Source organism: Gossypium hirsutum, chromosome D12, assembly GCF_007990345.1.
Source record: "Gossypium hirsutum isolate 1008001.06 chromosome D12, Gossypium_hirsutum_v2.1, whole genome shotgun sequence".
Taxonomy (NCBI): Eukaryota; Viridiplantae; Streptophyta; class Magnoliopsida; order Malvales; family Malvaceae; genus Gossypium; species Gossypium hirsutum.
The window spans coordinates 17457597-17529685 of NC_053448.1; the positions used below are offsets into that span (position 1 = coordinate 17457597).

A 72089-nucleotide genomic window follows, 5' to 3' on the forward strand; every position below is an offset into this window, starting at 1 on the left:
AACATGTGCAAGAGATTTGAAGAAGGGCTTAATGATGATATTCGACTAGCAGTAGGTGTTTTAGAAATCAGAGAGTTTGTCCTTTTGGTGGAAAGAGCCTGTAAAGTAGAAGATTTGTTAAACGAAAAAGAGAAGGGCAAAGCTGAAGTTGAAGTACAAGATACAAAGAAGAGGCAAATAAGTAAATCATTTTAGTCTACTTCTAAGAGGCCTAGAGAGCTCTCTAGTGGATCAAATTTTCCAGCCAAATATTCTAGCTGAAGTAGAGGCAGAAGATTTAAGGGTTCTAGAGCTCAAACCACTACAGTTACAAATACGGGCAGTACTCGACCTCCTAGGCCAAAATGTCCTCAATGTGGTAGATGTCATCCCAAAGAGTGCAGAGCAAGTGAAAATGTTTGTTTTAGATGTGGTGCACCAGATCACTTTATTCGGGATTGTCCCGAAACAGCTAAGAGAGAAGTTATACCCAGTGCAAGATCAGAAAATGCTTGTACCAGAGCTAGACCACAGAGAAACCCAGGAGTTGGGGCGGGTAATTGGGGTATGTCCAGAGACTCAGTAGTTAGATTAGATGTTAGAGCACCTACAAGAACATATGCTATTCGTGCTCGGGAAGAGGCATCCTCCCCTGATGTAATTACTGGTACATTTTCTATCAATGATACTAATGTTATTGCATTAATTGATCTTGGCTCTACACATTCATACATATGCACAAAATTAGTATTTGTTAAAAATTTGTCTGTTGAACCTACTGAATTTATGGTTAAAGTCTGGAACCCCCTGGGCCAGTTTGTGATGGTGGATAAAGTTTATAAAAATTGTCCGCTGATGGTAAAAGGTATTTGTTTTCCGGTTGACTTTATGTTATTGCCTTTTGATGATTTTGATGTAATATTGGGCATGGATTGGTTAACTCAGCATGATGTAGTAGTAAACTGTAAATAGAAATATATTGTGCTGAAGTGCCAGAATAGAGAATTACTTCGGGTTAAATCTGATCAGAGAGATGAATTATCTGATGTGATTTCAGTTATGACAGCGCAAAGGTGTGTCAGAAAAGGGTATGATGCTTATTTGGCATATGTGTTGGATACTAAGGTATCTAAGTCAAAGATACAGGCAGTGCCAGTTGTATGTGAATTTTCTGATGTGTTTCCAGAGAATTTATCGGGGTTTCCACCAGAAAGAGAAGTAGAATTTTCTATAGATCTGATTCTGAGAACTACCCCAATTTCCATAGCTCTGTATCGTATGGCTCCTACAGAATTAAAAGAGTTAAAGACACAGTTATAGGAACTTGTTAATAGAGGTTTTGTTCGTCTGAGTCATTCACCCTGGGGTGCTCCAGTTCTGTTTGTGAAAAAGAAAGACTGGTCTTTGAGATTGTGTATCGACTATCGACAACTCAATAAGGTAACGATAAAGAAGAAGTACCTGTTGCCCCGAATTGATGACTTATTTGATTAGCTGAAAGGTGCCACAGTATTCTCGAAGATTGATCTCCGATTGGGTTATTACTAGTTACGGGTAAAAGAACCAGATGTGCCAAAGACAACTTTCAGAACCAGGTATGGGAATTATGAGTTTCTGGTTATGCCGTTTGGGCTGACTAATGCACCTACAGTATTCATGGATTTGATGAACCGGATATTCAAACCGTATTTAGACAGGTTTGCAGTAGTTTTCATTGATGATATTCTAGTCTATTCTTTAGATGAAAATGAGCATGTGGAACAGTTAAGAATAGTGTTGTAAATTTTGCGTGAAAAGAAGCTTTATGGTAAATTCAGTAAATGTGAATTTTGGCTTCGAGGGGTGGGTTTTCTCGGACATATTGTGTCTGCAGAAGGGATCAGGGTAGATCCAAGTAAAATCGTAACTATTGTCAATTGGAGTCCACCAAAGAATGTATCTGAAGTTAGAAGTTTCTTGGGTTTAGCTGGCTATTATCAGAGATTTGTACAAGGGTTTTCTATGATAGCTTCCCCGATGACTCGTTTATTACAGAAAGATGTTAAGTTTGAATGGACAGATAAATGACAACAAAGTTTTGATCGATTGAAGGATTTGTTGACAAAAGCACCTGTGTTGGTACAGCCTGAATCGGGTAAAGAATTTATTATTTATAGTGATGCATCATTAAATGGTTTAGGTTGTGTTTTGATGCCAGAAGATAAAGTAATAGCTTATACTTCAAGAAAACTTAAGCCACATGAAAGAATTACCCGGTACATGATCTCGAATTAGCTAGTATTGTGTTTGCATTAAAAATATGGCGACATTATTTGTATGGTGAAAAGTGTCATATTTATACTGATCATAAAAGCTTGAAGTATTTGATGACACAGAAAGATTTGAATTTGAGACAACGCAGATGGCTTGAATTGATAGAAGATTATGATTTGATTATTGATTACCATCTGGGTAATGTAACACCCCGAACCCGAGACCGTCACCGGAGTCGAACACGAGGTGTTAACAGACTTTTAAAAAAAATTTCCCAGACACTGCCAATCTGCGTACTAGTCGCTTTAAAAATCATATATTGAGTTCAGAAACTCGGAATCCAGTTCCGTAAATTTTCCCTGAAAGTAGACTCATTTTCCCATTTACATATTTTTTTATAGAATTTTTGGTTGGGCCAATTAGTACAGTTTATTAGTCAAAGTCTCCCATGTTACAGGGATCGACTACACTGACCTTTGCGCATTACGACTTGGATATCTCCCTGTACAGGGATTCAATACTGATGATGTTTGTTTCTATAGAAACTAGACTCAGAGAGGAATCTATAAATATATGTCTTGACTCCTAATTGTCTCTGGTTAATTTATAATGAATTTCCAAAGTCAGAACAGGAAATCCAGAAACCGTTCTGGCCCTGTCTCACGAGAACCTGAATATCTCTTAACATACTGTCCGTATGATTGTTTCGTTACTTTCCTATGAAAATAGATTAATCAAGGTTCGTTTACATAATTTATTCACTATTTAATACCATTCATACTATTTTTAGTGATTTTCCAAATCTACATCACTGCTGCTGTCAGCATCTGCCTTTAAGGTAGACTTTACCTATTTCATAGTTTCCATGATTCAACTAGCCCTTTTTGCATAAATAGCACAATTTATGATAGTGATTAACCATTCCCATGGCCAATCCTTGTCAAGCATATCCACACCAAATGATTATAACATTATACTCAAACATATATAAGCCATTTTCGCATGGCTATCCAAAATTATACAAGTCCAAAGGGTCCATGACCCACAACAAACGGGTAGTCCTATACATGCCATTTCGAAGGTCAACCAAAATTGTACCAAAAAGGGGGGGGCTTTGATAGTGTGGGCGACTTCGACTTCAAAATCCCGAGTCCGATAGCTGAAGAACCAAAATCTATAAAACAGAGAATCAAAGAAACGGAGTAAGCATTAAATGCTTAGTAAGTTTTGAGCAAAGAATTTAGACACAACCAAAGTATAGCATTCATGTAGCTAAACGGATAATTTCATATGCACAAATTTTCAATATCATACTTACTTCACATTACCAACCCTTATATTCATACACAAAGATCAACTTAGCCAAAGGCCGGTAGCTCATTTATCAACTGAGCGAATACTTATTTGTAAGGGCTCAACTAATTCAAAGCACATACGAAACATACCTCAATGTTGGGATGTTACAAGCGTATTAACTGAAATTTTTACAGCAAGATCATTCATTCCCAAATCACGTACCTTCGGAATTTAACCGGATATAGCTACTCGTTCAAATGCCTTCGGGACATAGCCCGGTTATAGTAACTCGCACAAATGCCTTCGGGACTTAACCCGGATTTAGTAACTCGCACAAATGCCTTCGGGACTTAACCCGGATTTAGTAACTCACACCAATGCCTTCGGGCTTAGCCCGGAATTAGTATCTCGCACAAATGCCTTCGGATCTTAGTCCGGATATGGTCACTTAGCACAAAGCCTTCGGGACTTAGCCCGGACATCATTCGAATAACCATGCACATTTAACAATAAATCATGACACATTCGTATTTCATTTTCATTAGCAAAACTCTAACACAAGACACTTATCACTCTTGCCATTTCGGCTCAATAGCCACACACAAAGAGCACGATTTTGATTTGCTTAAAACATGATCTAATCAAATAATAATTTAAGCTCTATTACTCAAGAACTTACCTCGGATGTTGTCGAACGGTTTCGACGGCTATTCGACCACTTTTTCTTTCCCTTTATCGGATTTAGTTCCCCTTTGCTCTTGAGCTTAATTCAAACAAATTTAACTCATTAAAGTCTCATTTTGCTAGCTTATGGCCGAATATGACAAGGAGTTTGATAGGTCATATGGCCACCTTTTAGCTCAAATACACAATGGTCATACGCATTTTTAATCACATCAAGCAATTTAATACAATTCATTCGAACATCAAAAGAGAAGCTCAAGGTACTTAGCCCATATATACATTAGACACTAGAGTCACATATGTACGAAATCACGAATCGAATTCAACATACTAGCTAATATTTCCCCTTAGCCGAATTTTCTAAGTCAAGCTAAAGCCATCAATAGGCTACCTATGGCCGAACATACACATAACTTATGTACTTATTCATGTGGCCGAACATACATGTCTATGTTGGGGCCGATTGCTTCACAACACCATACCATTTCAATTTTTGGTCATGGTTAAACAAAGAACTTAATGTCTCACTCAAAAATGCTAAAAAGAAGATTCAAGAATCATCAATCCACCATCACATGCACCATTACAAAGCTTCACTTTTAGCATGCAAATGATATCAACACCAATCCACCTTGGCCGAATATCATCTCCATGACATAGTAAAGATTTGAACCATGGGCTATTTAGAACTCAAGCTAACTACTAAAACATGCATGCATCTCATGGAACATCATCAAACATACCTTAGTCTATCAAACCACCATAGCCGATTTCCTCAAAGCTCTTTTTCCTTCTTTTTCTTTCTCCTATTCGGCCAAGAACAACATGAGAGCTTTTCTCTTCTTTTTTTTTTGGTCATGCATGAGAATGATGAACACATTTTTTTCTCTTTGTTTTCTTCCTTCAATTTCTTATTAGTTTATTGCCCATGCTTCTTATTTTATTCTTCCATTAACACAACATGTTTCATGACATGTTTTGCCCATGCTTCTTATTTTATTCTTCCATTAACACAACATGTTTCATGACATGTTTTGCCCATGCTTCTTATTTTATTTTTCTGTTAACACAACATGTTTCATGACATGTTTTGCCCATCATCCCTTGTCATGGCCGACCACTAGTACTTAAATGGGGGGAAATTGACATGCAAGTCCACCCCTTTGATTACATGCACTATTAGGCCACTTGCATTTGCCTAGCACATTTCTAAATTTTCTCACATAAGTCCTATCAACTAAATTCACATGCAATTAACTAAATCGAAGCTTAAAACTTTCACACATTTATATTCACATATTTTAGGCAATAATTATCACATTCAAATAATTTGGTGACTCAGTCTAGCGGTCCCGAGACTGCTTTCCGACTAGGGTCACTTTAGGGCTGTCACAGGTAAGGCTAATGTTGTAGTTGATGCTTTGAGCCAGAAATCTCTATTTGCTTTACGAGCAATGAATGTCCAATTATTACTAACTGATGATGGTTCAATCATAGTTTAAATGAGGGCTAAATCGATGTTTTGTCAACAAATGTGTGAAGCTCAGAAAAATGATGAGAAGTTACAGGCTAAACGGGTACATTGTGAATTCGGTAATGACTCAGAATTTCAGATTGGGACTGATGGTTGTTTATTATTCAGAGGTAGAGTATGTGTGCCAAAGGATACAGAGCTCATACAGAATATTTTACACGAGGTCCATATCGGTACTATATCTGTACATCCGGGGAGTAATAAAATGTATAATGATATGAAAAAGGTTTATTGGTGGCAAGATATGAAACGGGATATCTCTGAGTTTGTATCAAAGTGTTTGGTATGTCAACAGGTTAAAGCTGAACATCAGATGCTTTCGGGGTTACTTCAGCCAATCACTATACCGGAATGGGAATGGGAAAAATTCACTATGGATTTTGTATCTGGGTTACCGATGTCTCCGAAGAAGAAAGATGCCCTTTGGGTAATTGTCGACCGATTGACAAAGTCCGCGCACTTTATTCCGGCATGTATGGATTATTCTTTAGATAAATTGGCTTAATTGTACATATCTAAGATTGTCAGACTACATGGAGTGTCTGTCTCTATTATATCAGATAGAGATCCCCAATTTACGTCTCGTTTCTAGGACAAATTGCAAGAAGCTTTGGTTACTCAGTTACATTTTAGCACTGCATTTCATCCTCAAACAGATGGCCAATCTGAGCGTGTAATTCAGGTTTTGGAAGATATGCTCCGATGTTGTATATTGGAGTTTGAAGGTAATTGGGAAAGGTATCTACCTTTGATTGAATTTGCTTACAATAACAGTTATCAGTCCAGTATTAAAATGGCTCAGTATGAAGCTTTGTATGGTAGGAAATGTAGAACACCATTGTATTGGACAGAGCTCAGTGAAAAGAAAATACATGGGGTTGATTTGATCCGGGAAACAGAAGAAAAGTAAAACTGATTCGAGATAGTCTAAAAGTAGCCTCCGATCGTCAGAAGTCATATGCCGATCTTAAACGAAAAGAGATTGAATTTTAGGTGGGTGATAAAGTATTCCTAAAAGTGTCTCCTTGGAAGAAAGTACTTCGGTTCAGTCGAAAAGGTAAATTGAGTCCAAGATTTATCGAACCATATGAAATCATAGAAAGAATTGGACCGGTCGCTTATCGATTAGCATTACCACTGAAACTCAACAATAATCATAATGTTTTTCATGTATCTATGCTAAGAATGTATCGATTAGATCCTTCGCATATTATTTCTCCGACAAAAGTAGACATTCAGCCGGATATGACTTATAGTGAAGAACCGGTCAAGATATTAGCATGGGAAACAAATGAGCTTAGAAATAAGAAGATAAATTTGGTAGAAGTATTATGGAAAAAACATGGGATTCAGGAAACGACATGGGAACCTGAAGAGGCAATGAGGAAACAGTACCCGAATCTCTTTACTGGTAAGATTTTCGAGGACAAAAATCCTTAAAGGGGGGAGAGTTGTAATGGCCCAAATTTAAGGTTATCGGAATAATGGTTTCGTAACCACAAATTTGATTTAAAGAGAAAATTATTATTAATTTTTATGATTTAACGAGTGATTAGATATAAGTACTAGAGTATTGATAATAAATTTTATTGATTGCATGCCTAAATTGCCTATTAGGACTTAGTTGCAAAAGTGGGTAAATATGAGTTTTAGATGATAAATGATTTATTTGAAGTGCATAATCAAATTAGAGGTCCTTAAATAGTAATTACACCATAAAATTTCCATGGACAAAAATAAGCATGCATAGATAAAAATAACTAAAGTTTTAACGAAGGGTATTTTAGTCATTGAATAATAAAAAGAATAAAAAGGGAAAAAGATGGCAAAAATATCATCTTCTCCAAAAAGCTTGCTGCCAAAATTTGAAGGACACTATAGCTAGTGTTTTCACACTTTCTCAAGCTCATAGTAAGCGATTCCAAGCCCCGTTTTTAATGTTTTTTCTGTTATTGAGATCCCGATAGCTTAATTTAGCTTATTCTAGCAATAATTTAACCTAGAGTTTATATTTGGAAAATACCCATAGGTGAAAAGTGTTTATTTTGAGGTTTTAAGGTATAAAATGAAGCTAGAAATTATGTTAAACAACTTTTGCTAGACGATTTTAAGCGAAAACGAGTAAAACTCCATAATCAGTAAAATACCTAATGTTCATAAGTAGATGTTAAAGTGAGAATTTGATGTTGTCATAGAAGAGAAAAATCTTCTGCATGTTGTAAAACATAAGAACAAGAGATGAAGTTTAATTTCTGAGCTTTGGGGTAAAAGTGTAATTATGTAAAAGTTTAAGGGCAAAATTGTAATTTTGCCAAAGTTAGTGCCGAGGGCTGTTTTAATGAATGTGAGTATTAAATAAGTTAAATTTTCTATTATAGATCAGGAAGAACGGAATTCGAGGTTAGATCGAGGAAAGAATAAGATTGTAGACTAAGTGGTAGATTTGGCTATATTTGGTACCGAGGTAAGTTTATAGTAAATAAATATAATATTTTAATAATTATTAATAATGCTGCTATTTTCCAGAAATTATGTATTTATTTTATGAATTTATTTGATGTTGACTCAAGTATGAGACGATAGAGAATTGATATTAAAAAGTCCCGTTGAAACATAAGGAAGGTATTGGATACAAATGTCATGACAGTTGGGCAAAGAGATCCCATGTAAGACCATGTCTGGGACAATGCATTGGCATCCTTGAGATCATGACAGGTCCCATGTAAGACCATGTCTGGGACATGGTGTTGGCACTGAGACGAGAGGTCCCATGTAAGACCATGTCTGGGACATGGCGTTGGCACCGAGATGAGAGGTCCCCCATAAGTCCATGTCTGGGACATGGCATGGGAACCGATATGAGAACTCCCATGTAAGACCATATTTGAGATATGACATTCGCAGTACATGAAACATCCCATATAAGACCATGTCTGGGACATGGCATGAGAACCGATATGAGAACTCCCATGTAAGACCATATTTGAGATATGACATTGGCAGTACATGAAACATCCCATATAAGACCATGTCTGGGACATGGCTTTGGCATGTTATTATCAGAAAGAGACCCAAGTATCCTTATTGTTCCAATGTGGCTCAACGGGCTAGTAACTAACTTATGTTCATGAAAGTTCAGTTAAAAGCATAAATGGAAAGTTCAAGTGAGTTATAAGAGTTAAGAGTATATTATGTTACCATTGAAAATCAACGTTTCAGCAAGAGAAAAGTAAGTCATAATTATGAGTTATCTAAGTAAACAAGCAGGAGAACGAGTAAGGAAGTAAGTAAAGAGGAAATTAAAGATATTGTCACTTGAGTATTATTAATTGTGTTAAATGATGCTATTTATTTACTTGTAAACTTACTAAGCATTATGCTTACTTTTTTAATTTTCTTTTTATATAGCATTATTAATCAAATTCGTGGATGCTAAAGATGTCGGAGATCGTCTACACTATCAACCACAACGACTCGGTATTTTATGATGAACTATGCTTGAACTATGGCATGAATAGGGACTTACTTATTTTGAATGTTGTATTATGATTTTGCTAAAGAATGATGTGTAAATATCTAAATATTAATGGTTTTCAAAATGGTTAAGTATGAAGGTGTTTGTTGTTCTACATGTCTATGTGATAACTTATGCATAGAAATCATGAAAGAGTAATAATTTGCAAAGAAATAGATTTCAGACAGCAGCAGTGACAGGATTTTGAAAAATCACTTAGGATAGTAGAAAATTAATTATAGGCTATATGATATATAGAATGAAATCTTGTTGAGTCTATTTTCATGGAAAAATAACGGTTTAGCAAAAGGAATTTTTTATTTTGAGATATGTGAATTTTGGTGAGACAAGGTCAGAACCATTTTGGAGTCCCTTGTTATGAGTTTAGAAAATCACTAAAAATTGTAGAAAAATATTTATGAGTTTTAATTTATATTTCTGAATCTTTATTTAGTCTATTTTCTGTAGAAACAAGTGATAACACCATATGAAAATCCTACAATGAGAAAACTTATTTTTAGTGACAAGAGGTCTGGACAGTCGAGTGGTGAAACAGGGGAGACTTTAACTAATAAACTGTACTAATTGGATGAACCAAAAATTCTGAAACATTTATGGTAAGAATATATATGAGTCTAGTTTTAGGAAAAAATTATGGATTTTTATTTTGAGTTCCGTAGCTCGAGTTATAAATGATTTAGTGATTGCTGCGTGAGTGGACAACTTTATCATAGATAGTGAGATAAAATTTAAAAGCAAACTTTTATGCCCCGAACTAATAAGTTAAATAAAGTAATGCCTCGAGCTCGACTCCGGCAAAAGTCTTGGGTAAGAGGTGTTACAACAACACTCTCATCCAAAGTAATTTGGGAGTCAATGTGGTAATTGGAATAATTGTGCACTTCAACCTTCACTCATTCCCTCTACAACAAAGCTAGACCACCGCTCTTACCCTCTGAATTGACCGCCAAGCATCCTTCCATCCTGTATATAGAATGAATATGAGAGAAGCTATTAGAATGAATTTTTGTTTCACAAAGAAAAATGACATCAAGGCTATTAGCAACGAGGAGTTGCTTTAACTCACGAACTGTCGCAGGATTACCAACCCCACGGCAGTTCCAGCTAAAGATTTTCATGGCTCTTGGCAGGGCTGACCGCCAGCCACCACCTTAACAGATGAAACATTCTCAAAAATTCTTCTCTTAACGATTCTAGCTGGGCTCTCTTCCAAATTTTTGCCATTTTAACCCCTTTGTCTCTTCCTCTTGCTCTTGAACCTTCCCATTCCATCCCTTATAGTCTTTTGATTCCTTCATCCATAGGAGAGATGGACAAAGACTCTTCTTCGCAGCTCTTTTCCTTCCCTTTATATTCAGGCTGCCCATTTTCATCCCTTGAATTAGTTTGACTCTCTTCCTTATCATCATTCATTTGAGTCTTATGCTTAATTAATTCCACTCTATTCCTTTTCAATCCCCTTTCTTAGTTCGGGTGAACGGTTGGTGCTCTCAACCAGCTTCCGTACTGGAGATTTTGTTTGTTCAACCCTACCCCTTCCACTTTATTTTTACAAGTTTTAATTGAATGTCCTATCAGACCACACACATAACAAAAGTCCGGCAGCGGTTCATACTTTATTAACCCTATTGTTTCCACCCCCTTTTATCGACAAGTTTCACCACCCTCCTCAAGGGTTTCAACACATCAATTTTTACTTTAAGCCTCATGAACTCTGTCCATCCTCCAAAACGATCCTTCCAATCAATAGCAATCAGCTCACCTAAAGCATTCCTTACATCCATAGCCGTTTGACGTGCCATGAGCTCTATTGGGAAATTATAGACTCTAAGCCAAAAGGAAGACAGCCAGAATTCATAAGATTTTATGCCTTTTCTTTTCTCGAATGAAAACATCGAAAATAAGCAACTATCGAATAACCAGGGTGTAAGGTTAAGGATTCGGCTCCGGTCCTCTAGGCATCCAAAATTTAACGATCACAACCCCCTCTTTTAGTGCCACAAAATCCACCTCTTCTTTTGTATACCACAGTGGCTTGAACACCCTATACATCGCCTCCTTGTTTGGGCTATCTGATGCCATAATTTTGCCGATCGCCCAAATTTCAGATCATTGGGCACTTTTGTCTTCATTTTTTTTGATAACCTAAACATACTCTTCTTCTAAAAATTTTAGCCTCTCCAGGAGTTCATTTAACTTGTCCGTTGATGGTGGCATATCACTTTTTGGCCTTTCCTCCATAGGCACGGCCGAAAAGGAAAACTGTCAAGAAAAATAGCCCACGAAAAAGTGAAAGCAGCAATATAAACCAAAAGAAACCTACACCCCTAGAACCATCAATCCAAAGAAAATGCAAACATCTAGAAAACTAGAATCAAGGAAAAAAATAGAGGTCGCCAAGCACACGGCATAATCAAAACAACGCAAAATAGAATCAAGAACAGCAATAAAACCTAAGTAAGCAGATAAGATCAGGAAAATAAAAAAACAAGAAATCTTGGAGATTAATCACAAGGAAGAGAATAGGAAACAAGGAAAAGAAGAAAAAGATAAAAAAAACAACCAAAAGAACACAAATCAGCGCCCAGCCTTACCAAAATTCAAGAAACGATCCCCAAACCCCTGCATGCATGTGACAAAGCAAAAAGATGTATAGAATTTGATAACACCTTTTTCATGCAGAAACAGACACCAATAGTACGTAAAGAAGTAAGAAAATGACCAATAGGAATCATAAACCCCCGTGGGTCCCACAATTCCAGTAAACACATCAAAATTCCATGTACATAATCCAAGATCATTCAAAAATTAAAAATAATAATAAAAAAGACCAAAAAAAGAACAAAAGAGTAGATCAGACAGAAATCACTGCCAGAACCAATGGATTAATCCCTGCAGGGATGTCAACAACTTTGATGGGAACAACGTCAGAATCAATCACGTCAGTCCAATCACCCTGAACGACACTGAAAGAGAAACAAAAAAACTTTGAGAACCAAGCACACTCACAATGCAACACCCTTTAAACTGCCATAAAATTCTAAAGAATAAGGTAGACACAAGAACGTAAAATCAAGAATAGAAGGCATCTGAATCTTGGAGAAAATTGCTTGCTGTTGCTGCTGCTACCAGGCAACGCTACCAGGCGACATTCGAGTTAGAACACAAAGCTTACTGGACTCTCCAACGACTCAAGTTGGATCATAAAAGTGCCAAAGAGAAACAAATGCTTCAACTTAATGAATTAGAAGAATTCCAAATGTCTCCATATGAGAGTGCCAAATTACTTAAGGAGAGACTCAAGAAATGGCATGACAAGCACATTCGAGTTCGAGAATTTGAAGCAAGTCAGCAAGTCTTGTTATTCAATTCCAGATTAAGGTTCTTTCCAGGTAAGTTAAAATCACGTTGGTCTAGTCCATTTATGATTCGTCGAGTCTATCCATACGGAGTTGTTGAACTTCAAGGTAAGGGAGGTAATTTTTGAGTTAATGCTCAACGCTTGAAACATTATTGGGGAGATAAAATTGAACAGAATCAAATCTCGTTCATTTTATCATATATTTAATTTTTCTTGTTCTTCTGTTTGAATAAATGATTAGGGTATATTTTCGGGATTAGCATGTTTAAATAAATTATGTCTAGGAGATTGGAACTTAAGCAGGACCGCTTGTAACCTCTCTAATCTTTCTTGGGAATTGATTTTAACATAATTTCCCAATAAATTATTCCCTAAATGACAAAATAAATTTTTAGTTTTTCAAATAAAAGGGCCAATTTTGATCTAAGTTTATTGTTGCAACTCATTTTTGAATTTTCATTAACTCTAGAAACTTTATTGAATTATTTTTAAAAATTTGGTTGCTCTTTTTCTAAATATTAAAAATTTGGTTGCTCCTAAATTTTAATTTAATTATCTAATTTTTCAATTTATTAAATTATTAATATTTTATATTAATTAAATTTTTGAGAAAATAATTGTTACCATCTTATGATCAGGTTAATCATGCCTCGCAAGAGAACTCTTGCATCTGCCCAAATTGATGAATCACAAAACAAGTTCCACTGTGAATAAGCCAAAGCAAGAAACAAGAGTATCTTCAAGAATCAATAGATGCATCCAGAGAAAGGTTTCACATTGAAAGAAAGCAACTATATTGGTTTTATGGCGCGTATTCGTCAGGTTCCTGAAACTCTCAATTGGGAGTTGTTTTGTGAGAGGATACCTAATGTGGATGAGGAGTTAGTATACGAATTCTATGTTAAATTAACCTCAAGCGAGTTGATGGAAGTTCCAGTTCGTGGAATCAAAATACCAATAATTTCAAACGCTATTAATGAGTTCTTTGAATTGCCTGATTTAAAAAATGACGAATGTTCCTCCTTGATGAGCAATATAGAGTCTAAAAATTTGCATGAAATTCTCGAGGAACTTACAGATCCAAGTTCTAAGTGGATTATGTCAAAGCAAGGAATCCACACTTGTCAAAGAAGAATATTTGACAGCACTCACAAAGGTATGGTTCTACTTCATCCAATTTAGCCTTATGCCTAGCTTACATGGGACTACAATCTTATTAGAGCGAATGGTCTTATTATACTCGATTTTAACTAGGAAGACCATTGATGTGGGAAAAATCATCCTGAGAGAAATGTAGAATTGTGTCGTTAGACGTTCACGTTCTGGCCCAGCTTACTTTCCTTTACTATAACAATTCTGTGCTTGAAAGCTAAAATTCTTGCAAACATAAAGAAGACAGGTTATAGCAAGGGCACAATCATAGATTGGGATCTCTATCGAATAGCTGGAGACTCTGTTCTATAGCAGCGAGTTGAAGAAAGTGAGGATCCCAAAAAAAAGAAGAAGAAGATCACAGAGATCGAGCCAGTGCAATCAGCTGAAGTCCCTGATAAGGTGGAACCAATGGAACCAGAACCTGAACCTGATATCTAGACTTCAATGTTCAGAGCTCAACCGCCTCACCCAGATCTTCGAGATGAGGTGTCAAAGTTAATGAACATAATGCAACATATGCAATGGCAACAACAAGCTTACTAGAAATACTCAAAAATAAGGGATGACTCGATGAGAAGTGCTCTTACGAAAATTTACAATGACCCATTTATTTTTATGCTTGGGTTTTCAGATTACATATTTGAACCATGGAGCCTATTATCAAAAAATGAGCGAAGTGATTCATGCAAACACAATAATGATGGAGCAAAAGATGAGTCAAATTCGGAAGGATCTGTAAATAAATAAAGGGGGATCTCAACTTTAGTTTATTTATGTTCATAGGTTATTTTAGGATAAATTTAATTAGGAATTCTTTAATAATAAAACAAGAGATGGAAATCATTAATAAAATTGAACAAGTCGCGAAGTATAGAGTGTGGAAATAGATATATACATGTCTAGGATTGGATTTAGAAAGAGCTTGGTACTTAAGTAGTCAAATAGACTCAACTCCTCTTTTCTAGAATCCTACCTGGTGTATAGTATCTATTCACTTTAAACAATGAGGACATTGTTCATTTTAAGTAGGGGGACCAAAAAATTGAAATTATTTCCACTCAGAATAAATAGTTCTTTTAATTATGATTAGGATATATTTTGTTCAATAATTTGAAATTTTTTTCAGTATGCTAAAATTCAGTATAAATAAAGTTCTATTATTTCAATAAATTGTTATGTTAGCTGAATAATGATATAAATGTATTTTTAATAAAGCATGCAAATCATACCATAAAATTTTTAGCTCCTTAAGAAAGGTAGGCATGCATGAAAGTTTAAGTCTCTAGAATTGACTTAGTACTTTCTTGAGGTGAAATCCTAGAAAGCATGGAATGTTGAAAATGATTTAGGCAACTCTTGTTTGGACCGTTTGAGCCTTTCAAGCCAACCTTGATGAAATTTTATCCTTTGAAACCAAACAGAGACTATATGGCCTAATTTTATTTGAACCCTTGCAATATTTAGCCATCAGTTCTCTCTTAATTATCTTTAAATTGTCCCAAATACTAGACTCAGTACTATTCAGAATATTCTTTGAAAATAAGTTTGGGGGAGTTGAAAGAAGTATCAAATGTTCTAAAAATCGTAGTACATACAGTAAAATGCTCAAAAAAAAACAAAAAGAGCACATGTACTTGAAAGAAAATAGATGTATAAAGGAGCATTTTAAAGCAAAGTAAGTTGGTTTATTGAGGGAATTATTCCAAAGGTCTTATTGAAGCTGATCTAGGGTTTAAAAGCCTAAATTTATCTATCTTTTACCTACCTCTAGCCTAGCTACGTTACAACCTTTTTTAAAGACTTATTGATTCATGTTTTCTATGCTACATGCATTAGTGGAGAGAAATTGTTATATTCAACATATGAAGGCATAAGTTAAACTTAATGATTGCAGCTGAATCTTGAATAAAAGAATAAAATCAAATTGGTACGAGTTAAAATGTCTTGTTAAGGAAGCAATTAGTCTAATTGTGCTATCATAATAGTTGTTGAGATTAATTTGAACGATATGTATATTTAAGTAGCATAACTATAAAATTTCTTGTTTTTGAGCATAAGTATATTAAAATCATAATTCTAGGAAGAATGTTATTCTGAAGGAATTTTTTAAAGGTGTTTTTCGAGTAATTCTTTTTAATTTTTGCATTACTCGAGATGAGCAATGAATTATGTTTGGGGGTGTGGAAACACAAAAATTTAGACATTTTTACATACCCTTTTTAACTTAAAATCATACAGTTTCAATAAAATTTTTGTCGAAAAAATAATTAATTTTTACAAAATAATTAAAGTGCACTTAAAATATGAACATGTTGAATTTTAGTTAATTTTATAATTAATTTTGATGAATTTTGGTTATTTTCGACAGATTTGCACAAAAGGCGAAAAATGGCTCGGTAAACACTGCTAGAAGCGCAAAACCGAGAAGCAATTTGAAGTATCAAGGCGAACTAAATTTTAGCCTAAGACAGTCCAAAATTATATGTATTAATTCATAATATAATTAATTTTAATTTATATCCAATTTAATTTGGGTTAATAAATTATTATTAATTAATTATGAAAAAGTGGTCCAGTTGAACTGAACCGACCAAGAAATGGACAGCCCAAAAACCGTCCCAAGAACTGACCCAAATCAACTTATTAGCTGATTATTTAAGCTTGCAAAGAGGCCCTTGAAGACTTGTTCAAGTTGCATTCAAACCCCTCCACAATTGGTGGCTTTATAGATTTTCCCCAAGCCTAAATTAGCAAACTTAAAACTATCAACCTTGCCACATGTGTGGCCGGCCAAGGGAGGGCTCTTTGGCTGAAAATTTTAGCTATTTTTAGCAGCCCTCGTCAGCTATAAGAACCCCCTTAGGCTGGTCATTTTAGAAACACACCTCAAGCATTCACATCATTCCTCTCTTCTCTCCACTTTCTCTCTTCTTTTCCATTCCAAAATTCCCTTGCTCTCTTGTCGATTTCTCCTCTTGGGAAAGGGGCATTCATCAGCTATTTGGAGTAGAAATTAAGTGTTCATAGTAGCCTTGGTCGATGAGGACAACGGAGAAGGAAGAACGGAGCAACTAGTCAAGCCACGGAAAAATACCAGATTTGATTCTTGTTCCCTATCTCTTTAATTTCTGTTGTTGTTATGCTTAACATATCTATGAATATTTATGTTGTTGGAATGATTAATTTAATCAATTTAGCTACAATTTAATTCGTGTTAGGTTGATTGCATTTCGTTTGTTAAAATTATTTAAATTGTGTTTATGTTGTTATAGGCCTCGGTAAGATGCTTGACTAAGTAAAAATCATGACTAAGTTATTCTTGCATTACAATTGTTAGGTAACTAATGAATTAATTATTTAAACGGATTGAAATTGTAATTAATGGAAACAGTACTTAATCAGTGCATGTTTAATCATGTAAGGTAGCTGAGGGTTAGATTAGCAACGGTATCTGATGATACATTTGCCTTGCATAACTTGCAAGATTATTGTGATTAAACTGTTTCAAGGTAAGGATACTTTGTTACCTCACATATTCTTTTATGTGCTTTTTAAATCGAGTTAATTGTTTGAATTGACATAGGGATATGTACCAGAGATTATTTCGATTTAATAAGTATGTATGTGCAATAACATATTTGCCTATTAAGAATTGTTTAATTGGTTGAATTGACATAGGGATATAGCCAAGAGATAAATGGATTTTGGTAGGTGAGTATGTTCATAAGTAAGCAAATTATCGAGTTTTCGTGAACTTATTCGTAACAATATAAACTTGAGTTTAATAATTCTAAGTTAAGAAATGTAATTAATCTAGCACAATTATGTCATCTTGATTAAAAGCGTATTTTGAAATCGTGCATTTGAGATTTATTTATTTAGTTTACTTAGTTTAAAATCTTAGTTTTTAATCACCCTCTTCAAACAAAGTATTTTTCTTCACCAAAGTGTTTTAAATAGCATTCATAAATAATTCTTTTCACAGTCCCTGTGGGTACGATAACTCGACATTTACTTGTCACTTTATTACTTGTTGCGATTGTTTACACTTGCACATTTTCGTCGTTCCAGCTGTCTCATATTTAAATCTTTCTATGACATTAAATACTTCATACTTTTATGATCTGTAAAGATGTGACATTTTTTACCGTACAAATGGTGTCAGCCAATCTTCAACACAAACACAATAGCTGCAAGTTCTAAATTATGTGTCGAATAATACTTTTTGTGTGGCTTCAACTGTCTAGAAGCATATGCTATCACTTTGCTTTCCTACATCAAAACACAACCTAAACCATTTAAAGACGCGTCATTGAAAATTACGAACTCTTTACACGACTCAGGTTGAGCTAACACCAGTGCCTCGGTCAATAACGCTTTCAACTGATTGAAACTTTGCTAGTATTTCCCAGACCACTCAAATTTCACATCTTTTTGCAATAATCTCGTCATCGGTGTAGCAGTCATTGAAAATCCCTTAACAAACCTTTTGTAATACCCGGCTAATCCCAAAAAGCTTCTAACCTCAGATACATTTCTCAGAGGTTTCCAATCAACAAAAGTTGAAATCTTGCTTGGATAAACTCTGATGCCCTCGACTGATACAACATGTCCTAGAAATCTGACTTCTCAAAGCCAAAATTCACATTTGCTAAACTTGGAGAATAATTGATTTTTGTGTAGAGTTTGCAAAATAATTTTCAAATGCTCAACATGCTCAGACTCATCCTGTGAATATATTAAAATATCATCGATGAATACCACAACAAATCAGTCCAAATATTGCCTAAAAATTTTTTTCATCAAAACCATAAATACTGTAGGTGTATTAGTTAAAACCAAACGGCATCACAAGAAATTCATAATGTCTGTACCTGGTCTTGAATGTGGTTTTTGGTACATCAAAATCTTTAACTCGCGGCTGATAATAACCAGAACAAAGATCAATCTTCGAAAATACTATTGCACCTTTCAACTGATCAAACAGATCATCAATTTGCAGCAATGGATACTTATTCTTGATCGTAACTTTATTGATTTGGTGGTAATCAATACATAATCTCATAGATCCGTCCTTTTTATTAATGAACAGAACAGGTGCACCCTAAGGTGAAAATTTGGGTCAAGCAAAACCTCTTTCTGTCAACTCTTGTAACTGCACTTTCAACTCTTTCAACTTAGTAGGAGCCATTCTGTAAGGAGCTATCGATATCGGAGATGTTTCCGGTACTAAATCAATAGCAAACTCAACCTCTCTGATCGGCGATAACCTAGGTAACTCTTCTAGAAACACATCTGGATACTCACAAACCACTTGAACTGATTGTAACTTCAACTCAAAAACTCTAGAATCAAATACATATGCAAGGTACGCATCACAGCCTTTTCTTATATATCTCTGTGCTGACATAGCCGGAATAATATTAGGCATACCACTTAAACTATCTGGTTCAATCTAAAGCTTTTCACCATTCTAACACTTTAACACAATAACCAGTAAATTTTCAAATACTCCAAACAGTGGGCCAATTCAATGGTATGCCCATGGAAGATCCACATTTTCACCTTTGATTATTCATGGAGGTGAGTGATTCGTTTAAGATAGCTGGTGTGATTGAAGATGCATTAAGGTTGAAGTTGTTTCTGTACTCATTGCAAGATCGAGCACGAGCATGGTTGAATTCTTTGCCACCAAGTTCAATATCTACATGGCATGAATTAACAAAATGGTTTTTGGAAAAATATTTTCCACCGAGCAAGAACGTAAAGTTGCAAAATGAGATAACTACTTTCCAACAATTGGAAGACGAGTCCTTATACAAGGTATGCGAAAGATTCAAGGAATTTCTTTGTAAGTGTCCTCATAATGGGATTCCTTATTGTATCTAGTTAGAGACATTTTATTACGGTCTCAACGCATACATAAGATTAATGGTTGATGCTTCTGCGGATGGTGTGGTTTTGTCTAAATCTTATAATGAGGCTTATGGGATTATCGAAAGGATCACTAGCAATAATTACCAATGGCCAACAAATCAAGCAATTTTTGAAAAACAACTAGCTAGAGTTCATGAAGTGGACGTACTGACTTCACTCTCTGCTTAGGTATCTTCTACTTCCTCAATGTAAAAATAGTTTACGACTAATGGTTTGAATCATTTTGCAGCTCAATCACCAAGTCAGTATGATGTTGTTTCTTACATATACTATGGGGATGGTCATTCTTTCAAGAATTTCCCTTTGAACCATGAGTCTATATATTATGTAAAGAATCAATATCAAAATAGAAGTGGACAAGGACCACAATCCAACTTCTAGAATCCATCATGGCAGAATCATCCGAACTTTTCCTGGAGTAACAAAGGAAATGGACCGAGCACTCATATGCAGCATAGACCCAGTCGATCTCAAGGGTTTAGCCAATAAGCTCCTAAAAACCACCTCAAGTTGAGTCATCAAACAATTTGGATGACTTGTTGAAGGCATACATGGAAAAAAATGACGCCTTGATCCAAAGTCAAACAGCAACACTAGAAAAATTAGGGAACCAAATGGGTCAATTAGTTACCGAGCTTCGTAGTACACCATAAGGAGCCTTGCCGAGCGATCAGGAAATCCAATGAGTTATGGTAAAGAGCATCACTAATTGATTGTGTTACGAAGTGGTAAGATTTTAGAACCCAAAGAGGTTGTGATTGAGATGAGCCTACTGAGAAGGAGGAAAGTCAATCAACAGTTGAAGTTCTTACACCAAAGAAATCAAGTTCTGAAAAATCTGATGAGATAAACCCTAAACTAGTAAAATTTGAGAAGCTAACACCTTCTTTTGCAAATTTTCCTCCTCAGAATAGTTGTCCGTATCAACTTAGAGTTCCATATCCTCAAAGACTTCAGTAGAATAAGCAGAAACAAGAGGTACAATTCAGGAACTTCTTGGATGTTCTAAAGCAACTTCACATCAACATCCCGTTGGTGGAGGCTTTAGAACAAATTCCCAACTATGTGAAGTTTATGAAGGATATTCTATCCAAGAAGAAATGACTTAGTGAGCATGAGACTGTTGCTGTGATGAATGAGTGTAGTGCATTCTTACAGAACAAGCAACCTTCAAATTTGAAAGACCCTGGAAGCTTTATGATACCCTGGAACCTTAGAGCAAGCATCAACTTGATGCCCAAATCTATTTTCAAACTGTTGGGAATAAGTGAAGTAAGACCCACTACTGTGACACTTCAACTTGTGGATCGCTTGTTAGCATATCTCGAGGGAAAGATCGAGGATGTTTTGGTAAGAGTTGATAAGATTATTTTTCCTGCTGACTTTATTGTGTTAGAATTTGAAGTAGATAAGAACTTTCTGATCATCCTAGGGAGACCTTTCCTAGCCACGAGAAGAACGTTATAGATGTGTAAAAAGGAGAACTCACCATGCGAGTTTAAGACAATAAGGTAACATTTAACATTCTGAAGGCCATGAAATTTCTCGATCCGAGAGAGGAATGTTCAATAATAGAGGAATTAGAAACCTTAGTTTCTATGGAATGAAAGAGCAATTTTGAAGAAGATTTGTTGGAGAACACTTTAGGGTTTTAACCCTTAGAAGATGAAAAAGGTAATAACGGTATGGCTTTAATGGAAGCCAATCCCAAGAGTTATGTTCAACCACTATGGTTTGAACTACTAGAGTTAGAAGTTTGAGAATTTACACAACCCAAGTTGTTAATTGAGGAACCACTTAAGCTTGAACTAAAGGTACTTCTAATGTGATCCCGACCATGACATGTTTCGATACAACTCGACGACCTCAAAATTGCCCTAAGCTCGAGGGGCCCAAGTGAAAAATGAAGCTTAATTTCAGCTTAATGAGCTCAATTTTAGCTTCTTCAAGCTCGTCTAGTTCAACCCAAGCTCATTTAGCTTAACTTCAACACATTTTTAATTTACTGGAATAAGTGTTTAGTTGTTGGAAAAAATTACTCATCTTAGTTAATTGAGTTGCTGGAATAAATTACTCATCTTAGTTAATTAAGTTCATCTTAGTTAATTTAGTTGCTGGAATAATTTATTGTTGCATGTGTTTTTAGTTTATTAAATTAAGTTATGTGTTAAATGTGTTTATTTACAGTTTATTAATTAAACTTATTAAGTCTAATATGTGTTTAAATGTGTTTAATATGTTTAATGTGTTTTAATGTGTTTGTTAATAAATGCTTGCAGGTGACTATTTAGTTGCTTATTAAGTTTAGTGTGTTTAAGTGTGTTTTAATGTGTTTGTTAATAAATGTTTGCAGGTGACTATTTAGTTGGAATCAGTTAAGTATAAGGGCTGTTACAAAGTGTTAATTGTGACTATTCAGTTGGAATCAGTTACATACAAGGGGTTGTTACATCAATTAAAGGAAAACATTATACATCATTCAAAGGAGCTATTACATTATTTAAAGGAAAGCATTATACATCCTTTAAATTCAATAGCCTATTCTTCTTCTCCATGGTGTCTATTTTGTTGTCCAAGGGAGAATTTAAAGCTCTTCCTAAACTCTTTGGCTGCTCAAGAATGAAACCTAAGCATTCAAGATCATTTAATCAGCTGAATTGGAATATTAAAGTTGCTGTTACTTAGGCCTGGAATTTCAAGAGTTTGAGCTTAATGATTAAGTTAATTTTAGCTCATTATTAACTCATTTAAGCTGAATAATTGTGACTTTTCAACTAGGCCTTATTTAGCATTATAAATACTTGTAATCAGCTCATTGTAAGGGACTTTTGCTGAATTTATGTTAAAATTGAAACTTGTGAGATTTCCAATTCTCCTTGTTCTTTTCAGGACTAAATTGACTTATCAAGTTATCTTGTGGCGTCATTCCTTCCTTTGCTAAACCGAACTTATCACCTTTGGTGTGGCATTCATTATATCTTTGGTTCCTATCACATTTGATAGCGGGTCAAGGTTTTTTGCCGATTTTCCTAAACCAACATTCATCTAAGATCTACTTTGAGATTCGAGTCAACAATCTCTATTGTTGGTTCATTCCCTGCCCTTAGCCGATCTTTCCATTCATTATTAAACCTTCTTCTTTTTAAAACCTTTGTTTGGAGCCTTTCATCTATTCTGTTGAAACGAACTTAGCTTTACTCAAATTCACGATCGGGCACACACATACGACTCGAATCATTCCGAAACAAGTTTGTATAAACTTTCGTCTCATTTAAAATACATGCAAGTCGGTGAGAGAAGGATGTTACAACTTGATGAGTTGGAAGAGTTGAGGTTATTTTCATATGAGAATGCCAAGATGTGTAACAAAAAATATAAGAGATGACATGATACTCATATACAACCTCGTGAATTTAGAAAAGGTCAGAAAGTAATGTTATTTAATTTGACGCTAAGGTTATTTCCGAGAAAGCTCAAATCTCGATGGAAAAGACCTTATACCATCTACAAAGTTTATCCATATGGAGCTGTAGAATTGTAAGACAACCACAGAGGTACGTTTAAAGTTAATGGTCAATGTGTCAAGTATTGGGATGGTGAAGTTGAGCGAATTAAAACCTTGTTCAAATTATTAGACCCTTAATTTTTCATAGTTTTACTTTTTAATAAAAATTTAGAAATAATTTTCTTAAATTAGTACATTTAATTAATTCTGCCTAAGGAGATTGGAACCTAAGCAGGATCGTTGTGACCCCTCCAACCTTTACTTGGAATTAATTTAATATAATCTTTTGAGAAGAAATTTTCTAATTAATTTAAAAAATTTATTTTTCACTTTAATTTATGTTTTTAATGTTAACTTTCATTGTTTATGTTTAATAAGGGGGTCAAATTGGCACACGTACTAATCTTATTGCTGATAATAGGGATCATTCCATAAGACAGTATATTATGCCACTCTTTAATGAGTTAAATCTGGGAATTAGGAGATCAAAGATCGAGGCACCCCAAATTGAACTGAACCCTTTAATGTTTCAAATGCTTCAAACCTTGGGCCAGTTTAGCGAAATGCCCATGGAAGATCCACATCTTCACCTTCGATTGTTCATAGGGGTGAGTGATTCCTTTAAGATAGCCAGTGTAATTGAAGATGCATTGAGGTTGAAATTGTTTCCATACTCACTGTGAGATCGAGCATGAGCATGTCTCAATTCATTGCCACCTAGTTTAATATCAACTTGGCAAGAATTAGCTGAACGGTTTTTGGTTAAGTATTTCCCACCTAGGAAAAATGCTAAGTTGTGAAAAGAGATCACCACTTTCCAACAATTGTATAATGACTCCTTGTACGAGGCATGGGAAAGATTCAAAGAGTTACTTCGTAAGTGTCCTCATCATGGGATTCCAATTGCATCCAGTTGGAGACATTTTAAAACGGTCTCAATGCACACACAAGGTTGGTGGTAGATGCTTCTGTGAATGGTGTTCTTTTGTCGAAGTCTTATAATGAGGCTTATGAGATCATTGAAAGGATAGCCAGTAACAATTTCCAGTGGCTGACAGGTCCAGCAACTTCAGGAAGACGAGTAGTCGGAGTGCATGAAGCGGACGCGCTTACATCACTTTTAGCTAAGGTATCTTCAATGTTGAAACAATTTACTACTAACAGTTTTAATCCTATTGTAGCCCAACCACCAAGTCAATTCGATGTTTTTTCATGTGGTTACTATAGGGATGGTCATTCTTTTGAGAATTGTCCATCAAATCTCGATTCAGTTTATTATGTGAGGAACCAACACCAAAATAGAAGTGGACAAGGGTAATAGTCCAACTTCTACAATCTTTCATGGCATATGTAACACCCTATACCCAGCCTGGTTGCCAAGCCTGAACATTAGGATGCCACACCATCGTCTCATGTCAACACAACAAGTAAATTGTCACATTATTAAGAAATCATCTTCTTTATCAGTGATCTTATAATATTTTAGTCAAACAATTATAAATCATCATTAGAACATGCCAAACATACTTTAAATAAACTTATAGTAGTAACAGAACATGCATATGGATCACTTGGCAAAATTTCCAATACAATCATGTAGGTATCAATACTAGGACAAGGTTATCAATATTTTCCTGGTATTGATACTCGTGATAGGGTATCGATACCAAATTACGATTTTTACTTCCTGCACATTTGAAAATCACAAAGGGTATCATTTTTACAATACAAATATCAATACCTCTGCTTCAGAGAAGAAAAATATAATATACATAAGCATAAAAATCATTCTAACTTTTACCAATTCATCATGCTATCATATCATCATCAAATAAATATCAAAACAGCCGTAATAACAGTCTCAAACATCGAAAGTAAGTCTGAGAAATAATCAACATAATACGAAACAAATCTCATAAACTTAGGTACAAATAAGCTATGGAAGCATCCAAAACTTCACAGTAAATATCAGTTAAAGTCTACCACATTGCCTTAATCCCATAACGTAAATAATTAACAATAACACCTACAAAATAACGAAAAAAGACCTGCTTGGATCACCCCTTGGAAACCACACCACTCACACCGGCACACTACTAATCTGTAATGGTTTAAGAAGAGCATGGGTGAGCTTAACAAGCTCAGTGATAGCCTAGAACAACTACCATGGAAACAATTCATCAAGCACCAACAAAACAACCATATAACATAACCTCAAATTCCAACTCTAGTGTCATATTATACTTACTCGTACATCATTACTAGTTATTTTACATGGCAATCAATTCACTTTTAAACATATATCACATTACACATATAATCACATAACATTTAAGCATATATCACAATACTCATATAATCACATAACATTTAAGCATATATCATAATTCTCATATAATCACATAACGTTTAAGCATATATTACAATACTCATATAACCACATAATATTCAAACATATATCACAATACTCAAAAACATGTTTATAGATAAATTACATAATGGTCACATAACATATAAACACATAATACAATACTCACATATTCATAATTTAAGATAGTTTGACACTTGAGATATGAAACATAAAAGTGAGCTCTACCATCACTCATCAGATACACGAATCTCCAACACATAAAACATAGACTCATAGAGTCAAACATGTCCCAAAAGTGAAGCGTAGCACTCTCCTTATTTCCCTTCACATTTCCCGTTGAATGGAGTTTAGCTCACATTCCCTTATCCCTCCAACATGTCCCAGTGCCACAATGCCCACAATCACTGTACATATAGGTGAGCACTCACAATCCTATGGCATACCAACTATATTTGACTGTTTCAATATCATAAGGCCAAAATATCTGAAATCAAACACATATCACTTACCGATTATCTGTGCACTATCACGACATATTTGCATCTTTAGTAAAATGTTATCTCTGACATTTAACATATACATAACATGTACGCGTTTGCATTTTTACAACAGTTATCATGACCACATATCACATGTTATAGCATCTTATATCAATTCACATATTCACCAACACATAAGCACATTGTTCACAAGATAGCATAGGTATGAGAAAGCTTACACTTGAAGTTTAGAGTAGTGGTTTAGGCTAATACTAAATTCTCAAATAACGTATTGAATCATGTCCACAAGTAATTATTCCAAACACTTACCGATTACGCTTTTGCCAAAAAGCCGAAAGCTTCAACTAGCTTTTCATTTCCTTTATCTCTATTTGTAGAAGGTCCTAACGAATTCAAAGCTTGAACACAATAATTTACACAACAATACATTAAAAAATCAGCTAAGGACTCACCATAAGAAATCAAAAACATAAGCATGTGTTATGTTCTCATGTAGCTGAAACCTTTAATATAACCAACTTGAAATCCAAATATCTCGATCTACACTTAATCTTTTCACCTAAAATGAGTTTCATTAATCTAATTATTCATCAACGACTAATTCCCAACCTTTAAACTACTCAAAACTACTCAATTCATGGTATCGACTTTTTCGACATTTTTTATGGGTATTTTCCTAAAATTCATTAAAGCTCAAGAAATCTTTAACAAAACTTCAAGGTAAGTTTAGAAACCTTCTAATTACATCAACAGTAGTTGAAACATACTTTGAAATCACATTTTTACCCAAAATCTTGAAATCCACCATTAACGACCCAATTGTTGGCTTTTATTCAAAACATGTGATTTGATGGCTAAAAATTTATTTTTAAAGACTAATTAACTTTTAAAACTAATGGGAAGATGAATCATTACCTTAGTTGAATAAAATCAAAGAGTTTGAACAAAAATCCAAAAGCTTGATAATGGAGAAAGCTATGGTGTTTTCGGGTTTTTTTTCTCAACTTCTATGGAGATTTATAACTTAAGAGATGATAGAAATTGAAAGGAATTAGAATTTGGAATTCAAAATCAATTTGGAGAGTTGGGAGAACTATGGACGACACAAGTATGAGAGGGGAAGAAGACTAATGTGAAAATAAAACTACAAATGGGGGTTTTAGGTTAGATTTTATAATGTGGTCTAATTGCCTCTTAAAATCTCTAAGTTTTGAATCATTTACAAATTTATCTTTTTTTCAAAATTAAAGGTATTTCAAACTCATTTCAGAAATTAATTTAATTTTCTAAAAACCATAATAAAAAATATTACTGATATATCATGTTGCAAAATTAAGAACATTTTAAGGCTAAAATCCCTAAAATACCCCTAAAACTCCTAGGCCACTGTTTTGGGGTGTTATAGTGTAATCATCCGAACTTTTCTTAGAGTAACCAAGGAAATGGATCAAACAACCACATGCAGCATAGACCCAATCAATCCCAAGGGTTTAATCAATAAGTTCCAAAACCACCACAAGTTGAAAAATCTAACAATTTAGAGAATTTGTTGAAGGCGTACATCGAAAAGAATGACACCTTATTCCAAAGCCAAACAGGAACATTGAAAAATTTAAAGAACCAAAAGGGTCAGTTAGCTACGGAGCTTTGCAGAACCTTGTCGAGCGTTATAGAAAATCCATAAAATTTGGGTAAGGAACATTGGAAAGTAGTGGCTTTATAAGGTGGTAAAAATTTGGAGCCCAAGACGATAGTGATTGAAGATGAACCTACTGAGAAGGAGGAAAGTCAACCATCAGTTGAAGTCCTTGCACCAGAAGAGCTAGAACTTACAAAGGCTGATGAGGTAAAATCTAACCTAGTGAATTCTAATAAGCTAACACTTTCTTTAGATGCAGATTTATCTCCTCAGAAAAGTTGTCCAATTTAACCCAAAGTTCCATCACCTCTATACCCTCAAAAGTTCCAACCAAAAAAGCAGAAGTAAGAGCTGCAATTCAAGTAGTTTTTGGATGTTCTAAAGCAACTTCACATCAATATCTCGTTGGTGGAGGCTTTAGAACAAATTCCCAATTATGTCACGTTCATGAAGGACATTCTGTCCAAGAAGAAGAGACTTAGTAAGTATGAGAATGTAGCCTTAACGAAGGATTGCAATGCATTCTTATAAATTGAGCTACCTCCGAAATTGAAGGACCCTAGAAGTTTTACCATACCTAGTAATATTGGAGAATATTATTATGGTAAAGCTTTGTGCAACATAGGATCAAGCATCAACTTGATGCCCAAATCTATTTTTAAGCTGTTACGAATAGGTGAAGTAAGACCCATGATTGTGACACTGCAACTGGTGAAGCAATCTTTAGCATACCCCGAAGGAAAGATCGATGATGTTTTGGTAAGAGTAGATAAGTTTATTTTTCCTCCTGACTTTATTGTGTTAGATTTTAAAGCAGATAAGGAACGGCTAATCATCTTGGGACAACCTTTCCCAACCACGGGAAGAACATTAATAGACATACAAAAAGGTGAACTCACCATGAGAGTTCAAGATGATCAGGTAATGTTTATTGTTCTTAAAGTAATGAAGTTTCCATATCCAGTGGAGGAATGTTCAATGATGGAAGAGTTAGAAACATTAGATTCTATGGAATGGGAGAATGATTTTATGAAGGACCCATTGGAGAACACCTTATCGTATGAGCAATTGGAAGATGAAGAAGGTTACGAAAATATGGCTTTGATGGAGAAACCAATCCAATGAACTGTGTTCAACCAACACGGTTTGAACCATTAGAATTAGAAGTTCAGGAATTTACACAACTGAAGTTGTCAATCGAGGAACCGCCCAAACTTGAACTTAAGGTACTTCCTTCCCATTTGAAAAATGTTTATTTAGGTAACAGTTCTACTTAGCCTGTGATTATTTCAGTAAAACTAACAAAATACTAAGAGGAGCAACTAATTGAAGTCTTAAAGAAATTTAAGAGGGAAATTGGTAGGACCATAGCTGATATTCGAGGAATAAACTCTTTCTTCTATATGCATAGGATTATCCTAGAGGAGGGTGAAAGTTGTAGAATTGATGGGCAAAGGAGACTCAATCCGATCATGAAAAAGGTAGTGCAAAAGGAAGTTATCAAATGGTTAGATGCGTGAATTATCTACCCTATCTCAAATAGTTCATGAGTAAGTCTGGTACAGTGTGTACCAAGGAAAGGCGAAATCACAATTGCTGAGAATGAATGAAATGAGTTAATCCCGATGAGAACAATCACAGGTTGGAGAATCTGTATAGACTACAGAAAATTGAACAAAGCTACTTAGATGGACCATTTTCCTATGCCTTTTATGGATCAAATGTTAGACTGACTAACATGTAACATATATTATTTTTTCTTAGATGGATATTAATGATATAACTAAATAGTTGTAGCCCTGAAAGACCAACACAAAATAACTTTTACTTGCCTATACGTTACGTTTGCTTTTAGGAAAATGCCTTTCGATTTATGCAATGCATCTGCCAGATTTCAACGATCCATAGTGGTAATACCTACTAATATGGTTGAATATTTGTTGAGGTTTTCATGGATGATTTTTCTATTTTCAGTAAGACTTATGATGTTTGTTTGAGTAATTTGGCTAAGGTACTGAAAAGATGCGAGACAAATCTTATCCTTAACTTGGAGAAATGTCACTTTATGGTTAATGAGGGAATTGTCTTAGGACACAAAATTTTAAGAAATGGGATTGAAGTTGATAAAGGAAAGGTGGACGTAATTGAAAATTTAGCACCTCCATTCAGTGTTAAAGGAGTTTGAAGTTTATTAGGCCATGTCAATTTTTACTAAAGGTTTACTAAAGATTTTTCTAAAATTTCCAAACCTTTGTGTATGCTTTTAGAAAAAAGATACAATTTTGTAGTTTAAAAAGTCATGTTTGGAAGCTTTTGAAGAATTAAAAAGTCGGTTAATCTCAGCCCCAATATTTGTTACACCTAATTAGAACTCACCTTTTGAGTTGATGTGTGACACAAGCGATTTTGCTATTGGAGCTGTGATGGGTCAAAGAAGAAACAAAGTGTTCCATCCGATCTACTATGCAACCAGAACTTTGATAGAAGCCCAGCTTAAATATACGGTAACTGAAAAAGAACTCTTTGCTATAGTTTTTTTCTTTTGACAAGCTTCGTTCTTATCTCATAGGTGTGAAAGTCATAGTATTTACTGATCATGTGGCCATTAAATACTTACTCACAAAGAAAGATGCTAAACCAAGACTGATTCGACATATACTTTTATTCCAAGAATTTGATCTTAAGATTGAAGATAGAAAGGGTGTTGAAAATCAGGTAGCCAATCATCTGTCAAGGTTGGAACAAACAAAATGAAGTAACTCATTCACTTGTTCCAATTAATGAAAATTTTCGATATGAGAATATCTTCAAGGTAAGTCGAATTTATGAAATACATTGGTTTGCTGATTATGCAAATTATTTAGCATGTGGAATAATTCCTTGAGAAATGACATACCAACAAAGGAAAAAATTCCTTCATGATAGTTGGTGCTATTTTAGGGAGGATTCATTTTTGTTTAAACAGTGTGCAGATAACATAATTAGAAAGTGTGTAGTTGGAAGTGAAATTGATGAGATCTTGTATCACTGCCAATCATCTCTGGGTGGGGGACACTTTGGTGGTTCTCGCACTGTAGTAAAGATTTTACAAGCAGGACTCTTTTGGCCTATAGTGTTCAAGGATGCGTATGCAGATGTGAAAAATTGTGATAGATGCAAAGGATGGAAAACATCTCAAGGAGGAACGAAATGCCCTTGACAAACATTTTAGAATAGAATTATTTGACATATAGGGCATTGATTTTTTAGGATTGTTTCCTTCTTCTTATGGTAACAAGTATATCTTAGTAGTCGTGGAATACGTATCCAAGTAGGTTGAAGGCGAGACATACCCAATGAATGATGGTAAGGTAGTCATGCGATTCCTACATAAGCATGTATTTACACAGTTTGAGACTCCTAAACTATAATTAGCAAGGAAGGATCTCACTTTGTACATAAATGGCTTAAGTGGTTGCTTGGCAAGTACGATGTGAAACACAAATTTCCACTGCCTATCATCCACAATCAAATGGGCAAGTTGATCGGGATAACTGTGAGATCAGAGGAATCCTTAAGAAGGTGGTGCGACCTAATAGAAAAAATTGGTCTCGGAGGCTTGATGAAACTCTATAGGCCTATCGAACTACTTTTAAGACACCGTTGGGAATGACTCCTTATCAATTAGTCTTCAAAAAGGCATGTCATTTGCCAATTGAATTGGAAAATAAAGCTTAGTGGGCTTTGAACCAATTAAATTTGGACCTTAGGCAAGCCGGTGAGAGAAGAATGTTACAGCTTGATGAGCTTGAGGAGTTGAGGTCATTTACATATAAGAATGCCAAGATGTACAAAGAAAAGATTAAGAGACGACATGACAGCCGTATACAATCTCATGAATTTAAAGAAGGCCAGAAAGTGTTATTGATTAATTCAAGGCTAAGGTTATTTCTGGGAAAGCTCAAATCGCGATGAAATGACCTTATACCATCCACAAAACTTATCCATATGGAGCTGTAAAATTGTACGACAACAATGGAGGTATATTTAAAGTTAATGGTCAACGTCTCAAACACTATTGGGATGGTGACATTAAGCGAATTGAAAACTCGTTCAATTTAATATACACTTGAAACTTCTTCAATCAGAATGAAACTTCTTCAATCAGAGTTCGCAAGGCTGTTGATTCAAACAGAGTTTACTTTTCCTTTACTTGTTACTTTTATTTTAATCATGTTTGCAATGTGCTTTGTTATCTTATCATCAACAATGGTAGCTTAAACCTCTTTAGCTAGGATGATTGCATCAATTTAATGAAGTTTGTTTAAGTCATGTTTATAGTGTTTGTTCCCCTATCATTCTTGTTTTCAATTAAGATCAAGTATGTATTTCATTCATACATGATTGGATGCATTGGAATTAGCTGAGTGATCCTAACCAGACGACGACTAATGGACACAATAGTTGAAAAGTGCATGCTTAATTTAGATCCTAACCCGAATAAATTAAAGGTTCATAATAACTTTAACGAGCTCTATTATATTGCATAGATTTTAGGTTTATGTGATTAAATTTTTTCAAACCTAACTCGTCCCTGTTACTTCACATTAATTCTAAGAAACTCTTAGTTTAATATGATCAGTAAAATGCATGTTTTACTAAGTAAAATATTCCAAAAGGATTTAATTTGGTTTCAAACTCATGAAAGATTGAGTTACCGTGGAATATTTTTCGAACACTGTTAAACATGAGAAAAATGAATTAAGTTGAATGATGCAATTGCTCTAGCCTATTCATGTTATTGGTTGTTGAATTTTGTGTTCTTGTTGCTAAATTCATTCATACATTTTTGTCATACTTAGATTAAATTGCATTATGGATCATCTTATATCTAGATAATTTAATTTAGTTTAACCATCCATCACTCAAAATATCGTGTTCTTATCACCAATTTGTAAAACTTTATTTTTGCAATTAATTGATTAACATACACAATCCCTGTGGAGATGATAACTCTTTTACTTACTTATTACTTGATAACGATTGTGTACACTTGCACAAACCTACACGTTACACCAACATACCGACTAAGGGCTTAATCATCTTTAGAGCATAAGCCACCACTTATATCAAAGCACATGAGTTACATACGCATGTTCAATGACTAACTTAGGATTTAGGTAAATCACTCCATGAATGTCACAACTGAATTAATTCACAAACGGATTAAGATTTAACTTGGGTCCAGTTCAATGTATCATTCGTCTAATTAATACATCTATGTCTCTACCTGTAGACTGGTCATCTCCGATAGCCAAGACTGGCCATCTCCCCGATTGGAATTGTAGATGACATAATAATACTTCTAAGTATTTGAATCAAATGCTCAATTTGATTCTTTTACAAGATTATGGACTCATTTAGATTATCTACTGAAGTAAGTTGTGTAACACCCCTAGCTCGTATCCGTCCCTGAATTAGGGCTACAGAGTATTACAGGAGTATAACATCATATAACAAACATTTTATTATTACAAACAAACCACAACATAAATAATAGTAATATCAACCAAAATGATACATACAGCCCCTTTTACGAGCCCTCAAGGCCCTAAAAGGACATTAAAAATGAATTGGGACCAATTTGGAAACTTATGAAACTTTTCAGGAAAAAGGTTAAAATTTTTCAAACTGTAGGGGTCACACGGCCGTGTGGCCAGGTCGTGTGACTCGCACGACCGTGTGGCCAGGTCGTGTGACTCACACGACCAAGAGACTCACTCGTGTCTTAGGCCGTGTGGGCATTTGAAATAGGGACACACGGCCATGTCCCAGCTTGTGTCTATGCCTGTGTATCTCACTGACTTAGGTCACACGTGTAAGAGTATGCCCAAAGATCAGTCATGAGATGGTTGTAATAACATACTTGATTTATCATGTTTATTAATATAAGGCGTTACCATTATTATTTCGGTTTCTTTTCTGTGTGTATAAATAAACAATTTTTATAATAATGTCCTGAGAATAATATGATTATTCTTAAAAGGTCCTTAGTCAAGTATTATTGTTGGCTAGGACAACAATAATGCATTAAGGCTAACATGTAGTTCATTGACGATAATTTTACATTCATTACAATTTAGCCCTTAAGCTTATAAAATGAAATTAATGCAATTTGATACCAACCCACTATAGCCAAATATTAATTAGGCCCTTAGCAAGCCCTACATTTCATTTATTTCACAATTTTACCATGAATAATTTTCTAGTTTTCAATTTAATCCCAAATTGACAAATTCATTAAAATTTCCTTTACAAAAGTTATTCAACTATCATCAAACATTCATTTTCATCCATCAAACAACAAAAACAACTAACATACATTCATGGTAAAACCCTAGACTTTTAACAATTTTGCAAATCAGTCCCTGGACTAGCTAGATTAAGCTACAACGACTCTAAAAACATAAAAATCATTAAAAACGGTACCAAAAATCAATTACATGCACTAGGAAGTGTTGGTCGAATGCTGGGAAGCTTAAAAATTGTGATTTTATTCATTAGAAATTCGGCTAGAAGAAGATGGAGAAGGTAATGTAGTTTTATTTTACTTATTTTGTTTATTTAATTATTAAATTACTTATATAACCTTACTTAATCCCATTAATAATGTCCAAACTTGTCCACTACTAATTTTAATGGTCAATTTACAACATAAGGACTCATACTTTAATGTTCTATAGCTATTAAACACCTTTAGCTATTAGAATTCAACTTTAGCACTTTATGCGATCCAGTCCTTTTAACCAAATTAAGCATGCAAACGATAAAATTTCTTAACAAAATTTTTTATACAATGCTACTATCATGCTATACGCATTAAAATAATAATAATAAAATTTCGACGTTGAATTTGTGGTCCCAAAACCACTGTTCTGATTTCACTCAAAATGGGTTGTTACAACTCTCTCCCTAAGAAATTTTCGTCCCCAAAAATCTTACCAGAAAATAGATTCGGATATTGTTTTATCATAGCTTCCTCGGGTTCTCAGGTGGCCTCCTCTATCTTCTGATGTTGCCAAAGAACCTTTACTAAAGCTATGCTTTTGTTTCTTAACTCTTTAACCTCTCGTGCCAAAATTCTGGTCGGTTCTTCATTATACGACATGTCAGGCTAAATTTCAACATCTACCAGTGAAATGATATGCGAAGAGTCTGATCGGTACTGTTGTAACATGGATACATGAAACACATTATGAGTCTTTTCTAAATCTAAGGTAAAGCTAGCTGATAGCCACTGGCCCTATTCATTCAATGATCTTGTACGACCCGATAAAATGCGAACTAAGCTTCCCTTTGAGATCGAAACGAAGAACTCTCTTCCAAGACGATACTTTCAGAAATAGTCTATCGTCGATTTGAAATTCAATGCCTTTACATTTCAAATCTGCATACGATTTCTATTAATCTGAACCTACTTTCAAATTGTCACGGATTACTTTCACTTTTCTTCAGTCTCTTGAATCAAATCGACCTCGTGTATCTTTTTCTCACTAAGCTTAGTCCAATACAAAGGATTTTGGCATTTACGAATATACAAAGCTTCGTACGGTGCCATCTTTATACTTGACTAATAACTGTTATTGTACGCGAACTCAACCAATGAAGCATATATTTGAGTATTTGAATTATTAGCTTTGAACTCTAGTACACAACAACGAAGCATATCTTTGAGTATTTGAATTATTAGCTTGGATTGTCCATCTGTCTCAAGATGAAACATAGTACTAAAATGTAACTGTGTACCTAGAGCTTCCTGCAACTTACTCCAAAATTGTGATGTAAACTGTGGATCTCTATCTAAAATAATAGAAACTGGCACCCTGTGCAATCTGATAATCTCATAGATGTAAAACTCAGCTAGTCTCTTAAGGGAGTAATCTATACGTACCAGAATAAAATGTGCTGACTTCGTCAAATGATCAATGACAACACAAATAGTATATTTCTTTCTTGATGATAGGGGTAAACCCGATACAAAGTCCATAGCAACTCGGTCCAATTTCCATTCCAGCATTATCACTGGCTACAACAAACCAGAAGGCACCTGATGTTGAGCTTTTACTACAACAAACCAGAAGGCACCTGATGTTCAGCTTTTACTTGCTGACATACTAAAAATATCGATACAAAATTTGAAATCTCTCGCTTCATTCCCAGCCACCAATACATCCTTTTCAAATCATTGTACATTTTAAGCAACCAGGATGAACAAACAATCTACCACAATCAGCTTCATACAAAATCTTTTGAATTAACTCTGAATCCCTTGGTACACAAACTTTGCCTCTAAAAAGTAAGCAATCATCGAACCCAATTTTAAAATCTGAATCAAGAGTTGACTCACACAGTTTTTGTTTAGCTATCAACACATCATCGCATTTTTGAGCCTCACAAATTTGTTGTAAGAACAACAGTTTAGCTTTTAACTCAGCTACAATCAAACCATCAACAGACAATGACAATCAATAATCAAATAAAAAATTCCTAATCAGAGCATCAGCCACTACATTTGCTTTACCTAGATGATAATCAATAATCAAATCATAGTTTTTTAACAACTTGAGCCATCTGTGTTGTCTCAAGTTCAAATCTTTTTGCAACATTAAATTCTTTAAACTCTTATAATCAGTAAAAATGTGACAGTTTTCGCCATATAAATGGTGTCGCCATATCTTTAATGCAAACAAAATAGCTGCTAACTCTAAATCGTGTCGGATAACTCTTTTCAGGCGGCTTTAAATATCTGGAAGCATAAGCTATTACTTTACCTTCCTACATCAAAATGTAGCCTAAGCCATTCAAAGATGCATCACTGAAAATCACAAACTCTTTACCCGATTCAGGCTGAATTAGAACTGGTGCCTCAGTCAACAATGACCTCAGCTGGTTGAAACTTTGTTGACATTTTTCTAACCATTCAAACTTCACATCTTTTTGTAATAGTCGCGTCATCAAGGTAGTTATCAACAAGAATCCTTTAACGGATCTTCTATAATAACCAGCTAATCCCAAAAACTTCTGACTTTGGATACGTTTCTCGGTGGTTTCTAAACAACAAATGCTAAAATTTTACTCGGATCAACTCTGATGCCTTCGGTCAATACTATATGTCCCAAAAAACCAACTTCTCGAAGCCAAAACTCACATTTGCTAAATTTGGCAAATAGTTGTTTATCACGCAGGGTTTGGAACACAACTCTCAAATGTTCAGCATGCTCAGTCTCGTCTTAGGCATAAATTAGAATATCAACAATAAAAACTACAACGAATCTATCTAAATACGATCTGAAGATTTTGTTCATCAAATTTATAAATACTGCAGGTGCGTAAGTTAAACCAAATGGCATTACATGGAATTCATGATGTCTATACTTGGTCCTGAATGTAGTTTTTAGCACATCTGAATCTTTAACCCACAACTAATAATAACTAGAACATAGATTAATCTTCAAAAATACTGTTTCACCTTTCAACTGATCAAATAAATCATCAATTCGCGGCAATGGATACTTATTCTTAATTGTAACTTTGTTGAGCTGTCAGAAATTGATACACATTCTTATTGACTCGTTTTCTTTCTTAATGAACAGAACCGATGCACCCTAAGGCGAGAAGCTAGGTTGAGCGAAACCTCTATCTGTTAACTCTTGATACTAAGCTTTCAACTCTTTCAACTCTGTAGAAGTCATTCTGTACAAAGCTATCGATATCGGTGATGTTTTCGGTACTAATTCAATGGCAAATCCAACCTCTCTGATTGGTGGTAATCGGGGTAACTCTTCTGGGAACACATCAGGATATTCACAAACACAGGCACTATTTCAAGTTTCAACTCAGACACTTTAAAATCCAGTACATATGCAAGGTACACATCGCAACCTTTTCTCACGTGTCTCTAGAGTGACATAGCTGAAATAACCATAGGCAACACACTCAAACTATCCAATTTTATCTGAAGCTTTTCATTGTTCTTACATTTTAATACAATAACCTTTCATTAACAATCCGCAATAGCATCATGCAGAGTCAACCAATCGAAACCCAGAATCACATCAAACTCATCAAATTGCAATAGCATTAAATTGGCCAAAAAATTGTAACCCCGAGTTATCAAAGGACAATTCTTGCAGGCTTTATCAGCTAACACATACTGACCTAAGGGATTCGATACTTTAACCACGAATTCAGTGGACTCAACAGGTAAATTCTTACTTGACACTAGATTTATGCATACATACGAATGAGTTGATCCAGGATCAATCAAAGTAGTAACTTTAGTGTCAAAGATAGAAAAAGTACCAGTAATAACATCTAGAGCAGAAGCTTCCTCTCGCACATGAATTGCATAGGCTCTAACTGGTGCTCGTGCCTCAGACCTCACAGTAGAGCCTTTAGTCACACTACGGCTAATATCTACATTTCTAGGGTTCCTCGACGGTCTCTCTCTCGCAGCTATATCTACATTTCTCCGGCTAATATCTACATTTCTCAGTCCAACTGTCTGAATCTTGTCTTTTTCAGGTAACTCAGGACAATCCCGAATAAAATGTTCCTACAAACCACATCTAAAACAGGCTTCGTCTTTCATCCAGCATTCACTAAAGTGTTATCACCCACATCGTTGACCATTAAGCTTGTTGGCTTTAACACTGCTAACACTCGCTACTGATGTAGCTTGAGCTTTATAACTCGCGTGTTGGTTACCTTGATCTCTGCTAGGATACCACACTGAAGAAGCTGAATGATTGTGGTATTCTTTTGATCTTTTTGGCGAAGAATGATACAATTTTCCACTTGATCTCTTTCTTGAATCTCTAGCTTCAAAATCAACTTTTCTTTTTCTCTTTACTGAGCTCATCAGCTTTATGTGCTCTATCAACCAAAACAACGAATTCTTTCAACTTGAGAATCTCGACTAGAAGCTTTATGTCTGTGTTCAGTCCATCTTTAAACTGTTTACACATAGCAACTTCGATTGGAATGTATTCTCGGGCATACGTGTTCAACCTGATGAATTCTCTTTCATATTCGGATACTATCATAAGATCCTGTTTAAGCTCAAGAAATTTTTTGCACTTCTGATCGAGAAATCTCTGACTTATATATTTCTTCCTAAACTTAGTTTGGAAAAATTCCCAGTCTACCCGCTCTCTCAGAACAACAGAATCCAACATATTCCACCATTGATAGGCTGAATCTTTCAGTAGAGATACGACACATTTAACACATTGGGCTGATGAACAAGATAACTCATCAAAAACTCAGATTGTATTATCTAACCAGAACACAGCTCTCTCAGTATCATCATCAATAGTAGCTATGAATTCTTCAACCCCATATTTACGGATTATATCAACAGGCAACTTACTCACGCGTAAAGGTTCTAAAACTTGAGAACAACAGAGACTAGTTGGGGAACAGGTGGGGGTGGAGGTCGTTGAGCAGCCAGATTCGTTCGAACAATATCAATGAACCACTTGTTCATCATTTGGAAGAAGGCTTTCTTAGCCTCTCCTCTCCGACCCTCAGATACGGGCCTAGAACCAGACGACGTTACTTCGTGAATGGAGGCTTGCGCATTACTTTCAACATCATTGGAATTTGCTCGGTTGGAATCCATTACTATATGAAAACATAATTTCAAACGTGTCAGGAGTTATCACAGTATCACAGGTTATATAATGGCATGTATATCTAGACTCAGATACGCTACGTTCAGTCTGATAATTGGCTAAACCATAGCTCTAATACCAATAAATGTAACACCTTAGCCCGTACCCGTCCTCGAATTAGGGATATATCGAAGTATAACATCATATAACAAACATTTTATTATTACAAACAAACCACAACATAAATCATAGTAATATCAACCAAAATGATACATACAGTCCCTTTTACGAGCCTTCAAAGCCTTAAAAAGACATTTGAAACAAATCAGGACTAAATTTGAAACATATGAATTTTTTTAAAAAAAAATTAAAATTTTCAAACTGCAAGGGTCACACGGCCAAGAGACACGCCCATGTCTTAGGCTATGTAGGCATTTGAAATAGGGACACACGGTCGTGTCCCATCTTCTATCTGTGCCCGTTTGTCTCACTGATTTGGGTCACACGGCTAAGCCACACGCCCGTGTGCCAGGTCGTGTACCTTTCAAAATGACCCCATACGTCCGTGTGCCAGGCTGTGTGCTTGGTCACGTAACAGCCTGACTTTTAACCCTTTGAAAGAAACAAGGGATAAACGGCCAGGTGACAGGTGAGACACACGCTCGTGTCTCTGATCGTGTGGACGAAAAACAGGCCATTTTCAAGCCATTTTTCTCACCCAAGTTCCTAGCACTTGCAAAAGGCCAAATGCATCTATAATCAAGCATTCAAAACACACCTAACATGTGCCAATTCAAGCTTAAATATTATAGGAATAAACCATCCAACCAATATGCCAAAATGACACATCAATTTCAACAATTAGAATTGCCTAAACACCTATTGAATTCATTCATCATTCAAACTAATAATTGGACAATTTCAATATCACATTTGCCATGATATTCATATACCAAATATAAGCACAACAAACACCATTTTGGGCCATTTCACATCCATTATACATCTTACCAATTTGACCTAAAACCAACCACATTCAAGCTACCAAATCTAGCCATTCACCACATCATGAAATATCTCAATCCAAACCAACCAACAATTCATAGTAGGCCATTTTAAAAATCAATTCAATTCCATCCTATTAACCACCACCACATCAAAATAACAACCACACAAAACACCAAATATTCATAATATCATAACTACAAGTTCATCAACCAAAATGTCATATATATTCAAGCCACACATAATGGCTAAATTCATCAAACAAAAATACCTATACATGCCATTAATTCAATCAAAGCATATAATTACACAATTTAATTACACAAACTTACCTCAACAAGCGTACGTAGATACAAAGGCGACTAATTTGAGATTTTCTCTTTGCCTCGATCAAACTTCGTACGAGGTCTAACCGGATTTATACAAATAAATTTAACTCAATTCAATATAATTCCCATTCAATTTAGTGCAACACACATTTTTGGCAAAATTACTATTTTTCCTCTATACTTTTAATTCTGTGCAATTTAGTCCCTAGGCTTGGAAAATGAAATTCATTCAATTTTATCCCTACCCAAGCCTAGTTGAATTATAAACATATTTATAACAGCCCATATATTTCACAAATTCAAAATTTACCACACAATTATCACATTTTTCAATTTAATCTCTAATTGATAATTTCATCAAAAATTCCTTTACAAAAGTTCTTTATCTAACAATAACCATTCATTTTCTACCATTAAACTTCAAAAACCTAACATATTAGTTAATGGAAAAACCCAAATACTTTCATAGTTTTGCAAATTAGTCCCCGAGCTAGCTAGATTAAGCTACAATGATTCTAGAAACATAAAAATCATTAAAAATGGGACAAAAATCACTTACTAATTGGATTTTGAAGCTTGGCTGAACCCTAGCTCTATTTTCTTCAAATAGAATCAGTTTTTGGTGTATTTTGAAGAAGATGAACATAATTAAATTGTTTTGTTTTGTTAATATATCTTTTAATTACCTATTTTCTTAATTAACCTTTATAATTAATTCAAATTACAAAATTGTCAAGAAATTATCATCCATTAACATATTAATGGGCTATTTACCATATAAGAACCTCTACTTTAAATTTCTATATCTATTTAATACCTTTTCCTAATAGAACTCAACTTTTGCACTTTACGCGATTTAGTCCTTTTTATGAAATTGAGCATGTAAACGGTAAAATTTCTTAACAAAATTTTTATATTGTAATACTATCATGTTGTAGACCATAAAATAATAATAAAATAACTTTTTTGACTTCAAATTTGTGGTCCCAAAACTACTGATCTGATTTCACTAAAAATGGGTTAGTACACCTTTCTTATTGCATACCCGTTGAACCACTAGAATAATATCAGATACGTGGGAATCTTGCACACTATATACTAGTGTCATGGGTTGTGCATGGTAGCCCGCAACCATGACGACCATTATGAATTTGTACGATCCATCATATTTGAAGGAGGTCATTTAGCCCAATCAGACAGGTCTGTTGCTTGGAGCGATTGAAAGCCCATATCCGAAGCTTAGCAAATATGGAAGGTGATCTTCAAAGATATGTGATCCTAGACATTAAATGTAATTTTTAGAAGATATGATTTTGTAATCTTAAAGATTTGATATCAAGATAGCTTTTAATCTTAGCCATTGATGTACTTTGATCTATACCGTTGATTTTGGGAGGCTCAGCTATAAATAGAGGTCTCTCTCCTCATTATAATTCATTCAATAAATAATAGAATTTTTAGAGCATTCAGTAAAACTTTTCTCTCAAGTGTTCTTACTTTTCTGTGGCTTTTGTTCGTCTTTCAAGTTTGTTCTTACTTCATTCTTCTGTTCTTTTTCATGGGTACCTTAGAGGAGTTCTGTTGAATCCTCAATTGTTGTGAGTTAGGCTAACTTAGGCATTTTTTAGCGAAGAAACTGCCTAAGGCTGTAGAGATTGCTTGTGAAAACTCTAAGTCCATGACAGTTGGTATTCAAGCTAGTGTTCAAAGGCACCATTAAAAGATGTCGAAAGAAGTTGTTGAGAATGTTGAGCGAATAGAGACCCGTTAGAGGGCTAAGAAAGCTAATCATTCGAGGGACATACTGTTGTCTTTGGAGAATCGAGTCGTTACTCTCGAGGAACCCATGAGAGATACCAAGGTGAACTGACAATCTACAAGGCTGGTTTGGGCAATGGAGGATTTGCTGCTGTCACACCTAAGCCTAGTGTGGATGTTCCCGATCCCAAGGAATTCAAGGGAACAAGGTCCGGAAGAGATGTGGACAATTTTCTGTGGGGAGTCGAGCAATACTTCCGTGCCAAAGGCATCATGAACGATGCCACTAAGGTAATTACTGCTGCTATGTATCTTACTGACGTTGCTTTGTTGTGGTGGCGTCGTAGGTCCACCAATGTGAGACGTGGTGGGACCAAAATTGGGACTTTGGAGGAGTTCCAATGCGAGTTTAAACCACAGTTTTATCCAGAGTATGTCGAGGATGAGGCTCGGGCAAAGTTGCGCCGGCTTTCGCATCAAGGCACTATAGGGAGTATGTACAGGAGTTTAGCGAACTCATGCTTCAAATCTTAGATATGGGTGAGAAAGAGGCGCTCTTTTCCTTCATGGATGGGTTGAAACCATAGGCCAAGCAAGAATTGCAACGTCGAGGAGTTTAAGAGCTTACCAAGGCCATGTCTGTAGCTGAATCGTTTGTCGAATTTGGTGGGAAGAAAGACAAGCTTGACTCTTCTTAGCCCAAATTCAATCCAAAGGGAAATAGTGGGGGAGAAAAAGAAAGGCCCACTAGGAATAGCTATGGTAGATAGGCTTGGAACAAAAGGAAGGGTGAACTTGTAAGTTACTTTTAATCTAATGGCCCACATATGATTAAAGACTGTCCAAAGAAGGCCACACTCTCTGCTATGGAAGCAAAAGTGGAGTCAGATGTAGAGGATAACAATCTTGGTTCGATACTAGAGGGTGTCAAAGACATGATGGATCATAGGCTGATATTTGTAGACATCATAGTGGTCGGCAGAAAGTTGAATACGCTTGTTGGCACAGGGGCGTTTGATTTGCTAATGTCTGAAGGGGCTGCTCATAAACTTGGGCTCAAGGTTGAAAATGATCCGATTCAGATCAAAACGGTGAACTCAGAAAGTGTTCCAATCAAAGGGGTTACAAAGGGAGTAGATCTCCAACTTGGCTATTGGATCGGTAAGGCATCTGTTAAATTAATACCACTTGATGGCTATGATTTTGTGGTTGGATTAAGTTTCTTTGATTGATTTAATGCGTCTATTGTTCCTTCATGTAATTACTTGGTGATTTCAAATTTGAACCATCAATGCATGGTGAGAATAACAAGAAAGGGGAGTATGGAGGGAAAAACGTTATCCGCAATCCAATTTGCTAAGGGAGTGCGTAGAGGTGAAGTCTCCTACTTAGCCACCTTGAAGATGGAGGAAACCATTAAGTCCGTTGGTGAGATCCCTAAGGAAGTGGGTCAAATATTGCAGTTTTTTCGAGAGGTGGACCACAAGATTGAATTAGTGTCCAACATGGTGCCACCAGTTAGAGCCCCATATCGTATGTCTCTGTGAGAATTAGAAGAACTGCAAAAACAGTTGAAGGAGCTTTTCGATGCGGGATTCATTAGGCCATCTAAATCTCTATATGGTGCACTGATGTTGTTTCAAAATAAACATGTCGTTGAGGATGTACATCGATTATTGGGCTCTAAACAAGATCACCATGAAAAATACGTACCAAATTCCCCTTATTGTGGACTTGTTTCATCAGCTTGGTAGGGCGAGATGGTTTACCAAGTTGGACTTAAGATCGGGGTACCATCAAGTTCGAATAGCCGAGGGGGATGAGCCAAAGACAGCTTGTGTGACGCGGTATGGTTCGTATGAGTTCTTGGTGATGCCCTTTGGACTCACGAATGCCCCAGCTACATTCTGCACCCTGATGAATAAGGTACTTCAACCTTTCCTTGATCATTTTGTGGTTGTTTACCTTGACAATATTGTGGTGTACAATAAGTCACTCGAGGAGCATATGGAACATTTGAGGGAAGTGTTCCAAACTTTGAAGGAAAATGAGCTATTTGTCAAATAGGAGAAATGCTCATTTGCTCAACGAGAGGTGCCATTTTTCAACCACATTGTGGGAGGTGGCTAGATCCAGATGGATGAGAGCAAGATTCGGGACATTGTTGAGTGGGAGTCTCCAACCAAGGTGACAGAGTTGAGATTTTTCCTTGGGTTGGCAATTTACTATCGACGCTTTATCAAAGGCTACTCTAGAATTACCGCACCCTTCACGGACATGTTGAAAAAGGGTGAGAGGGCTTTTAATCAATTGAAGCAAGTGATGGTGGGGGAGCCCGTACTTGCATTATCGGATTACTCAAAGCCTTATAAGGTACGCACAGGTGCATCAAATTATGCCATTAGGGGAGTACTGATGCAAGATGGGCATCCAATTACTTTCGAGAGTCAAAAGCTTAATGAGACGAAGTGGAGATACACGGTCCAAGAAAAAGAGATGACCGTTGTGGTGCTTTGCTTGCGCACATGGAGGCATTATTTACTGGTTTCCAAGTTTGTGGTCCTTAACGATAACATTACCAACAGTTAATTTCTAACCCAAAAAAGTTGTCTCCCAAACAGGCTCGTTGGTAGGATTTCCTAGCTGAGTTTGATTTCACAATAGAGTATAAGCCAGGGAGTGCCAATATTGTGGCTGATGCACTTAGCCGAAAGATGGAATTTGTGGCAATCAGCCAACCCGATGGTTCCTTATTAGAGCGCATTCGAGAGGGATTGTCCCATGATCTCACAGCTAAAAGCTTGATGCTTGCCACGGAGGGGAAAACGAGGAGATTTAGGCTTGATGGAGAGTTGCTATACACTCATGGGCACCGTCTCTATGTGCCTCATTATGGGAAATTGCGCAAAGATGTCATGACTCGAGATGGGTGGGCCATCCAAGAATGCACCTTACCTTGGCCCTTTTAGAGGATCATTACTATTAGCCTCACATGGGTAATGATGTGGAGACCTATGTGAAAACTTGTTTAGTATGCCAACAAGACAAGGTTGACTTAAAGACTTCGACCGGTTTGCTACAACCCTTGCCCATTTTGAAAAGACCATGGGAAAGTGTATCCATGAAAGTCTGATGCATTTGCAAGTATTCTTGTTGTGGTGGACAGGTTTTCGAAGTATGCGACATTTAGTCCAGCTACCAAGGAGTGCCCTGCTAAGGAAGCAGCTCGTTTATTCCGTAGACATGTGGTGAAATATTAGGGAGTGCCACTATCTATTATCAATGATCGAGATAGGTGATTCATGGGCCTGTTCTGGATGGAGTTGTTCAAGTCAATGGGCTCGGACTTGAACTTTTCCACGAGCATGCATCCGTAAACTGATGGGAAAACTGAATGAATGAATGTGTTGTTAGAAACATATCTTCGACACTATGTGAATTCCACACAAAGGGATTGGCAAAAGTTGTTAGATGTGGCCCAATTTTCATACATCTTGCAGTGAAGTGGGGCCATGAATCAAAGTCCATTTGAGATAGTGATGGGCTAACAGCCACTCACACCCAATGCTGTTGCGACTCGCTATACAAGACCAAATCTAGTAGCTTATCAATTTGCAAAGGATTGGCAACAGAAGAATTACTTGGCTAGAGCTTGTTTGCACAAGGCAAGTAAGCTCAACAAGAAATGGGCCAATCAAAATTGAAGAGATGTGCAATTTCAGGTGGGTGACTCAGTCCTTGGCAAACTACACTTGATTTTTCGATATACGGGTTTGCACAAGGGGCTTTTGCGAAGGTATAAGGGGTCGTTTAGAGTTATAAAGAGAGTATGCAATGTAGCCTACAACCTTGAGTTGCCAGGAAAACTCAAAGTACGCCCAGTGTTTCATGTAAGCATGCTTAAGCTATTCTGTGGGGATCAAGAGGATCTGAATCGAGGCAAGTCCAAATGAGCACCAATGGGGGTAAAGGTATCTTACGACCATGAAGTTGAAAACATTGAGGCAGATTGTGTGATTAGATGAAAGTACCATCGGTCGCGGCATGAATGCTTAGTTCGATGGAAGGGACTTCTTGATAGTGAAGCAAGTTGGGAACCTACCGAGGCATTGTGGTAGTCCTAAGGAAAGATAGACTAGTTTCATGCTGAGGACGTGATGAGGGCGTCGCTAGAACAAGTGAAGGAGAATGTCATGGATTGCGTATAGGAGCCCGTAACCATGACGACCATGATGAACTTGTACGATCCATCATATTTGAAATAGGTCATTTGTCCCAATCGAACTGGTCTATTGCTTGGAGAGATTGAAAGCCCATCTTCGAAGCTTAGCAAATATGGAAGGTGATCTTCAAAGATTTGTGATCCTAGACATTAAATGTAATCTTTAGAAGATACAATTTTGTAATCTTAGAGATTTGATATCTAGATAGCTTTTAATCTTAGCCATTGATGTACTTTGATCTATACAATTGATTTTGGGGAGGCTCAGCTATAAATAGAATTGTAATTCATTCAGTAAATAATAGAATTTTAAGAACATTCACTCAAACTTTTCTCTCAAGTGTTCTTGCTTTTCTGTGGCTTTTGCTCATCTTTCAAGTTTGTTCTTACTTCGTTCTTCTACTGTTCTTCGTGGGTGCCTTAGAGGAGTTCTGTTGAATCCTTAATTGCTGCGAGTTAGGCTGACTTAGGCAATTTTGAGTGAAGAAACTGCCTAAGGCCGCACGGATTGCTTGTGAAAACTCTATGTCCGTGACACCAACATGTGGTCGAAACCACTACTATCTCATATCTCATATAAATGCTCTCTTTCGAGCCGTAAATGGGTCTGCTTACTCAATCTGCTAGTCAAGATGTAGTTACACGATGCTACTTACGCAAGCTGTCAAGTAACTGCAACACATGCCAGAAAACTCAGCCACTGGTAGGACGTACAAGACCAGCACCCAAAATATGAGAACCCCTAATGACATGTCATTTGTATTCTATCTATTCCTATGGTCAACTAGGATCCGAAAGTTGCCGAATCTTTGTTGGATGTTTCCATAGAGTTGTATTACCATAATATAACCTAAATGCATTTAAGTCGAACATAATTCAATGCTACTCAAATGTACGAACTTACCTCGAACACGAACGAAGAAATACGATCAATTAGTCCAACACTTTTTCTTTTCCCTAATCTAAATCAGCATGTTGATTTTCTTGATCTATATAATCAAATTTAACTCAATCAAACTTCATTCTATTCAATTTAATCCAAAAAAAATCATGTTTTGGCAAAATGACACTTTTACCCCTAATAATTTTGAATTTATTACAATTTAGTCCCTAAGCTTATAAAATGAAATTCATGCAATTTGACACCAACTCACTATAGCCAAATATTACTTAGGCCCCTAGCAAGCCCTACATTTCATTTATATCACAATTTTACCATGAATAATTTTCTATTTTTCAATTTAATCCCAAATTGACAAATTCATTAAAATTTCCTTTACAGAAGTTGTTCAACTATCATCAAACATTCATTTTCATACATCAAACAACAAAAACAACTAACATACGTTCATGGTAAAACCCTAAACTTTTAAAAATTTTACAAATTAGTCCCCGGGCTAGCTAGATTAAGCTACGACTCCAAAAACATAAAAATCATTAAAAACAAGACTAAAAATCACTTACATACACTAGGAAGTGTTGGCCGAATGCTTGGATGATTAAAAATGGTGATTTTCTTCCTTAGAAATTTGGCTAGAAAGAAGATCGACAAGGTAATTTGGTTTTATTTTACTTATGTTGTTTATTTAATTATTAAATTACTTATATAACCTTACTTAATCCCATTAATAATGTCCAAACTTGTCCACTACTAATTTTAATGCTCTATTTACAACATAAGGACTCATACTTTAATGTTAAATGGCTATTAGAACATAACTTTTGCACTTTATGCGATTCAGTCCTTTTTACCTAATTAAGAATGCAAAAGGTAAAATTTCTTAACAAATTTTTTATACGATCTACTATCATGCTGCAGGCATTAAAATAATAATAAAATAAATTTTTTCGACATCAAATTTGTTATCCTAAAACCACTATTTTGATTTCACTAAAAACGGGATGTTACAAGTTATCTTTCTCTCAATGTAAATATTCTTACAATGTCAATTATCATCAATTTGAAATAAGACAATCAACAAGCTAATATTTTCTTGTGACAATTTTGCTATGCATGCAAAACATGAAAGATAGAAACATAAAAGATATAATAGTGAAACGTGAAATTAACCTTATTTATTTATTCATTGTTCAAATACAAAGGAAACAATTATATGTCTACTACAATATGGGCACATTTCTCATCACGTTTACTAATTTATTTTTTATGGAAATTGTATATAAATATTAATTGTTGAAGTAATATATATTACGACATGAAATAAAATACTTTAAAATCTTTTCTCGTATGAAATAAAATACTTTAAAATCTTTTCTCGTACCTTGTAAACAAACCGTTTCTTTTTGAAAATATTATAATTAACAAGTGGACGGAGAAAAAGTTAAATGAAAAAGTAACAGAAATAAAAATAAAGTGATTCAAACAAACCATACGATATGGTACAAAAGAAACCAATTTAATAAATTTGTTGCATTGACTGTAAATAAGTGTATATTTGGGATGTAAAATAAAGTATACAATTTGATGTTAATAAAAGTGGAACAAGTATATTATGGTTGGAAACATTGATTACAACGTGGATTAAAATTTAACAAACTAAAGAATGAAGTATTTGAGAAAAATGAAAAATAACATAATCATCGGCATCCCGAATGTGTACCACAATTGAGTGGGCGTCGGGTACGCCTAGGGTTCCTTCGAACAAGTTGGGGTGGCAGCTCCTCATCCTCTTCATCTTTATCTTCACATGAACCTCAATGTTGATCTCTATATTCATGTCCTTCCTCTGTGGTTAATTGTGTTTGGGTCCTAGCCGCCCATCATACATCCATACCGTATGAATAGGCAGTTGCGAGGATGACACACCTCGATAGAACAACGATGTTGTGGATGTTTGTGTAACATCCTAAAAATCGAGGGTTAGTAGAATCAGGTTTCTAAATCTAGAAGAGTGGTCATGCCTTAATTTTTGAGTTTATCTTTGCATTTTTAGGAAATAAATGAGGTATTGTTTTGTTGGTTAAGTGTTCGTGAAATGTTCTTCGAAACCCAAGTTCAAATCCCTTCTCTTGCATCATTTTATTATTTTACAAATTTTGCCTTAAACCCTTGTATGTGACATGCCTTGCTTTTAAAATAAATATTGCAAAATTATTTCAAGAATAAGGAAAAGCCTAATGATTAAAACGACTATGAGAAAGCATAAAAATTAAATGAGGTCCCAAGTTTGAATCCTTTCCCTTGCAAAATAATTAAATTTTGCAAAAAAAAAATTTGTGTGTGTGTCATCCATACCCTTGAACCCTAAGTATAAATACAATCTTTTATTGTATTTTCATCATTTAATTTAATTTTTCCTTACCTTAGTTGTTCACCCTCTTCCTCTCCTATTTTCTCTTCAATTTTCTTTCTTTCTCCCATTGTTGTCGTCACCTACACCTCTCATTTTACCATCTTTTTCTTCTTCTTTTTGCATCAAGATTGTGCAACATCTACTTTAATCTATTAATGTCATTTATCCTCATCTAAATCAGCCCCAAATCTAAAATCTTGAACACCAAGATCGATCCTGAACGTTGCCATGAAAGTGTCAGTGTCGTTTCTCCGAACTAGCTTGGCTAATATCTCTTTTCTCTTCAATTTTTCATTAATCTTGTCAATTAAAAACCAAAATTTCTAGATATGGAATTTTGGGGATTTTAAATGATTTCAAATGTATTTTTCTAGATTTTAATGAGATCTCAAACCATTTTAAAATTCAACCCTAATTTTGGCCACAATGGGTGGTGGCTATTTTGTTTATTGGGTCTTACCCATATTTTTCCAGAATTAATTTTTGTTCTTGAATCCTCCTAGTCAACCTTTAATCACATGTTAATTAGGAAGAGACATTCTTGATCAATTAGCCAATCGGATCCCACAAATCGTGAAGCTTAAGTTCAATTAAGGATAACTAGTTTGTTATTTCGACATAGTCGTTGGTAAAGGTTATGAATTGATTAAATGAAGGAATTTAATAATTATTATATACTTATTTTCTAGTATATTATTGAATTAGGTGCTGACCCAAATGCCCCAAATTATCCGTAAAGGTGAAGAACGATTGTACGTACGGTCCGCATCGATAAAATGTAAGGAATCTAACTAGTTTGGATTCATAAAATAATTATAATTTCAACGATTGGCTTGAACTCATAAGTGGGTGTTTGGGGGCTGGTTTAATGCAAAATTGATTGAATTTAAACTTAATTTTTGTTTAGGTTCATTTAAGGAATTATTAAGGAAAATTGGAAGATTCACTAGTGTGCTGAGATGAAGCGAAAAATAAGGTATGGGTCCTAAACTCATAAAATTGTTTAAAAATGTTAAATATCATGTTATATTTAATCAATTAGCTTGCCGATTGGATTGGCTTAATAGCCAAATTATTTATTTTGTGAGTGGTTGAACCAAGTATGTTTCGAGCCTTAAAAGATTGACATGTTCGCAAAATTGCTAGTTTGATAGTATGAATGTGTGATTGAGTTTTTAATTGCATATTTGAGTTATGAGATATGATAATGTTTGACTAAATGATATAATATGTTGAGATATTAAGCTTATGTATGATTTAAATGCATGAGATATTTGTTATATTGTGTACTGAAAAGGGTGCTATTTATGCACAATGAAAATCCGTAAAGTATGTGAAATTGTGTAACACCCCTAACCCGTATCCGTTGCCGGAATAAGGTTACGGAGCATTACCAAAAATTTAAAACTCAAAACATTCGATTAAAAACATTTCATAAATCATGGTAATATCAATCAATCTCATGCATAATGTCCCTTATTCGAGCCCTCGAGGCCTTAAAAATACTATAGAAACGATTCGGGACTAAATTAGAAACATTTAAAACATCATAGAAAAAGAATTTCTTTTTACACTGCAGGGGTCACAGGGCCGTGTAGGCATTCCAATTAGGGACACACGGTCGTGTCCCAACCTATGTTCATGCTCATGTAACTCTCTGACTTGGGTCACATGGTCGAGCCACATGCCCGTGTGCCAGGCCGTGTAACTCTAGAAATGGCCTCACACGCCCATGTACCAGGGCTTGTGCAAGGCTATGCAATTTCCTGACTTGCAACCCTTGAAGTCTACAGGGGACACACAGCTAAGACACATATCCATGTGGACAAGAAATAGGCCATTTTCAAGTCATTTCCTTCACCCAAATCATGCACACACATACAAGCAATTTGCACCCATTTCAAGAATTCAAAATGTACCTAAAACATGCATAATGAAACTAGATCAATATGGTACCTATTCATACAACCAATATGCCAAAAGGCACCTCAATTCACATAACATTAAATATACTTAAACATAAGCATAACTTATCCATTTATCAACTCAACATTTGCAACCTAATTCCATACCAAATCCTACCATAATGGCCACATACCAAGATCACATTCAAACATACCAAAAAAGCCATTCAATACATATCATCAGTAACCATTTCAACATTAGCCAACAAGCTCCAAAATGTCAAAATGTCATTAACTAAAGTACCTTATTTACAAACTAAACATATTGGCTATTTTGTCAAGTACAAAACACATATACATACCATCATAACCATGACTCAAAAACATCAAAATCTATTGATATAAACTGAAAAATATATAGGATTTTTCCTATATAATTCATTACCTTTTTACTTAAATTTGTTGTTAAAAAAAGTAATTGTTTAATAAATTAATGAAATATGCGAAAATATGAAATTAGGACATAGAAATTATTAAAATGTGATTTTATACTTTATTATATAGTCTTCATGCATAAAATGGCTTATTTTATATTAATTTGAGCATATTAGATTTTTTAAGCTATAAAGTGGGCCATGCATGATTAAATTAAATAATAAAATATAAAGTTACATTTAATAATTCATTATTAATATTTCATTAATAAATTAGGTTTTAATTAATTAAGTAAATTGATTAATTAAAGTGGTTAAATTATATTATTTGGTTCTCTAAACTATCTATTATTTTTGGACAGGTCTGAGGGTTTTCTTCTAATTGCAAAACCGTCCAAATTGGGGACCAAGTCAACCCAATTTTTAGCTGCACAAGGATGTCATAAACCATTTTTTGGTTTAATTATACAAAGTCCTTGAAGAGTTAAAGAAATTAGAGATTTTCCCAAAGATTTGCTAATGACCGAGTCTTAGTCCTGAGTTGCTGTGGCACTCAAATTGGCCAAAAATCAAGGAAAAATTAGCCACATTTACTCAATTCATGGTCGGCCACTCTTGGAGGAAGTTTCAAAGGATGGACACTCCTATTTTTAGCAAACTAGCTTCCTTGCCTCACCTATAAATAAGAGCTCATTTCTCACTTTTTCAATCATCCCTTAACCCATCATCTCTAACTCATTCATCATTCTCTCAACTCTTTTAGCTGTCTTTCCCCTTCATCATCCTTGCATAAGGATTTTAGCAATTAAGCCTCTTAAAGAACCCTTGGTCGGCCACCTTAGAAAGCCATCAACAAAGGAGCAACGCAAAGAAGTGAAGGAGTGTCGTCAGTCAGAGTCTTGGGTGACAGCCACTCTGAATTGGGTTTAATCTTTCTTTTCTTTAAATTTAATTTAAAGATGTTTGCTATGTGTTCTTTTTTCTTGTTTACAACAATGATAGCTTAATTTTATTTAAGCTATGATGATTATTTTGATTAAATAATTTTTATTTGATTCATGCTTATAATGTTTGTGCCTCAATCGATCATGTTTTCAATTAAAATCAAGTCTGTCTTTCGTTCATACGTGATTGAAATGCACCTGAATTAGCTGAGCAATCCTAACCAGACGAAGGCTAATGGAAGCATAATTGAAATGTGCATGCTCAATATAGATCCTAACCCGATTGAATTGTAGGTTGCATAACAACTCTAACCAAGCTCTATTATCTGCATAGTTTTTAGATTTGTGTGATTAAATTGTTTCAAACCTAACACGTCCCTATTACCTCACACGAATGCTAAGAAACCCTTAGTAAATAAGGATCAGTAAAATGCGTATTTACTAAGTAAAGGATTCCGAAAGGACCTAATGTGGTTTCCAAACTCATGAAAGATCGAGTTGCCATGGAATGCTTTTCTGAATGTTATTAAGCATGTTGATAATAAATTGGGTTTAATTAAAGTAATTATCCTAGTTTATTTATGTTATAATTGTTGCAAATTGTGTTTAATTTTACTAAAATCTATTTCATTCATATAGTTTGCATACTTAGGATAATTTGCATTAGCGATCATTGCATTTAGTTTAATATATTTTAATCACCACTTCTCAACTATATTGTGTTTTTATTTACCAAATTGTTAATATAATTTTACAAATTAAGTGACTTAGCACAAATACAATCCCTGTGGCCATGATAACTCGATGCTTACTTATTACTTGATAACGGCCATGTACACTTGCACAAACCTCAGCGTTACAAGTTTTTGGCACCGTTGCCGGGGGATTGTCAACTATTGCCATAGTCATTTTTTTCGTGAAATTATTTATTTTCAATTTGATTTATTTCTAACATTACTAACTTATTTTTTTAATTTTTGTGATTGTCTTCTCAAGTGTTTATGAGCATAGATTGAATTATCGATTTACTCCTTGTAGACCCTGAAATTGAGCGAACTTTTAGACAAAGAAGACGTGAACGAACAGCTCAAAGACAAGTCGAGATGGACCATGGAAATCAAAATCAAGACCAAGGTAATGAAGCTGATCATGTACAAAATCCTATCCTCATTGCTGATGATAGGGATCGATGCATCAGACAATATGCTGTGCCACTTTTCAGTGATTTAAACCCAGGAATTAGAAGGTCAGATATTGAGGAAACCCAGTTTGAATTGAAACCAGTGATATTTCAAATGCTACTAACTGTGGTTCAATTTAGTGGTATGCCCACGAAATATCCAAATCTCCACCTTCGATTGTTTATGGAGGTGAGTGATTCATTCAAGATAGCCGGTGTGACTGAAGACGCATTGAGGTTGAAGTTGTTTTCATACTCATTGCGAGATTGAGCACGAGCATGGCTCAATTCATTGCCACCAAGTTCCATAACTACATGGCAAGAATTAGCAGCGAGATTTTAGGTTAAGTATTTCCCACCTAGCAAAAACGCTAAGTTGAGGAACTAGATCATAGCTTTCTAACAATTGGATGACGAGTCTTTGTATGAGGCTTGGGAACGATTCAAGGAGTTACTTCGTAAGTGTCCTCATCATGGGATTTGTCACTATATTTAGTTGGAGACATTCTATAATGGTCTCAATGCACATACAAGATTGATGGTAGATGCTTCCGTGAATGATGCAATTTTGTCTAAGTCTTATAATGAGGCTTATGAGATCATCACGAGGATCGCGAGTAATAACTATCAATGGCCAACAAATCAAACAGCTTCAGGAAGACACGTAGCTGAAGTTCATGAAGTTGACTCTTTCACTTTGTTATCAGCTTAGGTATCGTCTATTTCCTCTATGTTAAAATAGTTAACCGCTAATAGTACTAATAAGTTTGTAGCTCAGCTACCAAGTCCGTTTGAAGTAGTTTCATGTGTGTACTGTGGGGAAGGTCATTCTTTTGAGAATTGTCCATCAAATCTCGAGTTAGTGTATTATGTGGGGAACCAATATCAAAATAGGAGTAGACAAGGACCCTAGTCCAACTTCTACAATCCTTCGTGTCGTAATCATTCTAAATTTTCTTGGACCAACCAAGGAAATGGACCGAACAACAACTTATTGTAGCAAAGACCCAATCAATCTCAAGGGTTTAATCAGCAAGCTCCAAAACCACCTCAAGCTTAGGCATCAAATAGTTTGGAGAACTTGTTGAAAGTGTACATAGCAAAGAATGACGCTTTGATCGAAAGCCAAACAACAACAATAAAAAATTTTGAAAACTAAATGGGTTAGTTGGCTACGGAGCTTCGTAATAGACCGCAAGGAACCTTGCCAAGCAATACTAAGAATCCAAGGAATTTTGGTAAAGAACATATCAAGGTAGTGGCATTACGAAGTGGTAAGACTTTGGAACCCCGATTGATTGATGTCGAAGATGAGCATGTTGAAAAAGAGGGAAGTCAACTAAATGTTGAAGTTCGTACACCAAAGAAATCAGAATCTATAAAGTCTGACAAGGTAAACCTAGACTTAGTGAATTCAGTTATTTTAACATGTTCTTTGGATACAGATTTACCTACTCAAAAAAGTTGTCCAATTCAACCAAAAGTTTCATCACCTCCATATTTGCAAAGATTGTAGCAACACAAGCAGAAACAGGAGGTGTAATTCAAGAAGTTTTAGGATGTTCTGAAGTAGTTACACATCAATATTCCGCTAGTGGAGGCTTTAGAACAAATGCCGAATTATGTGAAGTTTATGAAGGAGATACTGTCCAAGAAGAAATGACTGAGTGAGTATGAGATTGTTGCCTTGACAAAGGAGTGCAGTGTGTTCCTGTAGAATAAACTGCCGCCGAAATTGAAAGACCCAGGAAGCTTTACTATACCCTGTGACATTGGTGAATCTTACTATGGTAAAGCTTTGTGTGACTTAGGAGCGAGTATCAACTTGATGCCTCAGTCTATTTTCAAGATGTTAGGGATAGGTGAAGTAAGACCTACAACTGTGACGCTTCAGCTAGTGGATCGATCGTTAGCATATCCCGAAGGAAAGATCGAGGATGTTTTGGTAAGAGTGGATAAATTTATTTTTCCTGCTGATTTCATTATTTTAGATTTTGAAGCAGATAAGGAAGTGTCAATTATCCTTGGGAGACCTTTCGTATCCACGGGGAGAACGTTAATTGATGTGCAGGAAGGCGAACTCACCATGCAAGTTCAAAACAACCATGTAACTTTTAACATTCTTAAAGCGATGAAATTCCTCGATCCGACAGAGGAGTGTTCAGTTATGGAAGAGATAGAAACCTTGGTTTCTATGGAAAGCAATTTTGAGGAAGATCCATTAGGGAAAGCCTTAGAGCTTGACCCTTTGGAGGATGAAGAAGGTGAAGAAAACATGGCTTTGATGGAATCCAATCCGAGAAATTTTATTCAATCTACACGGTTTGAACCGTTGGAGTTAGAAGTCAGAGAATTTGTGCAAACCTAGTTGTCAATTGAGGAACCATCTAAACTCGAACTAAAGGTACTTTCTTCCCATTTGAAATACGTTTATTTAGGCGACTGTTCTACTTTACCTGTGATTATTTCAACAGAATTAACGAAAGATCAAGAGGAATAACTGATTGTTGTTTTAAAGAGATTTAAGAAAGTAATTGGTTGGACAATAGCTCACATTCGAGGTGTAAGCCCTTCTTTTTGCATGCATAAAATCATTTTAGAAGAAGGTGAAAGAGCTTTAATTGATGGGCAAAGGAGGTTCATTCCTATTATGAAGGAAGTTGTGAGGAAGGAAATGATCAAATGGTTAGATGCAAGAATCATCTATCCTATTTCAGATAGTTCATGGGTCAGTCAGGTGCAGTGTGTGCTGAAGAAAGGTGGAATCACGATTGTTGAAAATCGGCGTAATGAGTTAATTCCAACGAGAACTGTTACCGGTTGGAGAATCTATATTGATTACAGAAAGTTGACCAAAGCCACTCAGAAGGACCATTTTTCGGATCAGATGTTAGATCCTAAGGTAGTCATGTGACTCCTACATAAGCATGTGTTTACACGACTTGGGACACCAAGAGCTATTATTAGTGATGAAGGTTCACACTTTGTGAACAAATGGCTTAAGTGATTGCCTGACAAATATGATGTAAAGCACAAGATTGCTTGTAACACCCCTTACCCGAGACCGTTGCCGAAGTCGAGCACAAGGTGTTACTTGACTTAACTTACTAGATTGGAGCATAAAAAATTGATTTGAAAAATTAATTCGCTTACGTTCAATCAATATGTCCCTAAAAATTTTCCGAATACTTAAACAAGTCAAAATAATTTTTTTCACTATTCACAATAAAACTATCAACTTGCGTAATAGTCACTAATTTATTTATAACTCGAGTTACGAAACTCAAAATTTACATCCGTAAATTTTTCCTGAAACTAGACTCATATATCTTATTATCATAAAATTTCAAGAATTTTTGGGTAAGCCAAATAGTATATTTTATTCATTAAACTCTTCCCTATTTCACCGTTAGATGGTTCTGACCTCAATTCACTAAAAATCAATTATCTTATTGTACGACCTTCATATGGTGCTTCCGCTTGTTTTTTTATTGAAAATAGACTCACTAAGGAATCTAGAGATTTAAATTATGACTCATAATTATATCTATAAAATTTTTAATGATTTTCTAAAGTCAAAACAGGGGACATCAAAAACCATTCTGACCCTGTCTCACTAAAATTCTAATAGCTCATAATATATAATTCCTTTGCCTACACCGTTTGTTTCATGTGAAAATAGACTTGATAAGCTTTAATTATATATCTCATTACCTCTCTAATTCCATTTCTACTATCTTTGGTGATTTTTCAAAATCACATCAATGCTACTGTCCAAAAACTGTTCCATTGCAAATTTTTACTCTTTTATAATTTATTTGAATTAACTATCATTTAGGCATACATAACATCAAAACATATTATTATATAGTCATTTCAATAGCTAAACATTATCGAGTACTTACATGCTATTCATTAGTCATATCATAAGGACACACACACAAAATGACTAAGTCCCTATACATGCCATAACTTAAAACATTTCGAATCACAAAATACCGAGTTAATTTGTTGATAGTGTGAAATGATCTCCGATGTCCTTACGATCCCCGAATTGGCTTGGCGATACTATAAAAATAAGGAAAATAAAGGGAGTAAGCGTAAAGCTTAGTAAGGTTACAAGTAAATAAATAACAACATTTATCATAAATAATTATACTCATAAATTGTCATCAAGTATCATGGTCTTTGCTTTCTTCTTTACTTACTCTCTTACTTGTTTACTTACTTGCTTACTTAAATAACTCATGAATATAAATTACTCCTCCCTTGCTGAAATTTCTTTTTCTCAATTGATAACTGAGATATTCTTAACCCTTATAACTCACCTGAATCTATTTATTATGCTTTTACCTGAACTTTCATGTAACATAGTCTATTTACTAGCCCGTTGAACCACTTGGAATACTAAGGATACCTGAGTCTCCTATCTGTTAATAACATGCCAAAGCCATGTCCCAGACATGGTCTTACATGGGATGTTTCCTGTACTACAAATGTCATATCCCAGATATGGTCTTACATAAGAGTTCTCATATCGGTGCCCATGCCATGTCCCAGATATGGTCTTGCGGGGGACCTCTGATCTCGGTGCCAACGCCATGTCCCAGACATGGTCTTACAGGGGACCTCTCATCTCTATACTAACACCATGTCCTAGACATGGTCTTACGTGGGACCTCTCATAACCTAAATAATGACAATATCATTCCCAGACATGGTCTTACATGGGATCTCATTCCCTTAATGTCATGACATTTGTATCCGATACATTCCTAATGTTTCAACGGGACTTTTTAACACTAATTCTCTATTATCTCATACTTGAGTCAACATTAAATAATTTCATGAAATAAGTACATAATTGCTGCAAAATAACAACATTAATAATAATATTGAAATATTGCATTTATTTACCGTAAACTTACCTCGGTACAAAATATGATCAAATCTAGCAACTTAGTCCTCAACCTTTTTCTTTCCCCAGTCTAACTTCGGATTTCGTTCCTCTTGATCTATAATAGAAAATTTAGCTTATTTAATACTCACATTCATCAAAAAAGTCCTTGACTCGAACTTTGGCAAAATTACAATTTTGCCCCTAAACTTTTGCTTATTTACACTTTTGCCCTAAAGTTGTAACATCAAATTCCCACTCTAACATTTACTTATAAACATTAGGTGCTTTTAACGATTATGTCGTTTTACTCATTTTCACTTAAAATCGCCTAGCAAAAGTTGTTTAATATAATTTCAAGCTTCATATTCTACCATAAAACATCAAAATAAACACATTTAACCTATGGGTATTTTTCCAAATATGGACCCTAACATGAATTAATGGTAGAATAAGCTAAATTGAGCTACGAGAACTCCAAAAAATGTAAAAAAACATTAAAAAGGGGACTTGGATTCACTTACTATGAGCTTGAGAAAGTGAAGAAACCCTAGCTATGGAGTCCCTTGAAGTTTCAGCCCTTATGGAAGAAGATGAGCACATTTTGCCATCTTTTTCCCATTTAATTCTTTTTATTACCAAATGACTAAAATGCCTTTCATTAAAACTTTAGTTATTTTTATCTATGCATGCCTATTTTTGTCCATGAAAATCTAATGGTCTAATTAACATTTAAGGACCTCTACTTCAATTATGCACTTCTATTAAATCTTTTATCATCTACAGCTCATATTTACCCAGTTTTGCAATTAAACCCTAATATGCAATTCAGACATGCAATTGCTGAAATTTCTTATCGGTATTCTAACACATGCATCCAATTAATCGATAAATCATAAAAATTAATCACAATAAACTTTTCTATCTCAGATTTCTGGTTTCCCAACCACTATTCCATTTAGGCCTTATTTTGAGATGTTACATTTCTCCCCCTTTTAGGGATTTTCATCCTCAAAAATCTTACCTGTGAAGAGATTTGGGTACTACTTTCGCATAGCCTCTTTGGACTCCCATGTAGCCTCGTCTACACCATGCCTATTCCATAATAATTTCACAAGTGCAATACTTTTGTTCCTTAGTTGTTTGGCCTCTCGAGCTAGAATCTTTACCAGTTCTTCACCGTAAGTCATGTCTGGCTGAATCTCAACCTCTGTATGAGAAATAACATGTGACAGATCTAAACGATAACACCGTAACATAGACACATGGAACACATCATGTATCTTCTCTAACTCATTCGGCAAATCTAAACAATATGCTAAGGGCCCAATTCTTTCAATCACCTCAAACTATCCAATAAAACGTGGACTTAGTTTGCCTTTCTTGCCAAATCTGAAAACTTTTTTCCATAGGGATACTTTCAAAAATACCCTGTCACCAACCTGAAACTCAATCTCTTTTCTTTTCAAATCTGCATAGGATTTCTGTCTATCTAAAGCTGTTTTCAAGCAATCTCTAATGACTTTTACTTTTTCTTCTGTTTCTTTGACTAGATCAACCCCGTAAATCTGATTTTCCTTATGCTCTATCCAATACAACATCTGACCATGTCCTCAAGTATCTGAATAACTTTCTCTAAATGACCATCGGTCTGAGGATGGAAAGCTGTACTAAAACTCAACTTTGTGCCCAAAGCTTCCTGCAATTTCTTCGAAAACCGCGAAGTAAATCTCGGATCTCTATCTGAGATAATCGATAACGGTACTCCATGTAGTCTGACTATCTCTAAAATATACAACTCAGCCAACTTGTCAAGTGAATAATCCATACGAACTGGGGTAAAATGACTCGACTTCGTTAGCTTATCAATCACAACCCATACTGCATCTTTCTTTCTCGGTGTCAACGGTAACCTTGTCACAAAATCCATGGTAACTCGGTCCTATTTGCACTCAGGAACTAACACAGGCTGCAATAAACCTAAAAGTACCTGATGTTCAGCCTGTACCTGCTGACAAATCAAGCATCTAGAAAAAAATTCTGAAATATCTCTTTTCATTCCTGCCCACCAGTACGGTTTCTTCAAACCATTATACATCTTTGTACTACCTAGGGGAATAGACAAAGAACTGTTATGTGCTTCCTGTAAGATCTTTCAAATAAGCTCATCATTTTTTGGTACACATATCTGATTTCTGAACATCAAACAACCATCAGAACCGATCCGAAAATCAGACTCAACACTTGACTTGTACTTAGCTCGTTTAGCTTGCAACTCACTGTCATCTTTCTGAGCTTTACATATTTCTTCAAGAAACATCGATTTAGCTCTCAACTTAGCTAAAATAGAACCGTCATCCAATAAAGCCAAACTAGTATTCAAAGCTCTCAATGTAAATAAAAGCTTTCTACTTAAGGCATCAACAACAACGTTTGCCTTACCCAGGTGATAGTCGATCACTAGCTCATAATCTTTAATCAACTCTAGCATCTTCTTTTCCTCAAGTTCAAATTTTTCTGGGTCATCAAGTATTTCAAACTTTTATGGTCAGTGAATATTCGGCACTTCTCACCGTACAAGTGATGTCTCCAGATCTTCAACGCAAATACAATGGCAGCTAGCTCCAAATCATGCATCGAGTAGTTTTGCTCATGTGGCTTTAACTGTCTGGAAGCATATGCTATTACTTTACCTTCCTATATAAGTACACAACCCAATCCATTCAAGGATGCATCACTGTAAACCACAAATTCTTTACCAGGTTCTAGCTATACCAAAACAGGAGCTTCAATCAACAATGCCTTCAACTTGTCAAAACTCTTCTGACACTTCTCAGTCCATTCAAACTTGACATCTTTCTACAATAACCTTGTCGATGGAATAGCTATCATGGAAAATCCCTCTAAAAATTGTCTGTAATAACCAGCTAATCCAAGAAAACTTCTAACCTCTGACACATTTCTAGATAGTTTCCACTCAACAATTGCTGAAATTTTGCTCGGATCAACTTTAATACCATCACCTGAGACAATTTGTCCAAGGAATCCAATTTCTCGAAGCCAGAACTCACTTTTTCTAAACTTGGCATACAATTGATTATCTCTCAAAATCTGTAAAACTATTCTCAAATGTTCGGCATGTTCCATCTCATCAGGAGAATAAATCAAAATATCATCAATAAACACAAGTACAAACTTGTCCAAGTACGGTCAAAATATTTGGCTCATTAAATCCATGAATATGGCAGGAGCATTAGTCAAGCCAAATGGCATCACAAGAAACTCATAGTGACCATACCTAGTCCAGAAAGCAGTCTTCAGAACATCGACTCTTTAACTCGCAACTGATAGTAACTGGATTTCAAATCTATAGTAGAGAACATAGTGGCTCCCTTCAATTGGTCAAACAAATCATCAATTCTAGGCAGTGGATATTTATTCTTTATTGTTACATTTTTAAGCTACTGATAATCTATACACAACCTCATTGAATCGTCTTTCTTTTTCACAAAAAGCACTGGTTCACCCCACGGAGAAATACCCATCGGTGAAATGTATTTATTTCGATGTTTTATAGTAGAATATGAAGATTGAAATTATGTTAAACAACTTTTGCTAAGCGATTTTAAGTGAAAACGAGTAAAATGACATAATCGGTAAAAATACCTAATGTTCACAAGTAAATGTTAGAGTGAGAATTTGGTGTTCCCATAGAAGGGAAAGATGTTCAGCATGTCATAAAACATAAGAACAAGGGATGCAGTTTAATTTTTGAGCTTTGGGGAAAAGGTGTAAATATGCAGAAGTTTAAGGGAAAAATCGTAATTTTGCCAAAGTTCGAGTCAATGACTTTTTTGATGAATGTGAGTATTAAATAAGCTAAATTGCTATTATAGATCAAGAAGAATGAAATCCGGAGTTAGATTGGGAAAGAAAAAGGTTGAGGACTAAGTTGCTAAATTTGATCGTATTTTGTACCGAGGTAAGTTTACGGTAAATAAATGCAATATTTCAAGAATTATTTTTAATATTGTTATTTTCCAGCAATTATGCACTTATTTTATGAAATTATTTAATGTTGACTCAAGCTTGAGATGATAGAGAATTAGTGTTCAAAAGTCCCATTGAAACATTAGGAATGTATCGGATACAAATGTCATGACATTAAGGGAATGAGATCCCATGTAAGACCATGTCAGGGACATGGCATTGGCATTATTGAGGTTATGAGAGGTCCAACGTAAGACCGTGTCTGGGACATAGCATGGGCACCAATATGAGAACTCTCATGTAAGACCATATCTCGGATATGACATTGCCAATACAGGAAACATTCCATGTAAGACTGTGTCTGGGACATGGCTTTGGCATGTTATTATGAGACAGGAGACCCGAGTATCCTGAGTATTCCAAGTGGTTCAACGGGCTATTAAATAGACTATGTTACATGAAAGTTTAGGTAAAAGCATAATAAATAGATTCAGGTAAGTTATAAGGGTTAAGAATATTTCAGTTATCAGTTCAGAAAGAAATTTCAGAAAGGGATAAGAAGTTATAATCATGAGTTATTTATGTGACAGCCCAAAATTTACCCTAGTCGGGAAGTGGTTTCGGGACCACAAGACCGAGTCGTAAAAATAATTACTTGCTATATTCTATGCTTATTATGTGTGAACATGAGTATGTGGAAGTTTCACTCCCTAATTTTACCAATTGCATGAGAAATTATTAATTGGGATCAATTTGAGACATTGTAAAAATATGATAGTCTAATTCAAATGGTCTATTAGTGCATGTACCAAAAAGAGTGGTTTTGCATGTCAAATTGCCCAAAAGATGATGGGTGGCCGGCCAAGGAGTGATAATGCTCCACTCATTCTAATTTAAAATGTTTCTTTGGTGAACAAATGATGGGATTAATAATAGAAAAGGGAACAAAAAAAAATGGGTGTCATACTTGCCATCACCTAGCCGAAAAACCAAGAAAAAGAAGGGGAGAAAAGAACTTGGGGGGATTCGGCCATTGCTTGCCTAGGGAGAGTGTTTGATGTTGTGGCATGAAAAATGAGGGAGTTTGAATGCTTAACAAGGAGGGAAGAAGGAGTGTTCATATTTTCTTTCTTTTGCAATTGTTCTAACTAGAGGAAGAAGGGGAAACAAGATTCGGCCAAGGTGGTCCTTTAGACCAAGGTATGTTTAATGTTGTCTTAGAGATGCATGCATGTTTTAAATAGCCCATGTTCAAACCTTGAATCTTGTTGATAACATGAGCAATCGGTCATGAGAAAGTGTTCAAGGAATGGTTGTTGTTCATGTTATTTGGATGAGAAATGGTGAGTTTTGTTGTTTCATGTTAAAGTTAGGTGAATGATGATAGAGGAGTGGTTGAACTATAAAAAAAAAAAGAAGAATCGGCTACCTTGTTATGAGCTAGGGCCGAATGTGAGTTTGGTTGTGTTTGAATATTACATGCTTGGTAGAATGGTGGATGAAGATGCCGATTGTATGTTGGATTGATAGAGTCTTCAAATTGATTTTATGTGTGCATGCATGACCGAATATACGTGGTCACATGAGTAAGGAAGTAAGTTATTTGATATGTCGTAAAAGTTAGGTACTAAATCGAAGGTTGCTAAAAATTGCCATTTCTTAGCCGAATATGTGCTTGAACAATGAAGGAATTGTTGAAGAAAATAGGTGAACTTGGTGAGAGCAATCGGCCTAGTGTATAAATGATATGAAGATTTTAGGAAATTGTTTTGGTTAGGTGCATGTATGATTAAGTATATTCGGCAATATACTTAAGGTGGGTACATGATATTACATTATAATTATTGAGCTTAAGTATATGGATATGTGTATATGTAGTCATATAATGACGTCTTGGTTTGAAAAATTTAATGATGTATGATTGCCGAATATGATAAATAAATACATGTTATTGGGTTAAATATTGAATACTCTTATTTGTATTATTTAAGCTCAAGAACCTAAAGGAGAGGCGTCCAACAAGGGGAAATCGAAGGTCATCGAGTAGCCGACTCGGAATTATTTTACCCAACATAAAGTAAGTCATTAAGCATGTAGTGGGTATTATTTTAAATGGTCATAATGTGTATGTATTGATGCTGATTGGAATGAATAAATATACATATATATATATGCATGTACGTATGTGATGATGAAATTGTTGAATGAATGAAAAGAGGTAAGATGTACTGAGTTGTTGATCTCGGCACTAAACGTGCGGGATAACCATTTATGACCATGAGATTGGCGCTAAGTGCGCGGGATTAAATTGTACAGCACTAAGTGTGCGATTCGACTATGTTGCACTAAGTGTGCGAAATGAATATGATGCACTAAGTGTGCGAATTGACCATGCGGCACTAAGTGTGCGAGTCTAACTATGTAGCACTAAGTGTGCGATTTGATTATGTAGCACTAAGTGTGCGAGTTGATTATATAGCACTGAGTGTGCGGACTCGATATACATTCGTGAATCATTATGGACACTATGGGTGCGACACTATTGAGTCGATCGCGGACAGCGGTTCGGGTAAGTGTCTTGAGTACATGACTAGTATGTGCTATGCTTGTACTTGGTGTTGAGCTCGGTAAGTTGAACCTATGTGACAACTATACTTGAAGTCACGTACATAAAAGAAATTTATCGTAGGATGGGTGAAAGGCCGTTTTGTTGTTTGATTGTAACGAAAATAAATTGATTTATGAAAATGCTTCAATGTCCTATTGATGAGTATATGAGTTGTGAATGCATGAATTGATATGAAATTGAATTGATAGGTTGGAGGAACTATGGCGTGGTTCGGTATGGATGGAGTAAATTGTCTCATTCCATTTTGTTCCTCTTGTGATAATGTTATTGATGTATAGTAGAGCATTGCTTATGACTTACTGAGTTATAAACTCACCCGGTGTTTCCTTGTCACCCATTATAGGTTGCTTGGACTCATCGATTTTTGCGGGGTCGGGCCGTCATCGAAGTCATCACACCGGATAGCAAGTTTTGGTACTTTCTTCTTAGTGTGCTTAGAAGATCATTTTGGCATGTATAAGCTAGTACGTTGTGTTTGAATTATGGCATGTAAACTTTAAGCCATGCGAAAATGGCACGAATGTTCGATTGAGTTGGATCAAGGGTAGGCATGAAATGGACCTAGTTACTTTCGTAACAGATGCTGGCAGCAGCAGTGTCATGAGATTGAAAAATCACTAAAAATAGTAGGAATGGAATTAATTGATGAATAAATTATGTAATCGAAGCTCGATGAGTCTGCTTTCATGAGGAAGTAACGAAATGATCATATGGGCAGTATATTAAGAGATAATCAGATTTTTGTGGGACAGGGCCAGAACGGTTTCTGGATTCCCTGCTCCGACTTTGGAAATTCATTATAAATTAACCAGAGATAATTAGGGGTCGTACCATATATGTACAGATTCCTCTCTGAGTCTAGTTTTCATAGAAACAAACGGCACCAGTATTGAAGCCCCGTGCAGGGAGATATCCAAGTCGTAATGGGAAAAGGTCAGTGTAGTCGACCCCTGCAACTTGGGGGACTTTGACTAATAAACTGTACTAATTGGCCCAACCAAAAATTCTAGAAAAAAATACATAGATGGGCACATGAGTCTAGTTTCTGGGAAAAATTACAAAATTGATTTTTGAGTTACGAAACTCAAGATATGATTTTTAAAACGACTAGTACACAGATTGGGCAGTGTCTGGAAAATAAATTTTGTAAGGGGTTAAAGCCAGTTAACACCTCGTGTCCGACTCCGATGTCGGTTTCGGGTTCGGGGTGTTACATTTTATTGGTATCAGAGCTATGGTTTAGTCGGTTCTAGGACTACCATAGCACGTATGAGTCTAGCTATACATGCCATAATGTTAATGTTTAAAAGGGTGATGACTTCTGACGGTTGAAATGTTTTTGTCTTGATTAGTAAATGGATCCCGGTGAAGAAAGAACCCTAGCGGATGACGTTGAGAGCGTAGCGGCTGCTCCTGTACAAGGGACGCCGCCTGTTGAACCTCAATCATCTGCGAATAATCAAGGTGAGGGGGCTAAACAAGCCTTCTTTACCATGATGAATGAGTGGGTCGCGCAGTATGCCCGAGCCAACCCGGCTGTCCAACAATTCCCAAATTTGAATAATCCACCCCAAGAGCCTGTAATGCCATCAGTCGCTGATCCTGTGAGGCTGAGTAAGCCACCGGTAGACTTGATTAGGAAGCGTGGGGCCGAGGAGTTCAAGGCCATAGTAACTGATGATGCCGAAAGGGCCGAGTTCTGGCTTGATAACACCATTCGGGTGTTCGATGAATTGTCATGCACACCCGATGAATGTCTAAAATGTGCTGTATCTTTGTTGCGAGACTCAGCCTACTATTGGTGGAGGACCTTGATTTCCATAGTCCCGAACGAGCGAGTAACTTGGGACTTCTTTCAAACGGAATTCCGGAAGAAATTTATTAGCCAGCGGTTCATTGATCAGAAGCGTAAGGAGTTCTTGGAACTCAAGCAAGGCCGTATGACTGTATCTGAATACGAACATGAATTCGTAAGACTTAGTAGGTATGCCCGGGAGTGTGTAGCTGATGAAGTTGCTATGTGCAAAAGATTTGAGGAAGGATTGAATGAAGATTTAAAGCTACTAATGGGTATTTTGGAAATAAAGGAATTTGTAACACTAGTCGAACGAGCCTGCAAGGCGGAGGAACTTGGAAAGGAGAAGAGGAAGGCTGAATTTGAAGCTAGAGATTATCGTAAAAGATCGACGGGTAAAGCTCCGTTCTCAGCTGTGAAGAAGTTCAGGGAGGACATTAATAAGTCGAGGGCGACTGCGGGAATTTCCATCAGGGCAAGACCATCGATGGGCTCCCGAGCTACTTCGGTAGCTAGTGTGGGCAATAATCGTCACGAGAAACCTGAATGTCCCCAATGTGGAAGACGACACCTAGGTGAATGTTGGGGCAAGTCTACTAGCAGGGCCTGTTACGGGTGCGGTTCGAAGGACCATCTCATTAGAGATTGCACGGAGCTGGATGAGAAGAATAAGATTCAAGGTGCAAGACCTAGTGGAGTGACATCTAGAGGTAGACCACCGAGAACTTTTGGAGGCAGGGGTGGTAGTCAGAGGGGGGCTTCTGATACGGCCGATCGCGCCGAGAACCGTGCTCCTGCTAGAGCATATGCCATTCGCGCACGAGAGGAGGCATCCTCCCCCGACGTCATCACTGGTACCTTCACTCTCTTTGATACTAAGGTGATTGCATTGATTGACCCTGGTTCTACTCATTCATATGTATGCGAAACCTTAGCAACCAGTAAGACTCTACCTGTTGAGTCTACTGAGCTCGTAATTCGAGTATCAAACCCTTTGGGCCAATGCGTACTTGTTGATAAAGTGTGTAAGAGATGCCCTCTAATAATCCGAGAATCCTGTTTTCCGGCTGATTTGATGCTTTTGCCGTTCGACGAGTTTGATGTTATTCTTGGTTTGGATTGGTTAACCGCGCATGATGCGGTTGTAAATTGCAAAAGCAAGACTATCGACTTGAGGTGCGCAAATAACGAAATAATCCGAGTTGAGTCTGCGGACTTAAGGGGGTTGCCAGCTGTAATATCAGCAATGTTGGCCCAGAAATATGTAAGGAAAGGGTGCGAAGCATACCTCGGGTATGTACTTGATGACAAGGAGTTAGAAAAGAAACCCGAATCGGTGCCAGTGGTCTGTGAATACCCGGATGTTTTTCCTGAAGAGTTACCGGGTTTGCCACCTGTTCGGGAGGTAGAGTTTGGTATTGAGCTTGTACCTGGAACTACGCCTATTTCGATCGCTCCATATCGTATGGCACTAACCGAGTTGAAAGAGTTGAAAGCTCAGTTGCAAGAATTGACGGATAGAGGTTTCGCCCGACCGAGTTTCTCACCTTGGGGTGCACCAGTATTGTTCGTGAAAAAGAAGGACGGAACCATGAGGTTGTGCATTGATTATCGTCAACTGAATAAAGTGACGATAAAGAATAAGTATCCGTTACCGCGTATTGATGATCTGTTGGATCAATTAAAGGGAGCATCGGTGTTTTCAAAGATAGATTTGAGATCGGGTTATTATCAGTTGCGGATTCGAGATTCGGACGTACCCAAAACTGCTTTCAGAACGAGGTACGGTCACTACGAGTTCTTAGTGATGCCGTTTGGGCTCACTAATGCCCCTGCGGTGTTTATGGATTTGATGAATCGGATCTTCAGGCCGTATTTGGATCGGTTCGTAGTTGTGTTTATTGATGACATCTTGGTCTATTCAAGAGATGAGACCGAACATGCTGAGCATCTGAGGCAAGTATTGCAAATTTTGCGGGATAAGTAGTTATATGCTAAGTTCAGTAATTGTGAGTTCTGGTTAAGAGAGGTTAGCTTCTTGGGTCATGTGGTATCCGCATCGGGTATTCGAGTTGACCCGAGCAAAATTTCAGCCATACTTAACTGGAAGCCTCCAAGAAATGTTACCGAAGTCCGGAGCTTTCTAGGGCTCGCCGGTTATTACCGACGATTTTGTCAAAGGTTTCTCGATGATAGCCACACCAATGACGAAGCTACTTCAGAAGGATGTTAAGTTCGAATGGACGGAGAAATGTCAGAAAAGCTTCGATCAACTGAAAACTCATCTGACTGAAGCTCCAATTTTGGTGCAACCCGAATCGGGTAAGGAGTTTGTCGTTTATAGTGACGCATCCCTACTTGGGTTGGGTTGCGTATTGATGCAAGAAGGTCGAGTTGTGGCCTATGCGTCAAGACAATTGAAGCCACACGAGAGAAATTATCCGACCCATGATCTCGAACTAGCCGCCATTGTGTTTGCACTAAAAATATGGCGACATTATTTGTTTGGCGAGAAGTGCCATGTGTTTTCGGATCACAAAAGTCTCAAATATTTGATGACTCAACGAGACTTGAATCTGCGACAAAGACGTTGGCTTGAGTTGTTGAAGGATTACGAGCTTGTCATTGATTACCACCCGGGAAAGGCTAATGTGGTTGCGGACGCCTTAAGCCGGAAATCACTGTTTGCTTTGCGAGCGATGAATGTACACTTGTCTGTTCTACCTGACAATGTGTTAGCAGCTGAATTAAAAGCCAAACCATTATTGACTCATCAAATTCGTGAAGCTCAGAAAGTTGATGATGAATTGGTTGCAAAGCGAGTTGAGTGTGTTCCGAACAAGGAATCGGAGTTTCAGATTGATGATGATGGTTGTTTGAGGTTTAGAAGTCGTTTGTGCGTTCCAAGGAATTCAGAACTCATTCCGATGATACTGAACGAAGCCCATTGTAGCCGAATGTCAATTCACCCGGGGAGCACGAAAATGTACAACGACTTGAAACGTCGGTTTTGGTGGCATGGTATGAAGCGAGACATCTCTGACTTTGTTTCGAGATGTTTAATATGTCAACAAGTGAAAGCGGAACATCAAGTGCCTTCAGGATTACTTCAGCCGATCATGATACCCGAGTGGAAATGGGACCGAGTCACAATAGACTTTGTGTCCGGACTGCCATTGTCCGCAAGTAAGAAGGATGCGATTTGGGTTGTCGTTGATAGGCTGACTAAGTCGGCTCACTTTATCCCCGTACGTACGGATTTTTCATTGGATAAACTAGCCGAACTGTATGTTACTCAGATTGTGAGATTACATGGAGTACCTATTTCTATCGTGTCGGATAGAGATCCGAGATTCACCTCGCGATTTTGGAAGAAATTGCAAGAAGCTTTGGGTACCAAGCTGCATTTTAGCACCGCTTTTCATCCACAAACCGATGGTCAATCCGAGCGGATAATTCAGATACTTGAGGATATGTTGAGATGTTGCATCCTCGAGTTTAGTGGTACATGGGAACGGTATTTACCCTTGATCGAATTCGCTTACAACAATAGTTTCCAATCAAGTATTAAGATGGCACCTTACGAGGCTCTGTACGGTCGTAAATGCCGTACGCCATTGTTTTGGACCGAGCTCGGTGAAAGTAAAATTTTCGGAGTTGATTTGATTAGAGATGCCGAACAGAAGGTAAAGGTAATCCGTGAAAGTCTGAAGGTAGCCACAGATCGTCAGAAATCGTATGCGGATCTTAAACGGAAGGACATTGAATATCAGGTGGGAGATAAAGTGTTCCTTAAAGTTTCGCCTTGGAAAAAGGTACTTAGGTTTGGCCGTAAAGGCAAGTTGAGCCCGAGATTCATTGGGCCGTATGAAATCTCTGAACGAGTGGGGCCGGTTGCATATAGATTGATTTTGCCCCCTGAACTTGAAAGGATACACGATGTCTTTCATGTTTCGATGCTTCGACGCTATAGGTCTGATCCTTCGCACCTAATTAGTCCGTCGGAGGTTGAAATTCGAGCCGATATGAGTTATGAAGAAGAGCCGATGTGTATCCTAGCTCGTGAAGTGAAGGAGTTGCGGAACAAAAGGGTTCCGTTAGTAAAGGTGTTATGGCTCAAACACGGGATCGAGGAAGCTACTTGGGAAACCGAGAGTTCGATGAAAGAACGATACCCAAACCTATTTACCGGTAAGCTTTTCGGGGACGAAAATTTCTTAAGGGGGGGAGAGTTGTGACAGCCCAAAATTTACCCTAGTCGGGAAGTGGTTTCGGGACCACAAGA

General features: G+C 36.1%; 3 non-coding genes across 3 annotated transcripts; all 3 read right to left on the reverse strand.

Moving 5' to 3' along the window:
* Window positions 1–19564: 19564 nt before the first annotated feature.
* On the reverse strand, window positions 19565–19670 carry LOC121224792 (small nucleolar RNA R71). The gene has a single exon (XR_005922537.1). It is a non-coding gene; the product is annotated as a small nucleolar RNA R71 (small nucleolar RNA).
* Window positions 19671–24030: 4360 nt separating this feature from the next.
* On the reverse strand, window positions 24031–24137 carry LOC121224810 (small nucleolar RNA R71). The gene has a single exon (XR_005922554.1). It is a non-coding gene; the product is annotated as a small nucleolar RNA R71 (small nucleolar RNA).
* Window positions 24138–54866: 30729 nt separating this feature from the next.
* LOC121224726 (small nucleolar RNA R71) lies at window positions 54867–54973 on the reverse strand. The gene has a single exon (XR_005922471.1). It is a non-coding gene; the product is annotated as a small nucleolar RNA R71 (small nucleolar RNA).
* Window positions 54974–72089: the final 17116 nt, after the last annotated feature.